At 40.2% G+C, this 72,089-nt stretch overlaps 1 protein-coding gene across 1 annotated transcript; it reads left to right on the top strand.

The window, feature by feature from the left end:
• The first annotated feature begins 15,368 nt into the window (after window positions 1-15,368).
• On the top strand, window positions 15,369-61,012 carry LOC127197700 (C-type lectin domain family 2 member H-like). Its single transcript, XM_051155669.1, has 5 exons — window positions 15,369-15,417; window positions 17,948-18,082; window positions 21,824-21,993; window positions 59,825-59,931; window positions 60,892-61,012. Exons 1-5 carry the CDS (start codon window positions 15,369-15,371, stop codon window positions 61,010-61,012), a joined length of 582 nt encoding a protein of 193 aa, XP_051011626.1.
• The last annotated feature ends 11,077 nt before the right edge of the window (window positions 61,013-72,089 follow it).

Below are 72,089 nucleotides of genomic sequence, written 5' to 3'. Positions count from 1 at the left end.
AGTTGTTTCCAAAGGTGAGCAATATCTCAGGCATCCAGATACCAAGAGCAGAAATTTTCACTAAGCTGTCCTATCAAGATTCTTGTTCAAATAAGATTCTACAAGGACAGAGAGGGAACTCCAAAGTCAGGTCAAGGTAGAAAAGAAAAGAGCAAAATGTCAGTTGAAGGAGAGAGCAGCCAGTCTTTGCCTTTGAAGAAAAAAGATCCAAATACTAAAACTCGTAAGTAATATAATAAACTAATTTCCCAGCATCTGTTACCTAGAATTCCTTATATTGCTCTGTCCTAAATATAGTACAAACTGTCAAACTGACATCTGGAGGATTAGGTTGATAAAATTTAAAAAGCTGTACCAGGACTCCGAGAATCTGAGCTATGCTCACTCCAGGGTAGAAAAAGCAAACAAACAAACACATACATACATACATACATACATACATACATACATACATAAAGTAGAACAGAGGAGGCACACTAAAGCCCACAAGACAGCACTGGAGACACGTGTGAGTAAGGTTTAGCCTACAGAGAGGCAAGTGTGAAATCATTACTTCAGGCTCTATGAACCCTGACCACTGGCAACTCTTCTGACACCAAACATATAAGACTTTTCAATCCGTATCTTCAAATACACAAACATCAGTTAAGGATTCAATATGACCTAATGATTCAGACAAGTGTGGCATCTGTCACTTCTGGCAACAAAGTAAATCACAGGCTCCCACAGCTCCCTCCTTGCATTCATAAGTTTGCTACAGTAACTTGTATTTTACTAGTTTGCCTACTACAAAGGATAGTATAAGAATACAACTGACGAGATGAAGATGTCTGTAAAGATCTCAAGCCAAGGGATTCAGTCTCCATGGAAATGAGAATATCAGCTCCTGACGTGTGGATGCATCCACCATCCAGAAACTCTATGAATTTAGCACTCAGGGCATGGTTTGATTTGGTGTTGGAAACTGAACTCAGAATCTCACATTTGCCAGGCAAACACTCGGACCACCCGCCTACATCCTAGCTGTACTTAAGGACTTTTCTTAAATTAATGATCTATTACATAACCATCATTGATCAAATCATTGGCCATTGGTGACTGGCTCAGTCTCCAAGTCTTCTTCCCTGTGGAGTTTAGGGGAGAAGCATGAGCATTCAAGTCTTCTGATTATATTGTCAGTCCCTCGGGACAGTAGCTCCCATCCTAAAGCTATTCGTGGACCCACGAAAGTCACACCCAAGCTCAAGCCTGGCTTACAGCAAAAGACGTCTTTCCCCTGTTATTTAAGAAATTCCAGTGACTTCCAATGCTCCTGGGCTGGGAATCACAGACACATAACAAAAGCAGCTTCTATTGCCTCTGTCCAGTCTGGTGATTAAAAAGTTTCAAGTAGTTTATATGAGACACTAGTGATAAAGATTAAAACATAACTATTTTTAACATTTCACAATATCATGGATAGTGTTTACACATGCATCTCTCATATCACATGATCCCAATACACAAATGTAGTATAGGAATGGATTTAATGATACCTCTAAAATCACAGTGGCCAGAAAACAGAGACAGATAAAGAATCAGGATCACAACATCCCCTTTCAAGAGTTCCCTACTTTCCATGCATTAGCTTCCATCTCCTACAGCCCTGGTTCTCGACCCTTTTAATGCTGAGGCCCTTTAATACAGGTCCTCATGTGGTGGTGACCCCCAGCCATAAAATTGTTTCATTGCTACTTTATAACTGTAATTTTGCTACTGTGATGAACAGTGATGTAACTATCAGATATTCCACACCACGATAAGGGGTTGCCAGCACAGCTTGAGAATCAGTGTCCTAAAGGGTCGCCCCAAATTACTACAGGAGAGTTGGCCTTCGGCTGACGACTTGCCTTCTTCTGGTTGCTGCATGGACAACTTGATTCTCCTGCAGTGACTGAGATATTCATTGTGCTGTGGAAAGTGCCTGCTAAGAAAGAAAGGATAGCAGCTGGAGAGATGGATGGTCCAGCAGTTAAGATTGCTTGCTGTTCTTGCAGAGGACCGGGGTTTGGTCCCCAACACCCACATGGTAGTTCAGGGTCATCCATAACTCCAGTTCCAAGGGATTCAACCCTCTTTCTGACCTTCAAAGGCACAAGTCATAGATGTGGTGTTTTTCAGGTGCTTCGTCTGATCAATTGAGATTACGGTTTTATCTTTTATCATCTTAGCTTTCATTCTGACAATGTGATGTATTATGTTGATTAAATCCAATTTTTAAAGCCTGATTTACACCTCATATAAACTTTATTCATTATGCCACGCAATCATTTTAACGTGTTATTGAATTTGCCTTCCTGCTGTTCTACAAAGGGTTTATATATCTGTGTTTATCCGAAATATTTGCTTATAACTTTTTCCCCAAGGTGTCCTTGTCTAATTTTAGTAATAGCATGGTAAGACAGAGAATGCCTAGGGTACTCTAGTAAGGCAACCTGAGACACCAGAAGAAATAAAATTAGATTTCAGGGTCACCTGGGACAAAGGTTAAGAAATAGTCCTACAAGAGATAGTCTGGCCAACTGCAGGGAGGAACCAGCCTTTCCATCCACAGGAGATAAGGTGGCTAGGAAACTGGCCCAGAAAGAGGACAAAAAAAAAAAAAAAAAAAAAAAAAAAATAGAACCATTTGCGATTTTGGTGCCCTCTCACAACCAATCATTTTAAAGCACAATACCCCTTTCATATCTCAACAAACAGGTGCTTGCCAGGCTGGAACTCCCCTGCTTTGGGGGCACTGAGAAGGATAGGAACCTATCAATTTACCCTCAGCTTAGAGTTCGAAGCTCTTTCTGGATACCACTGTGTTGGTGACCATTCAGATGCCAGCTCAAGTTGAAAAAAGTTAAAGGTCCTCATGTGTATTGCATTGGTGTCGAGTCCTAGTGGTCTTTTTTTTGGGGGGGGGGGTTCTCATGATCTGGGCATAGCAAACCGAGGCAAATGGATGAGCCCTGGCTTAAGTGGCAGAGGCCTGGGAATCAAGATGTTCAACTGAGTGGACATACCCAGTTTCACCTTCTGACCTCTGCGTACACACACACACTCACACACACACACACACACACACACACACACACAGAGAGAGAGAGAGAGAGAGAGAGAGAGAGAGAGAGAGTTATTGAATTATTTAATTCCACAATCCATCTTGTTAATACTTATTTAAGAATAATTTACTGTAAAAATATAAGCCAGGCCTGACTACTCATAACTCTGATCCTGTGCATGAGAAGATGAAGCAAGAAGTTTGCTGCAAGATGGAGGCCAGCCTGGACTACATGAAAAGTTGCAGATCAATCTGGGCTGGAGTTAGATCCTGTTTCAAAGAATAAGAAAAAATAAATAAATAAATTTACAATGATGCAACTCTTTCCCGGCACTCTGTTGGTGTCAGTAGCTGCTAATCCTCCCACAACTACAACTTTCTTAGCTGCAAGAGGCATCAAAACCCCATGTCCCCTGGAGGGGGAGACCTGGTGGCACTCAGAGGAAGGACAGCAGGTAGCCAAGAAGAGACTTGATACCCTATGAGAATATATAGGGGGAGGTAATCCCCCTCAGGAACAGTCATAGGGGAGGGGAATAATGGGAAAATGGGGGGGGGGAGGAATGGGAGGATACAAGGGATGGGATAAACATTGAGATGTAACAAGAATAAACTAATAAAAAAAATTAAAATAAAATAAAATAAAATAAAATCAATGTAGGAAAAAAAAAAAAAAAAAAAGAGGCCTCAAAACCACTTCCCGTTGTCAGAGCACAAACTTTCCACTGTGGGCAGCTTTGGGGCTAGTGGTCAAGCTCAACTGAAAGCTCTGTTTGGCAACACCATCGGGAATTACACAGTTCAGTCTCGATAGATGTTTTAAGTTGATAATGATGAGGTGCGATAGATATTGATTTACATTCAGAATTTTAGGTGCACCAAGATAGGAAAGCTGTTTTCTTCAAGGCTGCCAAATAAAAATAGCTGAAACACTAAGAATGTAACACTTATATGCTTCCTGATTGTGTCATGGTTCCTCTTGCTGTAGGTAGTTTATTGTATATGTGTGTAATAATATAAATGTATATGTAAAAAGTAAAAAACTGAAAAAAAAAAAGAACTGACAGCATTTTCAAAACACTCACCTAAACTGTTGTAAATAACAGTAGCCAAAGGATGTTGTTTGGCTTTTTTTTTTTTTTTTTTTTTTTTTTTTTTTTTTCTCTCTCTCTCTCATTTCCTATGTGCTCAGGGGTCCACATTCTCAAGAGTCCATCCGGGAGTCAGCACTTCCTCACCCCTCATCCATTGTCTTTACAGCCCACATTTCCAAGAACCAGATCCAGCCCATCAAGCACAAATGACTGATGAAGGGTTTTGCTCAGAACACTTCTCAGTACACTGTTTTCCCCACACCAGTAACCAATTCTCCAACTCTGGACACCAAGTGGGTATCTAAAGACCCAATTAAAATTTTCCATTAATCTTCTGATGCTAGCTAGTGTCAACTTCACACTTCAAGAATCTTAAGGTAAGAAACCAGGTGTGTTGGCACATGCCTTTAACCCCAGCACTAGGGAGGCAAATGCAAGTGGATCTCTTGAGCTTGAGGCCAGCCTGGTCTACAAATCAAGTCCAGGAGAGCCAGGGCTATACAGAGAAACTATCTCTCAAAAAAATCCAAAAGCAAAACAAAACACAATCTTGCCCAAAAGTCTGTGTCCACTTCAGATACTAACTGTAAATTAGTTAGTTTTATGTCAGCTTTGCACAAGCCAGAGTCATTTTGGAAGAGGGAATCTCAGGTGAGAAAATGCCCCTATCAGACTGGCCTGCTATGATGCATTTCCTTAACTGATGCTTGATGTGGGAGGGTTCAAATCATTGTAGACAGTGCTATCGCTGGACTGGTGATCCTGCGTGCTGTTAAAGGGCAGGCTGAGCAAGCCATAAGGAGCAATCCAGTCAGCCGCATTTCCTCATGGACTCAGGGCAGGCTGAGCAAGCCATGAGGAGCAAGCCAGTCAGCCACATCTCCTCATGGACTCAGGCCTGTTTCTGTCCTATTTGAGTTCCATCCCTAATATTCCTCAGTGACTGTTGCCTAAAAATATAAGATATTTTTCTCGCAGCAGTTACTTTTGGTCGTGGTGTTTTGTCATAGCAATAACAACCCTAATGAAGACACATAGTTGGGACCAACTGACAATTGTAGCTGACCTTTGATACTTTTTGGGTTCTAATTTTTCCTATCCTTGATCCCTCCAGTTTCACTCCCTAACATTAGATAGGAGAGAAACAAGGACACAGAGGAGAGATGAATTAGGAAAATCCCTGAATCTAATTTCTTTCCTTTTGTTTCTTCTTTGGCCACGGCTAACAAACTGAATCTCACCTCCCTAAATGACCAACAGTCACCAACCCTATCTCTCAGGGCCCTCACATTTTTGTACTCTTTGAAAATTTCTCAGAGTTTCAAAAGTCACACAATCCCAGAACCTATCTGTAGCTAGCAAAAACCATGATTTTGCTGGAGCATGAGGCAAATTATAGTCAGCTGCTTTGGACCGTCCATAGCAGCCCCATATCCCCACACCTGGGATTAAAACAATAACACATTTTTAGAATATTTCTGTGTTTTTAAAAAAATCCAAATTTCCAAAATTGTCATGACAGACTATGAAAAGGGGTTTCTATACTCCCCTTATTGAGTGTTGTAATTTTCTAGAATAATTTATGGAACTTAAGGGATACGGTTTATATACTATTATCAATTTAATAAAGAATAAAGTAATAGTAATATAAAACAAGCTCTTCCCATTCTCTTTTGTGTCAGGTACACAACTACACACACACACACACACACACACACACACACACACACACATACACCTCACATGCTCACATGCATCTATTCATCTTGAAGCTCCCTAAACCCCATTATTTAGAGGTTTTGTTAAGGATTCATTGTGAGACAAAGCTGATTAGATTCTCACTAGTAGTTAGATCAGTTCCAGCCCATCTCCTCTCCCTGGAGGGGAAGGGTAAGAGATGGCTTAGTGGCTAAGAGCATTGACTGCTCTTCCAAAGGACCCGGGTTCAATTCCCAGCACCCACATGGCAGCTCACAACTATCTGTAACTCCAGGACCTGACACCCTCACACATACATACATGCAGGCCAAACATCAATGAGCCGTAAGATTTTTTAAAAATTATTTTTAAGATGAGCATGGTGGTGCATGCCTTTAATCCCAGCACTTGGGAGGCAGAGGCAGGCAGTTTGCTGTGAGTTTGAGGCCAGCCTGGTCTACAAAGTGAGTCCAGGACAGCCAAGGCTACACAGAGAAACCCTGTCTCGAAAAACCAAAAACAACGACAACAACAACAACAAAAGAACCGATGCTCTAATCACTTGGTAGCCTTCTAGGAAGTAACCTTTGCCATGAAGCAATCTAGGGACCCATCAAAATTCACCTTATTCATAAAACTTCCCGTATAGTTGAATGGGGCTGGGTGTGAACAGCAATTGATGGCTCTTACATTCTCAAGACTCAGGTAATTCTAAGTATTTTAGAAGTTCTTGTATTCAATACCAGAGACAAGATAAAACAATAAGAAAAGCTTTTGTCACTTTTATCATGTGTCATTCAGGAAATAAAAACATTATAGGAATTTGATAAAAGACCTGAGTCAAAGGCAACTGTATTTCCTTCTTTCTTTCTTTCTTTCTTTCTTTCTTTCTTTTCTTCCTTCCTTCCTTTCTTCTTTCTCTCTCTCTCTCTTTCTTTCTTTCCTCTTTCTTTGGTTTTTTTTGAAATAGGATTTTTTTGTGTGTAGCCTTAACTGTCCTGGACTCACTTTGCAGACCAGGTTAACCCAGAACTCACAGAGATCTACCTGCCTCTGCCTCCCTGAGTCCTGGGATTAAAGGTGTGCACCACCACACCCAGTTAACTATATTTTCTGAAATAGCAATAATACAAAATACTCAATGGAGTAGACATGAGAGATATAGCCAATGCTAATTGAGAAAAAAACAAAAACAGGCCTTCTGCCTTAGCCTCCCTCCCAAGTGATTATAGGCATGAGGCACATTGCCCAGGCTGAGAAACAGTGTGATTTGTATCTCCTGTTGCACAAAGCAAGTATAAGAATCAAACAGGCATGCTAAACAGTTCACAGGAGAATGAGTGAATGAAGGTCCTGTCATTAGCATCCAGAGCCGTTGGTTGATGACACCAGAACACCTGCAGTAGTCCCTCTGTCTACAGATAGACACCACACTGAAAGCACTGTTGGTGAATCTCTAACTAACAGACTTCCAAGTGCCCTGATTTCTCACTTGAAAACTGAGTTTACATGGAAGTGGTACTGGTAGCCGTTGGCCACACTTTCTGCTCCTCATGCCTGCCTCCTTCTTGGGAATCTGAGAGGCTGGCTGCCTGCATCTGATGCAACCTGCCTCAGAGACTTTAAATGGACCCTAACTCTTCCACTTAGACTTGATTCTCCTCAGAGTCCCCACCATGCTGTTGTCTGTCTGTGTCAGCGATGAGGTGATCCCACTGGCCTCCCCTCCAGGCTCTAGCAGCAGCTTATGTCCTCACCTTCCATGGCCAGATGCACCAGGTGTGCTTTCTGCATATAAAAGAACCCCCAGTCACCTCAGACCTTTCTCTGCCCTCTTTCCTGTCTCTCTAGGTCTCTGTATGTCTCTTGTCTTTCATTTCTTCTCTGTCTCTGTCTCTCTCTCTGTCTCTGTCTCTGTCTCTCTCTCTCTCTCTGTCTCTGTCTGTCTCTGTCTGTCTTTGTCTGTCTCTGTGTGTGTGTGTGTGTGTGTGTGTGTGTGTGTGTGTGTGTGTGTGTTTCCTATCTGCCTCTGTCTCTCCCTCACATCTCCATTCCAAAACGGCCATTCACTCTCCTATTCTCCAATAAACGTCTTAGACTAGATCTGTTGTATGGCATAATTTCTCAGGGGTGCTCCTAGGCACAGGCCTGCCAAAAATACCCCACCGTGCTTGCTTGCAATTTACCCTATCAGTCTGTCTACCTGTGGTATTAATAACTCTTATAATAAGCTTTCACTCTCACCAGGCCAACTCAGTGTCCCCTTGAGTCCTGAATCCAAAACCTTTCAGTGTCATCTTCTTGACGTGCCTGGAAATGTTGGGCAATTTACTGATTTATTGCTTCTCAGCTCCAGACCTCCCTTCACCTTCACCGTTCTGGTATTGCTATGGAGACCAGCTCAGCGAGTACTCCTCCCTTGACAGCTGGCACAGTACAAAGTCTTGTCAGTTGAGAGTTATGAAAAGATGGGGTGGGAGTGGACACAAACCATGGTTCTTACTGATCCCATGACCATGGACCATCCACATCAGGACAGCGAGGCGCAGCTTCTCAGTGCTTCTGAGGAAACTTCCTGCCTCCCTCTGAGGCTTAGACTCCATGTTATAGAGAACACAAAGTAGGCTCATTCCCGTTTATGATTAAACATTTCTTCTTCAAGGACTGGGTTGTGCCCAACCTGTAACCTTAACTACAAATGGTTCTGTACTGTCTGTTCCAGGAATGGCAATCATGTCTTTATTACAAAAAGTTGCTTATTAGCATCCTGTGACCCCACCTTTACTTCCAAAGGCTGTATTACCACCCATGATTACCTTGCTATAGTGCTGTGACTCCTCTGCTTTGCTCACTTTGTCACCATGTTTTTATTTCAGGAGAGACTAATGTGTTATGCTAACCTCAGAGTTTGAATCCTGCTCCCTTCTGCATTCTATGTTTTTCCCAAGGCCAGCCTTTTCTCCCCTTTTCCTTGACTCACGCCTTCCTGAAGTTCACTGACTGAGACAGTTGATGTGATCTGTGGAGTGGAGTGGTCGAGTCTGCAATTTTAAAGAAAGAACTAAGGTGTCTAGGAGACAGCTACAGTGTGCTCCGGGGTAGGAGCTACTGTGGCCAGAGATCCCAGACTTGAACTTTATTGATAAATAATGGACAAAAGAATACAGTAAACTCAATTACACTTGATCCAATATCATTATATTTTCCGTCTAACTCAGAGGTGTTTTTGCTTGCTAGGCAATGGAATTAATTTTACATGGAAATCAAAGATGTTTTGACTTGGGTGGAGGAGACCAGAAGGTGCCTCTTGCAAAGTTCCCTTCCCCCGATGCATACCCAATACAATGGTATTGAAACTTCTCTTTAGGACACAAACCTTCTGAGCAACAACTCAATAAACAGGACTCTGTTGCAAATTTAGATGAAACAAGGTGAAAGCTCACCCCAGTTTTTAAAAATGATTTTGTCATATTCATTATAATCTGTGTACACTCAGTCATTATTAACTTTCTGTTTTGTTCATTAAATAAAACAGGGGCCAAAGGGATAGCTCTGCAGTCAAAAGTGCTTACTGCTCTAGCTTAGAACCTGCGTTCAGGTCCAAGCACCTACATCCAGTCCAGGGGCTTTAATTTGCCTCTAACATCAGCGCCATGGGGGCCTCTGGCCTCCTTAAGCACCTGCATTCATGTACAAGCTCACACACCTTAAAACAAAATAAATATTGTAATTCATAAAATGCTACCCCTCTAGACTAATGAAATTTCTAATTCTGAAGCAATCAGATGTAACAAAGGAAGCTGGGCACGAAATGCTGTTGTTGATGGGTTGGTGAACAGTGAGGAGAGAGGATGAGACAGCATATGTACGGGAAAGATTAACTGATGAAATCATAGTTCTGCTTCCAGTCTGTGTGTGGCAGGAAAACTGCCACGACTCCTCTGGAAAGTCCCTCTTCCCAGCAGAGCAAAGACAGGAGAAAATGCAGTGCACACACTACTTCTCCTTCCACAGTGGACTTGAAGGTATTGCATAACAGCCATACCTTCCCAGGGCTGCTGAAAAGCCACTTCCTCCCAAACTTGCACAGTCAGCCATCTCCTCCATGTCATCCTGAGAATGGAGGCATCTTGACTTCTCTGTAGAGGTCTGTGCTCTATAGAATTGACACAGCCACTCTTTGCCAGGTCAGGCCCCAGCCATACACTGAAATGAAGTAAAACAAACCTGGCTTTCTATCTTTACTTGCATTAATGTGAAATACAATTTGGCCATAAAGGGGGCCTGAGTATCTAGGGAATTCATGCCTTTTGTATCTCACAAGAATTTCATGGGTGGAGGAGAATTTAAAATGAATAAAATACGAACCAAACTAAGAGCCCTCTCCTGTGCCTTCCATGTAACTGGCTCATCCTGAAAGTGAGAGATACAAGGCACTGTCTTTTATGCTAGCAAGCTTATTGGTTATGCCAGATGCAGAAAATACTTCTTCCCAAGTAGGAGGCAGTTTGTCTCGATTGTAGACTAAGCATTGATAAGTTCCGATTTGAAATATAACACTTGAAAGGACTTTAAAATGGGTGAGATTTAGATTATTGAACACAGAATCTAAAATGACAGGAGAGTATATAAATTAAGAATACAATTAAACAGATATACAGAGAATCTACAAAGATCTAGGAGAGAGGAATTTGGCAAACTAAGGTGTATACATGTGTCTTTTGTCTGTGGCTGAACATAGGACTGTGTCTGAGATTGAGAAATTACTATGTAGTAATACACAAACAGGACAAAGGAGTACCTTTGCTGCTAACCTCATGACAGCAAGGAGAACAAGGACAAAAGTGGGCTGCTTTCTGGTAAAGGGACCCACGTTTCTATCTCTGGCAGGAGGAACAGGGTAGGGTATGTTTGAGTTTGATATGGACTTCCTCTTGCGTTGGACAGACTTTAACTCAGGAGTTAGGTAGGGGGCCAGGCAGTCACACACAAGACTTTGCATACAGATTTAAAATATCATTTTCTCCATTCCAGCCCAGAGCCTGTAAAGGGTTCCTATCATGCATTATAGACCTGACAATAACAGCTGTCTTTTTAGTATGACAGCTCTTCAAATCTCACCAAATGTCAGAAAATATTTTCAGAACATTGCTTGGGCAACGTCTCGGGCTAAATCCTACCCATATGTTTATATGAAAGAAATTCAAAGTAATAGAACTGATGTTATAAAGGATTTACTAATATACTTGCTTAGGCAACATAAAGTGAAACAGATTGGATTCACTAAGGCATTGTTGTCGCCAAAATACTTAAAAGATAAGTAGCATGCTAACCTATTTGAGAAGCCCATTAGAGATAGGTGACATCTAGGATGCTACTGTGTACATGCTTCTTTCCTAGGACTGGCTGACCAGCCATTAGGCTCCATACCCATAACACATGAGACAATCGTGCCTTGGAACCAAACACTAGGACCCCTTCTTTTTCAGAGAACACACTTCTAACAGGCAACTCAACAGGGCAGCCCAGAGTGAACAGCATCCATCAGTCCTTTATACCACAAAGCCCCCAGCCCATGATCTTCTTTTAAACAAGTATAATTCTTCCAGGTGAGCAAGAAAACTCTGCATAACAACTATTTGAAAAGAATAAACCTGGTGTAGTAAGAAATCATTCTGACAATTCTCTGCTGTGTGCATTTCCCATCTTCCCACATGGGCAGACTTTTAAGTTCTTATCTCTGTTCTCTGTTTAAGTGTATTAAGTGTAACCTGGAACTGGAAAGCTTTGATTTAAGGATGGCAGTGTATGTGGAATGAATAGGCCTAATGTATATATGAGTTACTAAAATGTTTTGTTTGGTGCTGGCTCCTTTTTGGGCACTAGCCAGATTCAGATGTGTGCTGCCATTGAAAGTTTTTTTTTTTTTTTTTTTTTTTTTTTTCTTATTTCTACTGAGTGTGTGGTGTAAATTGTTGTGTGCACATTTCTGGTTCGATATAGGAAACATTAAATGTGAGTCTTTTCTGTCAAATACTTATACCAAATAAAAACGTATGTTTGAACAAGAAATTCAAATCATTTTTCCCTACCATATAAGACTTTTATGAAAATGTTTAAACTCTCCTCTAACCTGGTAAAACCTTTATTTACACAAAGTTTCCCTGCCCCCAAAACACACATATATACACATTTCAGGACCACAATTGCCTGCAGCAGTGGCCTCTTCATTCTTTCCTTTATCCTCTGTGTGCCAATTCTTGTTGTTGTTGTTTGAGACAGGGTTTCTCTGTATAGCCTTGGCTGTCCTGGACTTGCTTTGTAGACCAGGCTAGCCTCAAACTCACAGCTATCCACCTGCCTTTGCCTCCCTAGTGCTGGGATTAAAGGCATGTGCCACCACATCCGCCTGGGTGAAATTCTTTTAAAATTAGCCAATCAAATAAGACTGTGGAAGGTAGTAAGTGTGTCTGGGGGATTTAAAGTTTCCTAGAAAAAATTGCTTATATGTTTGTGCTTAGCTCTTATTTTACTTTTATTTATGTGTCTTTGTATATACACACACATGTGCAGGTGGGTGTGGAGGTCTGAAAAAGGCATCAAATGCCCTAGGACTGGCATCATTCGTTATGAGAAGCATGACACAGATGCTGGCGACCCAGCTCCAGTCCCTGCCAGAGCAGCAAGAACTCTTAAACACTGAGCCATCTCTCCAGCCCTAAGCACTTCATTAGAAGTTAACAAGTACTTAAATAACTTTTAAAATAGAAACAAACTTTTAAGACATTCCACCAAATGGAATACTGTGCTCATTATACCACGTTGCTTATTTTTTATTTCATATGGACGGTGTTTTGCCTCCATGTATGTCAGTGCACCATGTGTGCACCTGGCATGTGCAAAAAATAGCAGATCCTCTGGTGGTAGGAATTGAACCCAGGTCCTTTGGAAAAGCCACAGCTGAGCTGTCTCTCCAGTCCTTCTGCACTACTTTTAAATGTATTTATCATATTCAGTAGCTGATATCCCTCATTAAACCTGAAGGGAAATATTGGTTTGGGTAAAGACTCAGGCGTACAACCACCTTTACTTTCCCTGACTTAGAATAAAATTCTTTCACACAGAAGATTTCACATGTTGGCTTTCAAACAACAGGAATTTAGGAAATATCAGAAGGGTCTACATATGAAAGCCTAAGTAATATGCATGTATGAAAAGTCCCCAAATAAACTTTATCTTCCGTGAGAAGGGGTAAACTATTTGACAGGCAGATGATAATGAAAACAAGTCAACAGTGGAGAATGAGTTTTCCAACAGGTGGGAGCAGTTCAGGGCTCTACCATATCACCTGTAGCTTTCCAGGGCACCTCCGGCTGCATAAACTGATGGAGGCCCCCCCAATTCTCACCTGTGCATGTGGAGTTTTCCTTAAATTAATACAATTTCACTTCTCTTCCCCTTTCTCACTGGACCCACAGTTAGCGTTTGGACTTTTCTATGGCCTGAGGTTTGGGGTTGCTAGCTCAGCTACCATTCCCTTCCCATTTCCTAATAAAGGTGTATATATGAATCACTCGCTGCCTGTTCCTTCCGACCCAGCAGAGGACAGAAGTCCAGACGGCGAGAGCTGGGCTGTGAGAGATCATTGGATTCCCTCCGGGACCATCTCGTTTTTGCAAGGTCAGCATTTGGACAGTAAAAAGGAGTCACTCAGGTACGTAAGGAAGGAAGGCAGAAAGGACTCCTACGAGGGTTTGGGACCTAGTCTGGCAGAGGAATGCCTCTACAACAGGTTTCTTGTTTTCTCTTAAAATTTCATGACTCATTGTTGGAACTCTGACTTGAATGACTGACGTAGAGGAACCCAGCAAGCAGTCTCCAAGTAACAAAAATGGGGTAATTGCGGAACGGATATAATCCCATGGGTGTTGTAGAGCGCTGCAGGGGTAAAATGAAGTTCATCCACCACCGATAACTAGCAAACATGTCTGGTCATTCCTTATTTAGCAGGATATAATTTGCCCTCTCTTTCAAAATAAAATTCATGGTCACCCAGAAGGTGAGTTCAACCATGTGCCAGGGCTGGGTCCTCCTGCAGCTGTACCACTGATATCTCCAAGGGAAAAGCTTTTAGATTGGATCCCAACTTTAAACAAATGCAGGGCAGACTTATGAGAGCAGATGTGGACTTTAACTAGAGCTTGCTTGGCTATAGTTTGTAACATAGCCTTCAAATACTTATAACTGACTGGGACAAAATTAATTTTACAGGTTGATATGTAAAGTCTGTAGTAATATAGTCCTCTCTCTTTCATTCTCCTTCCCCCCCCCCAAGTGTATGCATGTATGTGTGTTACACACATGAAACCTGCTTGCCTCCTGAAAAAAACTGTGCAGCATAAGATTGATTGATTTTAAGCATTCAGCATAAAAATTAGGAACTACTTTCTTTTTTAACAGAGATTAAAATTTCAACTCCCTGATGTTTGTCTATCATGCTGCCATGCACTGGTCTTTAGCTATATCAAATAATATTACACAATTGTAAGTATCTTATTTTGACACTGTAGTCCAGTGCTTTTTGTGTCTGGTCTTAGGAAATGGCAGTATCAGTTCCTCATGTGAGGACATTCACAGCAGAGCCTAAGGATCACGGGAGTTTCTCTGACTGGTTAAATGAGCAGACCCTCCTGGCAGTTATGCAAGCCTACTGATAAACATAATAAAAGAAGGGCAGTGGGTAAGAGGGCTGGGAAGGAAGCCAGCAGGTAATTCTGTTTCAGTGAGGTTTACTAAAGTAAAGGGGCCTGGAGGCTGTGAATGCTCCACGCTAACAGCCACATATTAGCTGTTTCCTTAAAGAGCTTTTCAACCTCATAGTTTAAGAAGTTATCACATCTTCGAATTGATGATCATAATAACATCTGCCTGAAAACATCGTGAGTCTAAATAAAGCAGAGCCCACATCTGGGCTATCAGACACTGAATGCAAAATGTAAGCTATGGTCTCTCCTAGTGTTATTATCTTTACCATTAAGGAAAACTTGATCACCTTCAACTGAATGCTGCTATTTCATGCCCAAATAGCTTAAAAAAGAAAGTGTGGTTGGTCAAAATTAAATAAAAATGTTGCTAAGCTGGAGTGATGATACGGGGAACCAATTTGTTGACTTCATTGATTTGTGAGCCTCACTCACCGCCACTAGGCCTAACAGAAGAATCTGTTCAGTGTCTACAGCTAAGCCCGTGTTCTTTACAAAGTGTGGACAACTAATGGCTTTGGGGTGTACTGAAATCTGAAGAAGTTATAAGGCCAGTCACAGTACTGAGAAACTTTAGTCCTCGTATTTATGTCGTCATGATAATCTCCCTTTAGAACTTTTCCATCTAAGAGATTGAAACTAAGTCCAAGAAGTTGTTGGCCTGATCTGGAATCCAGGGTGTTTGTCACAACCAGAATACATCTTTTTTTTTTAAACCTGGCAAGAAATATGAGTGAGGAGATAAAACTGACAAATTCAGGAGACTTTCAACCTCCAGGTGAGTGAGGCGTATATGAAGGCTCGGTGGTCTTTATAAAGATAGGGTCCTGTCATAGGCATTCATTTTTCCTGGTATCCTTTCTTCACCATAATTACTTAAGATATAGCCACACTTTTTGACAACTCATAGTTCATTGTCTCTTATTACTGCATACTATATATGTTTATTCATTAACTCGCTCTTGATGGACATTTGAGTTTTTTTCTGGACTGGCTGTATTGTGAACAAATCAGTTAAAACTAGTGTGTATGTCTTAGTATATGCTAATTTTCTGTGTATATTTCAATTTCTGTTGTAAAAAAACACCTATGAGTAGAATGGACATATGTATATGTATACATGTGTGTGCGTGTGTATGCATGTGTGTGCATATGTGTGCATGTGTGTGCATGTGTGTGTATAAAACACTCCAATGCTTTTTTTTTTTTTCATGAATACTGGATGGGTGTCCTGGTTCTCTCACATCTTTCCCAATGCTCTCATGCATCTTGCAAGGATGGACACACATTCCAAGTGTGTGTTGGTAGATGATTTTTTTTTTCATCGTGCAAACATAAGAATGTAACTACACAAACCTAAGTCACGTAGGGCCATCTTTTATTTTATTTTGTTGCTTTGTTTTGGGACAGGGTTTCCTGTAGCTCAGGCTGAACTCAAACTTTCTATGTAGGTGAAGTTGTCTTTGAACTCCTGATCCTCCTCTGTCTCCACCTTCCAAATACTAGGGTTATTTTCTGTCTAATGCTAGTCATTTAATGAAGCGTCTTCTTGAGCCCAAGAGATATGGAATTTTATGAGTAGCTGCCTGATAGCACAGTATTTTGTTTGTTTGGTTTTTGATAACAATTTATTTTTAAAACTATAGGCAATACACTCTAAAGCAACTATAAAAATAGAGTATATCAGAAAGGTAAGGCAGTAACAACATTTTTAGCATTGTCAGATATCATGCACACAATTGGACGTGCTATACTTTACACTACTGGCTATGCAGTGGACTTGTTTGTACCAGAATCACCATACGTGTGTGAGCCACGAATTGCACTGCATTTTGGTAGTCATCAAATCACTAAACCACAGGAATTTTCTTAAGTCCTTTGTAAGCGTATTGGGCCACCACTGTATACATTTCATGCCTAACCAAAGGCATCAACAACCAATAGCAGGGGGGGTTTAAATTCAGTCATTCTTAATTAAAATCAAGTGATGTGATTTTTTAAATTTGGTTTTAACTAGTGCTTTTTAAATTTTACTTTTATTATTTATGATTATCTGTGTATCTCTGTGTGGAGAGAGAGAGGAGAGAAGAGAGAGAGAGAGAGAGAGAGAGAGAGAGAGAGAGAGAGAGAGAGAGCGCTGGGTGAAGCCAGAAGAGGCCTTGGCTCTGCTAGAGCTGAAATTTCAGGTAGTTTGTGAGCCACTTGATGTAGGTGCTGGGAACCAAACTCGGGTCCTCTGAATGAGGAGCAAGGTCTCTTAACCACTGAGCCATCTCTCCAGCCCCTACTTTGTACTTTTCCAATGACTAGTGAGGATGAATAGCTTACATTACAAGTGATTGCTTAGCCATATATTTTCTTTAGGATATATTTCTTTGGTTCTTCTGCTTAAACTTTCTTTGACATGTGTGTTGTTTATTAAATATTGAGAGCTCATATATACTGAATACAAGTCCTTTGCTAAATGCTGAAAATGCAGCTACTTTCTCAATAGTCTCTCAATTGTCTCTTCTTTCCTAACACTGTCTTTTGAAAGGACCAAGGTTATTAATTGTTAGGAAATCCAGTGTGTAATTTTCAGACAGATCATGTTGTTTAATTCAACTAAAGAAGTAGTCACTAATCCAAGGTCACAAAGAAATTTCTCCCTATCTCACCCTGTCCTTTGAGAAATTCTGCTTTCTGATCCATTGTGTTTTATTGCGTCAGTGGGTGGAGATTTAGATTGAAATTTCATTGTTCTGGTACCACTTATGAAAATGATTATCTTTTGGGGATCTTTATCAAAATCTAATGACCACACAGATGTGCACTTATTTATATACCTTATAGTCTTCTTTACACCAAACCCATGCTGAACTGATAGTTCCAGCTTTAAAGTCCTTAGGACAGGGAGTGCTTGTCCACTGAGAGAATTACTTTTCAAATCTGTTTCATATACTTTAGTTTGCCAATATCTTCCAAAAATACGACAATCAAAGCTGATGGGAATTCTTTGTTGGGAATTATCATAAATCTGTAGACTAATGATGGTCAAATTAACATATTAACTATATAGTGTCTTTTAATGTATGAAAACAGCCTCCATTTGTTCGTGTCCATGTGTCGTCCTCAGCAGTCAGAGATTGCATGCCTTCTGCCAGATTTTTTCACAAATAATTATACCTTATGTTACATTTATGGTATTTTATAATTTAGTTTACATTGATGACTGCTAGAATACAGGAACATTATCAGTTAGTATATATAGCTCTGCACACACTTATAACACACTTACCAGGAGTGAAGACCTGATTAATTTCTTATAGGAAATAATATCTTGTCTACCCATCCCACTGAATCTCAAGAATTTCAAACCAGGAACAAAAGGAGATTTTACATCTTGGAAGTCACCAGTCTCATCTTCCTTTTGGTGATTGTTGGCCTGGCAGCAACATTAGCAGGTGAGTTACCTGTTCTTGGAAAGTCTTTTATCCTCTTGTCTACCGTGCTTACGCCTGGTATTGGGAGTGACTTCAAACCACATTTAATCCTGAACCTTCCCACAGATGCTTCTTGTCTGCATCCTGACAAGCCCATCATAAATTGAAGGTAGCATGTGTACAAAATGCACTTAATATGCTTGTTACCCGGCATGGTGACTGAGCAACACAGTGTAGCATAGAATGTTAGTTACTCACCCATGACTGAGTAGGGGACTAGGGGCTGTGGTCACTGCTGCCATCAAACTCAGCAAGAGAGTATCGTAGCTGTAGAGTGTTAGTCCAAGAAGAGGTCAGAGTTCAAATCCTGTAGCGGTTTCCTATTGAATGAGTATTGCTTTCATGTCATTGTGAAGTTGAAGGATTCTAAATTGAACTATCATAACTTGGGATTCCTCTTCTGTGACATGGTAATAATGGCTGTGCCAAACACTAAGTGACAACTGTGTGAAGTTTCCTTCTGAATCAGTATTACAAGTCTTACCAGGTAATAAGCCAGGGAAAGGTGTGTGACATGTATATGGCTACATTGTCTTCTTCATCTGGAAATATCTGTGTAGAAAATAACAGACTAGAGACCTGGCTGCTCAGTGGGTGAGGATGCTTGTGTCAATCTGGCAGCCTGAGATAATGATGGAAGGAGAGAACCAACGCCACAGAGTTGTCTCATCTTCACACACATACTCTGGCATGTATGCTCATGACGTACTTCATGTGTACATGCACATAGTGCACACCTGTGTGTGTGTGTGTGTATACACACACACAAATAAAAAGCAAAAAAAAAAAAACAACAACAACAACAAAACAAGGCTGGATGGTGATGTAGGTCTGTAATGGTAGTGTCATTCTATAATCCTGACACTTAGGGAATCATGGTAAGAGATGTTCAAGGCCTTCCTTGGCTACAGTGAGCTTGAAGCCAACCTAACACCATGTCTCAAAAATCAAACAAACAAAAAGGACAGCACTAACCATGTTTCATAGCACAGTTCATTGACATATAAAAGGTTCTTATAGCTGGTAGCAGCTGCACTGCTGATGAGCTAGCTCATCCTGACTCACAGGCATACTCTTATGGGAAGGTCAGCATTTCCCCCCAAGTGGTTTCTAGTAGATGGCTATGTCTATCAAAATGAATTCCAAGGCTGGTCATGCTGGCATGTACCAAGGGGAAAGCAGAGGTAGGCAGATCTCTTCAAGTTCCGGAACAGCTTGGTGCCTGGTCTACGCAGCAAGTTCCAGGACAGCCATAGCTACACAGAGGTGATTTCTTATTTCTGTGAAGCTTGTAAGAGTGGAACCACATGTTCAGGTTCTGATCATAAGTCATAAACCATCAGTTTATATGGGCTATAGAGAAATGTCAGGGGAATGTTGCTACCCGAATAGCCATATTTCTGTACAATATTTTTCTTAGATTTATTTTGGTAGTGCTAAGGTTGGAACTTTAAAGACTCATGTATCTGAGGCAAGTGCTCGACCACTGAGCTACATCTCTATCCCTAAATTCCCCGTAGACATGCTGCTTTATAACAAGGATACGATATAAAGTAAGAATCATTAAATGACCTCATGATTATACAAATGCCATTCACTATATTTATATGAATCTAGAGGGTATAGGTCAGTCATCACTACATCATTTTGATGTAGTCAAGAATAAAGTAAGCCCAAGATACAATCTTAAGATTGTATGTACAATCTGTTGTTGAAAAAATGGTGTGTGTGTGTGTGTGTGTGTGTGTGCGTGTGTGTGTGTGTGTGCGTGTGTGTGTGTGTGTGCGCGTGTGTGCGTGTGTGTGTGCGTGCGTGCGTGTGTGCGTGTGTGTGTGCGTGTGTGTGTGCGTGCGTGTGTGCGTGCGTGTGTGCGTGCGTGTGTGTGTGTGTGCGTGTGTGTGTGTGCGTGTGTGTGTGTGTGTGCGTGTGTGTGTGTGTATGTGTGTGTGTGTGTGTGTTTATGGAAAGATGTACACATATGTAGACACACATACACATATTACCTATATAAATTGCCATATGATGTCAATATTCATAAAATGGTCATCAATACTAAAGTAGAAAACAAGGAGGTAAAAAGTATCATTATAACTATGATACATTAAACTTTACACTCTATTAAAGGCAACGACCATAAAAAAGCGTATCAACCTGTTCTACTTGGTTTGTAGGGTGGATATTCCTAGGTAAGGTTATGCTTTAACAAAATGGGTCATTGCAATACAAGGCCATATTTACAGCTAGATGGAGATGGAGATTTAGATTTGTTCATGGGGAGGCCCTAGAATTGTCTACCACTTATCATCACAAACAAAGGCCCACTCATGATATACAGCATTATCTTACAGCATGTGTATGGACTACAAGAGCTTTGGTATGAAGGAAATTATATGACAGAAATGAAGCATCTTCAGGAGGATAAAGCATGCAGCATAATCAGAGATCAAATCCTGCTATTATGTTATTTTTATTTTCTACATTAAAATAACAGTATTATAAACCTAGCAAAAGAAAATGTATTTCTGGCTCAGGTATAGCTCACTTGGTTGTCTTGAGTACTTTAAATTCAACACATTTTCCCCAAGTGCATTTTTTAACTATATTTCTATGAGGCAATATAGCATCAACCTAGTAAACATGTCATTGTCTACCTATAATTTTGAGACAGCTCTTTAGCTGAAGATTAGAAACAGTGTACATATACTCAGGGATTAGCGTTAACCCATCTTCTGGCCTCAGTTCACTCTTGTTCTCTACTTGTCGGTCCTAATGACCTCCTTTTTTATGTCTAGAAAAAGGGTCAATCATTTCAGGTTGTTTGGTTAAATCATTGTCTCTGTTCATAACACACGGCTCCACTCTTCATCTAGCAAGTTCGATGCAGATTTAAAAGTACACTCTAGCATGGAAACCCCAGATGGCCTGTCTGTGAGCCTAACTATCCTGGATCCTTGGGAGTACGCTGAGTCATGTACTGGCTCACCTGCCATAAATGTCTACAGTAGTCTTAGCATCACCTGCTTGTCTTCAGCAGCTCAAGCAGGGTCATTATGTGTGTACTACAAGAAGAAATGAGTGAGCAAAAAAGGAAAGAATGCACTCAAAACCTCACCTCTGAAATAGATCGTCTCCCCTCAACACACATTCTTTTGGTGATGATTTTTAGAAAGACTCCTTCTGGGTCTTTTCCTGAACTTACAGTGTTTTGTTCACTGGTTTAGCACAACAATAAAGGAAAAAATGCCTACAACAGGCTAAACTCCAAGTTCACACTCAGAGCTTTAGTGTTGTTGAACGAATGAGTTTCCATAGGATGACGTTAGGAAGCAGATCTCTGGTAAAATACCAAGTTGGAAAATGGTAATTCAGTAGTTATCAGTATACTAGTTAAAGATAATGTCATGCACACAACTGCAGCTATCTAGGGAGAGCCTCAATGAGCAATATCACCACCAACGTGAGTGACTTTTGTCAATGATTTCCTTTAACCTAAGAAGAAACTACAACAATTTGATGAAAAAAAAAAAAAATAGTAACTAATTCCATGCCCAAAACTTCCAGACTGAAGAACAGAAACTAGTCTCGAAATTTTTATTCATTTTTAAGAGGAAAAAAGTGTTTAAAATTACATTCTGTTGTGCCTTGGAAAAAGAAATTCAGGGCATTTAAATCCTTCGATACTTAACATTAAATTGTTTTTAGTTGAAAAACAGAAAATTCCCACTGATCCCACATCATGCCTGGATGACTGGATTGGCTACCACCGAAAGTGTTTCTATTTTTCTGAAAATACGACAACCTGGGGAGCAAGCCAGAACTTCTGTGCCTCTTACACAGCATCTCTCGCAATATTCAATACCACAAAAGAACTGGTAAGACAATAAAACCAAATAAATAAATGAAGAATGAGAACAGCAAAACTGGGGCCTTGCGAGAGGACACCATGCGGAAAAGAGCTTGCCATATACACGGGAACCCACGTGCAGGCCCCAGAGTCCTAGTTACTTGTCTATTAATGTGATAAAACATCATGACCAAGGAAACCATAGAAGATGGAGCTTATTTAGGCTTATGGTTCCAAGGGGGCAGAAGAGTGTGTCATGGCAGTTGGCTCACAACTTGAACCACAAGTAGGAACCAGAGAGAACAATATTGAAATGGCATGAGTCTGTAATTCTCAAAAGTTGCCTCAAGTTACATACCTCCTCCAATGAAACCTCACCTCCCAAGCTTTCTCAGATACTTCTATCAACTTGGGCTGGAGTATTCAAATGCTTAAGACTATGGGGTATAGCTCATGTAAACCACACCGTGGAAATCCAGGCGTGGTAGGCCCCATATATAATCCCAGTCTCTTTGACAAGATGGGAGTCAGAGACAGGAGAATCCCCAGTGCTGGAGGCCAGCTAGCCTGGCATATGGAGCAGCAAACAAGAAAAACCCTGCCTCTAACAGTAAGGAATGGCACCTAATGTTGTCATTTGACCTCCATACATGAGCCATGGCATGTATCCATCTGCATATGCACATACAGATACAGACGCACACACACATACTCGCTTGTGTCATGTACACACAAGGTTTCTTTGTGCAGCTCTGGGTGTCCTGGAACTCACTCTGTAGAGCAGGCTGGCCTCAAACTCAGAGATCCACCTGCTTTTGCTGCCTGAATGCTGGAATTAAAGGCTTGTGCCACCACCACCTAGCAAAAATTTGATTGTTTGTTTTTAATAAACAGAATTGATAGCAGGAAAGGAGAAAAGATAAACTTCACAAATAAAAAGAATTATAAGCCATGGAGATTTAAAGGCATAAAATTTAGAAATAACTTCACCACAAAATATTTTAAATCTTGTCAGTATTGATAACGGTGTAAAGAACTGCCTAAGCAATGGCTTGTGACTGTCTAGAATGTAAAACAAACAGGGGCAGACTAATCTCATAAAGAGTAGAATATGTAGATTATCCTGTCCAAACCAACTAAGAACCCCAAAAAGTCAACCCAACAATTAAAACAAAAGAAAAGAAAACAAGACAAAGCAAATGAGTCAGAAAAAAAAATCATCATTAATAATAAACTTTAACCTAGCAGCATTTGGAATAAACTGAGTCTGTTTAAATCAGTTAAATAAATTTAATCAGTTAAACTTTTGATTGCACTTAAAAGAGAAAATTCATCAAGCTGATTTTTTTTAAGCAACAAAATGGGAGCTGGAGAGGAAGCTGAGCATTTCAGAGCATGTGTTTTTCTTACCATGACCCGTTTATTGTTTCCAGCCCCATCTCGGGTAGTTCAAAGTGCCTGGGACTCCAGTCCTAAAGGCTCTGATAACCTGTGATATCTCCATATAATGCACAAAAATTGGCATGCATACACATAATAAGTAAATAAATGATCTTGTTTTAAAAGACAATGAAGTGTGGTGGCTGCTTACAGGGCGTAGCTGAGCATGCGCACACACTCATGGGAAAGTAAACTTAGGTGATGGTGAAAGCTATGAAGAGCAATTATCAGCAATTCACAAACCAAACTAGAGCAATCATGTTAGAAAACAAAATATATCAGAATAAACTATACAACTATCTAAAATATGAAACTTGAGTAAACTAGTAACTATTCAAATGTTTCACAACTAGCCAAAATTCTCCCATAATCAAAGGAACCAACTCTATTAACACACCAAGCCCACACAAAACAGATCATCTCCTTCTCATAAAATGTCTTCTAGAAAAGGAAAAGTTGTTGCAGAAAAGCATGTGAGGCAGGTGGAAGCAATGCAATCCCTAAGATCTTGCCCAAACCAATCAGTCTGTAGTTCTATAAGGAGCACACTAAATTAACTGAATGACAATCTGAGATAATGAAGCATTTTATGTATATCCTATAATGCTCCTTACCAAAGGACTTCCTGAAGCGATACACAGACCATTCCCATTATTGGATTGGACTGAGTCGAGAACAAGGGGCAGAGTGGCAATGGGCAGATGGAACCATGTACAGCAGTCGGTAAGTTTCAGTTTACACACCAAACCCTGGGCACAGCCCTTCCCCACGACAGAGAACACCACTTCTCTTGGAAGCCTTCTTTATGGGGAAGTCTAAACAGACACCAAGGGGGAAATAGTCATCATTAACACAGTAATTTAATAATGTTAATATACCAAACACATTGATTTCTAGTCAGTATATATTTTGACTTGGACAGAGATATCAAGAGTGAGTTTTTCTGAATCTATTTTGTAGATAAAACCCCTGAACCCATAGATCTTGTATACAGAATATTCTGTAGCACAAAATATTTGACACCAAATCCCACCCTTCCCACGGTATGCAGGCTATAGGCTTTTCTTACAGTTGAATGAAAATGAGGGTGTGGCTGCCCCAAGGTAAGGTTGAGAAAAGGGGTTTTATTGTATATTTGAGGGAGGGAACAGCCAAAGGCATCTGGAAGAGTCTGGACTGAACATGGCCAGCAGAATATATTGGGCCATGAGAGAGGAGAAAAGAGAAGATGAGAGAGAGAGAGAGAGAGAGAGAGAGAGAGAGAGAGAGAGAGAGAGAGAGAGAAGAGAGAAGAGAAGAGAAGAGGAGAGGAGAGGAGAGGAGAGGAGAGAAGAGGAGAGGAGAGGAGAGGAGAGGAGAGGAGAGGAGAGAAGAGAAGAGAAGAGGAGAGGAGAGAACAAGGAGATCAAGTGCTAGACAGCTAATAGACAAGAGGGCACATAGACAAAATGGCTGCATTATATAGGAATCAGAATCTGGGGAAAGAAAGTGAAGCCCAGCCCTAGGCTGGAGACTAGGATAAGAGGTGTGGTGAGAATCGCTAGGAGGAGCCACAGGTGCTGAGTGAGACTTGTCCAGGGTTTCTCTGGACCTGACAATGGTGTTGTTTTCATTTATAAAAAGTGACATTTTTAGGTCAGAAAAAAATTGAGTTAAGTTTTATTAGTAGCTAATATTTATTGTGTTAAAAGGTAATGAATATTTTCTCTAATGCTTCCAATTAGTGTTTGTTAATTCTGTGGCCTTTTTTTTCCTCTATATTTTGTTCCAGGCTTAAAATCACTGGCAAAGGACTCTACGCCTATCTACACAAAAATGGCATTAGCAGCGCGAGCAGCCATTTGCTTAAAAAGTGGATTTGTAGCAGACCAGATGCCTATACCACAAGAAATTAAGACCTCAGAGATTTAAGTCATTCTACATCAAATGTAGCTTTAATTCTCTCTGGAAAAATTATATTAATATGAGCATGCATGAAATTCATGCTTAGAACCTTTTCATTCCTGTCTCATTTCAGATTTCCCAATCTAGATTTTATAAATCTGTTCAGTTCTTGACATGTGAGATAACACTGTCATACCATATGTCACAGTCACTTGGCCTGGGGACAGCTCAGTGGTAGAGCCTATAACTATTTAATATCTTCAAGGCGCTGAATCCTGCCCCACGGTTAAAAATATACACATTCATTATCGAATGAAAGTTTTCATATTTAACATATTAAATATGAATGAACACGTTCATCATGTTTTAATATATTCAATGAGCATATTAATTCTTTGAATTGAGATTAATCTCATTTATAGTTACTTCCTAAGACCTTTACTATGCCCAGATTTGGAGGGCTTTCTTCTTCTTTTTATGACCAATACTAGCAGTTAGCTATCTTTTACTTTTGCAATATTTGCATTATTATATGAACCCAACCCATGTATGTAGTGTAATTGATACACAGGAACTTCACAGAAAACAAAATCCTGGTAGTGAGGCCACCCTGTGAGAGGACTGACAGACTGAGTAAACAGTCTGAATTAGCACCTCTTTCTAGCTGTGAATGGCCAGGGTAGGCCAGTGTGAATAGTTAGGCTCAGGTGAGGACTTCTAAGGGAGTGGTCTGAACTTTGCTGTTCAAACATCTCCAACATATGAGATTCAATGTCAAATATCAGCCTATTCAGAGGATAGCAGCTTCGTGTTCACTCAAAGTTAACACTGTTTCTACAACACTACAGGACTTTTTTGTGAAGTTGGTAGCATGCATCTACGGGTGCTAAGTGTATACTTATTGGAACCTAAGTTGTGGTGATAGGACACACAAAGAGGAATGAAGCAAGACCTTGGCAACTGTTTCCTCTCCTGCAGACGATCCCGCCCTCCATCTCTATCTCCATCCTCATTTTTACTTTGTTTTTCTCTCTGTCCTTCCAGTATCCCCACTGACATAAATGTTCTTTTGATTATTTAAGTCTCAAAATGAGTAGAGGAAATTACTGTTCACAGTTAAGTAGGCAACAAGTCGGTAAGAAATAAACAAACAAAAAATAAATGAATAAAATGTACTTTCTAGACAAAACCCACTATGCCCATGCAATAAGTTTCAGGATTTTATTCTTTGGATCTTTATACAATCCAATTATATTGCCTCACTACTCCACCATTATCCTATGTCAAAAATAAATGGATAGGCTGCAAATGGTAATGGTGGCATCTTAGAAGTGAACTCATAATTATTTCAGAAAATCAGAGAATAAATTGGTTCAGCTTTGATATTTGGTTACCAAATAATACAAGAAGCACAAAACAAATCTGTCAGATATAAGAAGATGTTAGTGGCAAGCAGAATTAAGTGGCCAATGAAATGATCACAGGGAAAATATTTTCAGATGGATAAATCAAGAAAGGGAATTTAAAGCCGATATGGTAGCCCAGGTCAATACTTCAACAGTCGGGAGGTGAAGGCAGGAGGACCATAGGTTCATAGTCAGCCTGCCCTATATAAAATAACATGGGCAGGGGAGGTTAAACAAGAAAAGAAAAGAAAAATTCTACATTTCTACAAAGAAAATTCTCAACATGTTGGAGACATAAGGACAAGTCATAGAGGTTTTGCTTGACAAAGTTTTCCCAGCATGATCTCTAGACACCCAGAAGAGCTATTGAGGCTTTTCTTGACAAGGTTCCAAAGATCTGAAGAGCTGATCACCACTGTCCTTAAAAATTATGTATGGTCCAGGTATAATTTTGCCTAAAAAAATACCTTGAAATCTACCTTTTCTCCTAAAACTGTCATTCTATTTCTCACTTTGACTATGAACCCTGGTCTAATTCACACAGGAAAACTTTTTCCCACAGAGAATGCTGAAAGAAGGCATTTGGCTAAAGGCCTGAGACAGTGATAAAGGTTTTGGCTCTGACTGTGAGCACCCAAGCAGAAACCGCTTGAAAGAAAGGACCTTGATATAACAGTACCTGGCTAGATACTGTTAGCTATAGAAAAGTTTCTTTAGAATCTGCTTTGAGAGCAATAGAAAGTTGGCTTAGAACATCATGATTTACAGATATTTTATAATAGAGGACCCTTTGGCAGTTATTCTAGGCTTAGATATCACACCTGTTGTTTTGGGACTGGGAGTAAGTCAAGCTTTTTCTTTATTGTGAAACATTTAGCTCAAGCTATGTTGCTATGAAAATCATGTAAACACAATGGCTTTAGCGCAGAGCAATTTATGGTTGAACTTTTCTGAGTATTGTTTAAGAAATAATAATCAGGTCAGGCAGACCATTGCTTGGAAATTGATTGATTTTTGCTGTGTGTTTTATTGTAGGTTATTCAGAAATTTGCATTTCTTTATTAGATTGTTCTCTTGCTTTGTTGATTTTATTAAATGTCCTGCTTATTGTAAAAGATGGAGAAAATCATGATGTAATCTGTAATGAAAATGTGCAAATGGCTCTTTTCTTCCTTTGGATAATAGTTTGTAATTCACAAGATCATTTTGTTAGTGGTTTTGATGATGAGGCAATCATGTCAAGAATTCATATGTATAAGTCGTGGTTTTAACAGCACCTCATGTTTACACTTATTAACAGACTGTAAAATGTTGTGTCCTGTTCATTAATTAATACTAAAATAAAAAGTTAAGAAACAAATTCAGACTTCTGGTCATCTTTAAAATAAAATCACAAATACCCCCACATAGTTATTGAAGGAAGTGGCAGGAAATTTTATCTATAAAAGCTTATTTACATTTATAGAATCTGCAAAGGTGAATCCAAGGGTTATAGAAATTAATGCTGTGAGGATGCTGTTCTCTGGGTTGCAGAAATAGGTTATTTAACTTTGCTGATTTAAAGAATGAAAAGATACGAAAATCAAGTTCTCAACAGCCAGTCAAGTTTTATTGAAAGAAGTGCACACGCGCGCGCACACACACACACACACACATACACACACACACACATTCACAGACATACACACACATACATGCACATCCAGCACATGCACACATGCAGACATACACATGCATGTACACACAATCTCTCTGTAACAAATAATTGATTTTGAACTAATGTATCACAAATCCTCTATGTAGAAAAGATACTGTCTTTAATGTTGTTTTTAAAAAGTTGAATTAAATAATCAGCAAAATGAAATAGGCCTTTGTTTCATACCAAACATAAAAAGACTTATTGGATTTAAATTTGAAACTGTAAAACCACTGAAGAAAACAAAAAATCCTCCATCACATTGACCTGAGTAATAATATTTATTACTTTGTTCACAATGTACAGTTACTGTTTTTGCTTTTGTTGTTACTTTGATGTTGCTTTTTTTTTTCCTGCTTCTTGTTTGTTTTTTTTATTTGTTCACATTCAACTGCCTTGAACATCAGTTCAAGGTTCTTCAACCATATAGTGTAGATCTGCAACAATCACACTCCAAGGACGTTCCAGACTTTCAGCCTCAGCACAGGTCTCCATTATTGGCCCTTCTTGCTGCCACATTTGGGTTTTGAACTAGCAGTTAGTGGCCACCTACCTCATCCCTCTTTCCTGGAGGCGGCTTTTGTGGGAACGTGTAACCCCTAACCATGCAAGGCAGTTTCATAAATTCTGTTATAATTATATGTGTTTTACTGGTTCTTTGTCTCAGAAAAGCCTTGAATAATACAAATGGATAAAGAAGAAGTAACATAATATACAGTATGGTTATTCTTCATTGAAGGAGAAAAGCAAGAGAAGGGAGAGGAAGAGGAGAAAGAAGAGGGATTCTTGCATTTCCAATAATAGGAATGAAACTGGAGGCCTCTGCATTAAGCGAAATAATGCAGGCACAGGACAAAATATGTCATCATTATTGATCACTTGTAATACACCAGATAATGTAAGTGATAAGTAAAATATCAAATTCATAAAAGTAGCAAGTAGAGTAGTGAAGGCCAAGACCTGAGATGTTACATTTGGAGATGTCAAACAATAAAAAATGTCCGTAAGAAAAGAGGGATTTTTTTGAGAGAACTGGCATTTAATATGGTGAATATAATTAATAACAATATACTGCAGTTTTGAATCTCACTAAGAAAGCAGAAAAATGTATATGAGGTTATACGTGGCAACTAGTTCTATTTAGCTATTCCACCACATATATGCATGTATATATTTTAATGTATCATGGTGTGCATGTTAAGTATATGTAAATTTTATTTATTTACTAAATTTAAATAAATAAAGCCAATCATTAGTTGGGAAACCTGTGGTCTAGCACAGAGGAGAGTAAGGCAAGAGAATTATAAGTTTGAAGCTAGCCTGGGCTACATAGCAAGACCCTATCTCAAAAATACTAAACAACCAAACAAATAATGGGAAAAACAAGACCATGTCAGAAAGAAGCCCACAGAATGCTAAGTATGGAGACTTAAGGCCCTTCAGCAGGGCTGTTCGCACGGGTTCATCTTGCTGAACTTGCCAATTGGTCTGTCCATAAATCAACGCTGAGCAGAGTAAGGATCAGTCAGGTGTACCCATCTGTGTTAGCACAAAGTCAAAGACAGCTACCTAGAGTGCTCAGCACTCAGGTCATCAATTTCTTCTTTTCATTTCTACCCAACCAACCAACCAACCATTGGGTGGTTTTGGTTGTCAAAATATCAGAGGCTATGAGAATGCTTAATGTAAACAAAACTTAATGTAGTAAAAATGAAAGGAGGAAAGGGCTACAAGCAATAGGAACAGAAAATAGCACAGTAATGGTTTCAGAGGTAAGGGACCTGGGCCATTTTCTCTTCATAAGGAGACACAGACTTAACCCCACCTATAGGGGACTGTGAACAGAAAGTCAAACTTGATGCTGTGCACCCAGGCCCTTATGTCAGAGAAGGAATCGTTTTTGATGATTACAACTATGTACCAAACACACATTCCAAAAGTCTAAAATTTTAGGATAAGGATTTTTGAACGCTATAAATTTCAGTTGCCTCATTTACTCATGAAAAGTTTCCCCCCACTGTTCCCCCAACAACCAGGTTCATTACATAATTAAGAATATTACTTTGGAAAACTAGGTAAACTAAAAATGAGGGTGTGTGTGTATGTGTGTGTGTGTGTGTGTTTGTGTGTGTGATTTGTGTAATCTAGGCCTCAAAAATACACACTTATATAAAACAGAAAAAAATCGAGCACACTTGAGTTTTTAGACAGATTAATTAGATTTACTGTCATTAGAGTTGGAGAGAGTTTGTTGCTCTTGTAGAGGACCAAGGTCCTGTTCCAAACATTTGTATCAGGTATCTCACCATCTCCTGCAACTACAGTGAATCCAACAACTTTTTCTGGTCCCTTGGAGCCCCTGCACTCATGATCTCTCTCTCTCTCTCTCTCTCTCTCTCTCTCTCTCTCTCTCTCTCTCTCTCTCTCTCTCTCTCATACATATAAAAAAAATTATTTTTAAAAAATTCACAGTTTCTTAGAAGCTCCTCATCATAAGTATACTAATATAATATTTTATGTACAACGTAAAAATTTGAATTTAAAACAGAACTTAGTTTAAGAATAGCCCTTAAAAGTAATTTTAAACAAATGCAACCAAGCTGTTTAATGTATTTAATTCTTTTAATATTAAGTTATTTCGATGCTTAAATGTTTATATCAAATCAGTATTTGAAAGAGTATTGACAATGTGGCTTGAATATTAAAAAGAGCATACTCTTCTGTTATTATTCTCTCATTATAACTTTGCTCCTGTTGGCTTTTCCCACATGGTTCAAACATCCATCTATGATAAATGGTGCACAGTTTTTCCACAACCAGTGTAGGAATTAAGTCTGACTTTGAGGAGTTTTTTTTTGTATTGAATTGTGTGTATGTATGTGCCCATGTGTGCACAGCATCCCACAGAGGCCAAGAGGTGTTAGACCCCTGGAATTGGAGTTATGGGCTGTGGCAAGCAGCAATGTAGGTGCTGTGAACCAAACTCAGGTCCTCTGTAAGAACAACAAGTATTTTTTTTTTTTTTTTCCCCTAAGTTAAGTACACAGTGTTTTGCCTGCATTTGAGCCAGCAGGCCAGAAGAGGGCACCAGATCTCATTATCAACATTATCGATGATTGTGAGCCATCACGCAGTTTCTGTGCATTGCACTCAGGACCTTTGGAAGAAAAGCCAGTGCTCTTAACCTCTCCAGACCACAACAAGTATTCTTAAGGGCTGAGCCATCTTCTCCAGACCACAATGTCTTCTCCAGACCACAATGTTTGAGAATTAAAAACGTTTTATATTTTTCATTCAGTTCATAAATATGGATTTTGAAAAGACTATTAGTATGACTATTATTAGTATGGAGCCCATACTGGCCTCTGATTCTCAGCCCTCCTTACAGTGTATGCTGTTCATCCTGGCTGTGTTTGCACATGGGAATTTTAAATAAATGTTGTTTAATATTTCAGATTCACTCTTAGCAAACCTGAGGGCTTCTGAGGAGGTGTTCCACTGTTCCACATTTCCACAGTGGCTCTGCTCCCACGCTTTGCACAGGTCCTAGTTTAAGTACAAAATAGACAAATAACTTTTTTTCATTTACTAGTCCATGTATACTAAACACTAACCTTAACTTTGAAACAAACAAACAAAGAAACAGGCATGTTAGATTTCAAACCTGGGACAAATAGCTGAAATGCCTATTTAGCATGCTAAAGTAGACCTGAACACCAGGTTCTCCCTGCATCCAGGTTAAGTTTAAGCCTTAACATTTGAATTGAGGATTTAATTGAATTATATTTAGCATCAAAATAGAGTATCACAGTTTTTTTGTATGACTTAGTTTATCCAAATTACTAAAGCTTAACAAAGTGAGAAAAGACAAATAAGTTAGACAAATATTACTGTGAACCTGAGTAGACCTTAGGAATTTATAAACCTTACTGATCAAATATATATTGTTAGTTATTTAAATTTTTTAGAAATTTGATGTTGAAGAGTAAGCAAAGGCATAAGTGTTAGATATAAATTTCTAAGTCAGCTTTTGTTAATATGAGTAGATCTTTATAACCTTAAATTTTTATCATAATAAAAATTACCAATCCAAAATATTACAGGGACTTATTGTTTCCTTAGTGTAAACAGAGGTATAAAAGCTAAGGGCTCAGTAGAACTGAGAAGTTTTATAATTGTTACTTTATACTATATGGTCATTTTAGGATGGTGAAGTCATGTCTTGTACTCTTTAACGTTAGAAATATGGCTGTCGGCCATGTGGCTGCTTATATCTTGATGATGTCATCAACCAAGTTGGCGGAAAGCCACATGGTTGCTACTCAAAGCCATCTATTTCCCTAAACAAGAATTGAATCTAAGTTACATATATAGTATGTGTGTGTATATATATATATATATATCATATATATCTGTTATATATACTTTTAATTATAAGCCTCATTATTTTTAAAGCCAAATTTTGACACATGTTTTATAGAATTTAAATCATACTCAATGAATTTTAAAATTCTGAGTTAGAGTTTATAGCATAGTCTTAAGAGATTTTTTTTTTTTTTTAACAGAGCACAGAGAAAGAATAGAGATAAAAGATTTAAGAGCGGAAAGTTGTAGGGGCATCTTTTGCTTGTGACATGTGCGTTACAATCTGTGAGAATTTGGAAATCAACTGTGCCTATTTTTAGCCGTTGACTTGTACTGAGGCCAAGCTGTAGTAATAGAATTTGAGTCCATGGAGGAAGAAAGAAAGGGTAACAAAACAAAACAAAACAAAACAAAACAAAACACGGAGTGTCAGGAAGGGCTGTTCCTATAAGTTCCAAGAGGGAAGCGAGAGAAGAAGGTGAAGGACTGCAGGCTGGAGCAAGACACAGCTATAGCATACTGGGATTGCAGGCCGGCCATAGCTCCTAGTGGAGGAAGAAAGAAAGCTACGGGAGAGCAAGGGAAAGGGGGCCAGTAAGGGTCTTCAGCAGAGATACCAGGTGAATGTAGAAAGTTGTTCATGTGGTAGGCGACCCAAAAGGGCATAGTAGCAGGCAGGCTCCATCATACAGACAATCACTTATGGAGCTCCAAGTAAGAAGCAAGAAAAAGAGTCCCAGGCTGCCGCACAGGGGACTGCAGCTCCTGAGGGAGGTGAAAGCCAGTAGAGAAGGAGAGAGAGAGAGAGAGAGAGAGGGCAGGAGAAAAGGAAGATGCCCATAGGGGGTCCAGGGGCATAGCAGGCTGCAGAAATCAGAAAGGTGCCCACATAGATGGCATAGCCAGTCAGAGCCCAGAGAGACAACAGCAGCACTTAGAATGCAGGCAGTGGGAAACATCAGCTGCAGAACCATACTCTAGAATTTGAAATCAAATCTCGTGGGTGGCAGAAGCCAGCAGAAACAAATGCTCCACAGCTACCTTAGGAGAGTCAGAGGCACAGCTTTGCTCAGAATGGCTGAGGTCCTTGGAGAGGGGACTCATTTATACCATCCCCAGTTTCAGCACCTTAGGAATGAAAAAACAAAACAAAACAGAAAGAAAAGAAAAGGGGAAAGAACACGGCTGGTGCCAAGTGTTGACACTAGACGAGTGGAAAAAAGGAAAAAGAAAAAAAGAAGGAAAGGGAACACGATTGCTTCTAAGGTATGTTGGAAGACAAAGTTTATTATTATAGATAAGTGGGAGAGCACAGCCAGAGGCAGAAACATCTGGGAGAGTCTACAGTGAGGACGTGAGGACAACCAGAATGAACTAGGCCATATGGGGAGGGGGAAAGAGGACAGGGGAATCAGGTGCAGCAGCCAAGAGGCTCAAAAGAATACACACACACACACACACACACACACACACACACACACACATCCCAAAATAGTTGTATTGCCACTGGAGGAAGGAAAGCCCAGCCCCTGGGCTGGAAAGGTGTAGGATAGGTGGTGGGGTATGCCAGTCAGGAGGACCCTGTAACAGGCAGGGTCTGAGGAGAGCCTGGAGGCCAGGTCTGCTTTTATTAGTTAAACAGGCACCTCACCCATTTGTCCCACCCTTTTTCTTGATAATAAATACATGATAAGGGGCAACAGAATTTTCTTTATGGTGAATTTCTGCTGACAGTGGGATGTCTTTGTTGGGGAGGCACGGAAGCTGGAGTGGTTGGTGGTCAGGTCCCAGAAGAGCAGGCTACTTTATTCAGGCTTTGTGGGACTTTCTGGGGCTAGGAGTTTGCAGGCAACAACTGAAGCAGTCTGTGTGGGTGGACCACCTAGGGCTAGTCACTTTGAAGCTGTCCAGAGTACAGATTTTCAGGGGAACACCTGGAACTCACTGGTTAGTGGAGCAGTCTGCAGTTGGTTTGAAATGTTTGGACAGAAGGTAAAGTCAAAGAGTAAAGGGGAAAACTTTTCTTAGGTGTACATTTGAAACTTTTAAGCTCATGGTCCTGGTAACTGGAGGAGAGGCGTCCCAAGACCAGGGAAGACAGAGATCCCATCCTCAGGAATAGGCAGATGGGGAAACACGCTGTGGTGACAGGAGTACTTATCTGGATTCCATTTTGTTAACATTAAGAAACATATGCTGCCACACAAATATGGTATAAGATTTACTGTAGAAGGGATGAGGGAAGAGAGAAAAGGGGAAAGTGGGGAGGGGGAAGGATGCCTCTTAGGGAGACAGACAGAGAAAGGGAAGCCTAGAAAGTGGCAGGCTAGTCCTTTTATATCTGGTACTCAGCTGGTGATGACATCAGGTTAAGCAACCTAGTGGCAGGCCACCTATGTGCTAACACATTTGACCTGTGAAAGGAGGATGCAAGTTGATTCTCTGAAGCCTACAAGAGTTTTTTAAAGCAAGCTACCAAGAAGAGACTTGATACCCTATGAGCCTATACAGGGGAAGGAGGTCCCCCTCACTCACAGTCACAGGAGAAGGGAGTAAGGGGAAAATGGGAGGGAGGGGGAAGTAGAAGGATAGAAGGAATGGGATAATAAATTAAATGTAATATGAATAAATTAATAAAATATATTTAAAAAGAGGGTTTTTTTTTAAGTTAACAAAAAGAGATAAAAAGTTTTAGATATGTTAGCATTTGTTGATCTGGAGATCCTCTGGTGGGGAAAACTTCCATTTTGGACCACATTTGAAACAAACATTATTAAATATTAAATACTGACAAAGATGGACTTTTGCCAGGACCACTCCTTGAAATTTCCTAGCTAAGTGACACCAAGATACATGATGGGGTGGGGGTGGGGGGGGTAAAGCAGAATCAGAGTAAATAACCAACTTCAGAATTTGGGAGTGGGGCCTCCAAATGTTAATCCTGAGATTTGCAGGAGAAAAACTAATTCCACCATTTGGGGCCAAATTTGAAGCAAGCATTATTAAATATTAAATATTGACCAAGAGATAGACTTTAATCAGGACCACTGGCTGGCATTTCCTGCGTGGGTGGCCCTAAGACACATGTTGTAGGGCTTTTTAAAGACAAACCCATGGGTCACCATACTTCGCCATGAGGCTTTTGTTATATTCCAAGAACTACAACTCTGAGCATCCAGTGAGATTTCTGTCTGAAAAGACTTACCATTTCCTTTGCCTACCCTTGGCCCTGGCAAAGGGCTCCCTATGCTGTATATCTTGGTGACTATGCACATGGCAGATCCCCAAATCACAAGTGCACAATAGCCTCCTGTTCCTCCACATCCCCCTCTAGTCTAACGTCCAATCTATTCCAGTTCACAGGCTCCTTCCCCCCAGGCTGCAGCTGCAGGCTCCCTGTATAACCAGGGAGGCTTTACCTGGTCTGCTCTCTCTGATCCTGAGAGATATCCCTGGCCACTGGTGAACCTCCCAGCTCCTCTCTGTCCCTGAGAGGGAGTCATGGTTTCTTCGGACTTCCCCAAATGACTCTGGCTATTTTCTCTTCCATATTTACAATAAGCCCTTTCCTTTACTGTGCTCATGGAACACATGATTAGGCACTGTCGCTGTACCCTCACTTACAGTTTGTTTCTTTATATCCACATCAGAATTGTGGAAACCAGGCAAATGTGTGCATAGCCACTAGATGCTGACTAAGAAAATTATAGAACATTCTGTAAACACACCCAAAGCTGAACAGCAGTTCCTTATCACCAATTACATGCCAGATGCTTGATTCCACACAATGATGAGCAACTGTGTTGGGTTTGGTAATTTTAGTGCCCATATAGAGATGTCCAGTGGGTATCCATTTAGTAAAGTCCAGTTTACAAATGAGGGTTTGAACATGCTTGTTAAATTCATGGTGTTATGAAGTAGATGAGTTCAATCATCAGTTGTGTATGTTAGAAGATATAGACAAAACTCTGACAAATCTCCATGTTTAAGAGAGCATAAAAGGCTGCAGAGACAGGCAGAGCTAATATTTTAAGATGAAAGGACTGATTAATACCAAGCAAAGTTGTTGAGAGTTCCAAAAATCTAGACAGTTACCTGGGTGTTAGCCACTGGTGGCATGACAAAAACATTTTATTGAAGTAGGTAAATCAGAAACCAGATTTTAAAGGAACTTGGAGGAAGAGGTAGAAAGTGGAAAACACAAGTACTGGGAAATTTTTCAGGAAATTCTTTTTAAAAGAGGCGAGAGAAGCTAAACTGGAACCAGAAGCCACATGTGGCCACGGGAACATTTTCTTGTAGCTCTTGCAGATTTGGTCATGATAGAAAGGAAATACTCAAAGAAGAGATCTCCTTGGAAATTTTTAAAAGCCAGAAATCTAAACTGCAGACTAGGAAATTTTAGTTAGTCAGAGAAGAGATGGATTTATTCACAGTAAGCACAGGAAGAAACAACAAGCAGCCAGCCATGCAGACCGAGTGACAGAACACTGAAGAGTCATCTAAAAGTGTCTCCTTTTCTTCTTAAAGTAAAATGAGAGCTTTTGCAAGAGGTGAGTGGAGGCACTGAGGATTGGAGAAAAGTTTCCTTTTAAGTAACCACTGTCAGGAATAGACGATGAGGTTCTGTGCCAGTGACAGGGTGGCCTAAGAGCTCAGCTGAGATGACTGGGTGTTTCTGTTTGTATGTGGTCCCATGTTCCGCTACTCGTTGGGGTGCCTGGATGCCAGTGAGCCAAGAAGGAACAAACAGAATTTGAAACGCGCGCGCGCGCGCGCGTGTGTGTGCGCGTGTGCACGCGCGCGCGTGTACAGGAATCCAGTTCAGCTGGGATTGTTTGAGGGAGGGGGAAGGGGAGAAATTCTTCTCTGAGGATGAAATGATGAAACAACAGCTCTTAATTTGATATTCAGTGCAACAGCTTATATGCGACTTTATTCCAAGGTGAGCAAGTGTTATATGAGCCGTGGGGAATGGGAAGGGTATTTTAGAGTAAATGAATTTCATTGGCTGTGGCTGGGATACTGGTGGTAATCTATTTGCATCCAGATGCAAGGTTACATGATTGGTTACCAGTGACCACCCTGGGGGTTGCTAGGCAATGTACACAGGTGCACAGAGGCAGACATGGAAACATGGAGGGAGCGGTCCCACCCCTGCCTGCCATCTGAGGGTGAGACTTTACATTTCAAGTTTGAGATTTCTGAGATTTGAACATGCTCCGTCTCCCCAGTTCCATGAGCACTTCTCTTTGTGGAATCACACAGCACACTCTAGAGACAAAGGCAGGAGGATCTTTCTGAACTTGAGGCCAGCCTGGTCTATATGAGTTCCAGGACTACAGGATGAGACCTTGTCTGGAAAAAATATAAATCTCCATAGTAGCATCCTAAGAAGAGATGTACCTATGATCATTCAAACCTTGTTCTCTATAGATGAATCTTGACAAATCCAGTAATTCTGAATATAGCACTTTTCGGAGAAAATACCCTTCCTTGTTATCAAGGCACAGGCACCTTCTTCGACCTGGCCCATGACTTGAAATCTGCAGAGAAAGGGGTCACACATTAGTGAATCCAGGGAGAGCAGGGCTCCACCCCAGATACCCACCCTTTGCCAAGTCTGTGTTTTTCTTCTTCTCAGATGGGCAATGTACATTTCAAAACTGGAGTCAGTTACCTTGGATGTTGTGCACCCACAGATTCAATAAAAGAGACACTGCCTCAACAAGGTAGGAGAAACAACTCCCCAAAGTTGTTCTTTGCATATGGCCACACACACACACACATACACACACACACACACACACGAGTACACATACATGCATTACTATAAGTAAATGCATATCTTGCAAATAAAATGTAAACCAAATTATAAACCTTTTCATCTTCCAGACCCAAATCCCAAATGTCATAACATCAAAACACATTCCCTCATTGCTATGAAAAAATATGTTAACTCTGAAAATAATAATAATAACAATAACTAAAATGTTAGCCTACACTTTGGCATATCGTGAGCATGCTAATGATGGACATACTAACTCCAGACAAGGCTGAGGGCAGAACTAAATGAAGAAACTTCCCCACACCTTTGTTCTACAGTGTTCAGACCAATCTTTTCTGTCTTAGATAAATAAGTGATAACACAATTTCTTGACTGTGGTAGCCAATCTTGGGTGTCAACTTGGCACACCCTGGGAAAAGGGAACCTAATCCAAAGAGCTGTCTTGATAAGAATGGCCCGTGGTCCTGTTCATGGATCATTATCCTGACTGCTAATTGATGTAAGAGGGTCTAGCCCCCTCCCCTGTGGGTAGTGCCATCCCTGAGCAAGTGGTTCTGGGTGTATAAGAAATGTATGTAGCTGAGCAAGGCATAGAGAAGAAGTCAGTAAGTGGCATTACTTGGTAGGGAAGTGTAGGGCAAATGAGCCCTTTCCTCCCCAAGTTGCTTCTGATCATGGTGTTCATCACTGAAGCAGAATGCAAAGTAGGACAAATTGATTATAATTTTCCTTTCCTAACTTCTGCATTATTGAACTAAATGGAGACCTAAGTAGGGCCACACATTATTTTAGGAGTTTATAATTCTCTAAGACAAATTTTATAAACATGTTAAAGGGTATCCAACTCTTCCATCCTATAATCACCTGACCACTTGAAGTTCCCCAGAGCTACCAGTAGGGGGTGGCCTATGACGCTCTTACACCAACATCAAACACTCACAACTGTGGGTGTAATGGTGTGCCATCAAGCCAGGTCCATGATTTCCGTGAGTCTGTAATGTTCAATCCAATCCAAAAGTACACTCCATCATGTATTTTACTCTGGATGAAATCCTGAGAAAAGAGAGCCAGAGGAAATCAGCTAAGTGCCAGCTATGAAGACAGACGACATTCTGACTTCTTTTGTCCAAAAGTAAAAACATTCGGATGCTCATCTTTCCAGCCAGGAAAGTTGTAGGAAATTTTCTGCACATTTAGGAAAAGAACCCCATATGAGGTTTTTCCCACTGTGTGACTCTCGTGTGCACTCTGTTTGATGGCATTGAGGAGGATACAAGTAGCTGTGTATGAAAAGGTACAAAGGAAATCAAAGCAAGAAAGAATGAAATGGCCTAAAGGTGACAGATAAGGCAGACATTAAATGGGTGAAAAGACAGGTGACCTTAAACTAAACATCTGTTCTAACTAAAAACCATCCTCCTGATTACCAAGACTCTAGACATACCGCCAGGAATTGAAAATGTTTTTACATTTTATTTATTTGGTTATACAGTTTTTTTGAAACAGGATCTCGTTGTACAGCCCAGACTAGCCTAAAACTCACCTATCTCAATCCTGTTGCCTCAGTTTCCCAAATGCTGAAATTGCAGGTGAGCACTTCCATATCTGGCTAAATTGGGAATGTTTTGATGGATCCCTTGGAACCCCCATCATCCTCCATGTAGAAGGATGGTACTGGCAATAAATTATCCTAAGAATCTGACTGTGCCACTTAATTGTACAATAACATAGACAACTCATGCCTCTTGGGAAATTATGTAATATCCTCTGTGGCTATGGGAAAAATTCTGTCTCATAAGTTTAATCTTAGATCTAATTGAGATTATGCTTGTACTTTGAATTGCATGGTGCCTACCATGTAGCAAGTATTTAACAATCGGCATTAATTAACAGCAGATTGATTATGTTGTTATGAAGTATACCCACTTCTCCCAGGTTAGAAAAAATAAGTTTCAAGAAATTACCAATTCTGCCTTGTCTTGGATCACCAAAAGTTGTGATTTCTTTTCTGTACAAGATATTTCACTCTCCATCCATGACTTAAAGCTCATGTAAAATTTGTAGCATTTCCCTTGTTTCTGTAACCAGTCATCAGGGCATACTTTTCCTAGAAGAAGAAGGAAAAAAAAAAAAAAAAAAAAAAAAAAAAACCAATATGGGAGAAATAGAAACAAGAAAGAAGTTTGAAGACCAAAAGTAATTGTTGCACTAAGTTTTAAACTTTAAAAGGGAAAAGGGGGGGAGGGGGGGAGCTGCAGAGATGGCTCAGTAGGTGAGAGCACTTTCTGCTCCTGCAGAGGTACCAATTTCAGTACTCAGCATCTGTGGCAGGTGAAACTCCAGTTCCAGGGAAGAGAACCCAGTTCTGCCTGTATATACACTGCACAATATGGTGCCCAGACATGCAGGCAAAAAACTCAAAACATTAAATAAGAGTAAATATTTTTTTAAAAAGAGCAATGACACTGCCTCATTTTCAGGAATCCAGCTCCCTTCCCACTAATGAACGGTCCTTCCAAGAAGCAAGCTCTAACACACTCACAGTTATTATGTATTGAATAACTACTATATACGAAGCCTTTTCCCAAATTCTGAAAGTGTGCATATGTATGAAACATTTTCCTTACAAAAACTTAACACAGGTGTAAACATATTAACTTCATATTCCTCATAACATAAATAAAGACACTAAAGTTAATCTTAATAAAATGCAGAGAAACAAGTTTTGATAGCTGCCTCAAGGTCACACAGCTGATTAATGGTGGGCGGGGTGGAAATTAAAGCAACAGCAGCACATGTATATAGAATGCAGAAGAGAGAAACAGCGGCTTCGAAAGGCACAAAAGGGTAAATTCTACACAAGCAGATCTCTGATTCATGGCCTCTGTCCTTGACCAAACTGTTTGAAAACAGAGGTCAGAGGGTAAAGGGTCTCCTCTACCATTTTAGCAATCAAGATCTGGTAAATTCAGAGCTAAAACGCATCAGAATACAATCACTAAGTATGTGAAATTTTGCATCAACTATTAACAACATAACACGACACATGGTTTTAGATCATTTTAGTTGATTCCTGTGGGAAATCCAAACCTCTGCTATCCAAGTTCATTTTGTATGCTAATACACAATCCATGTCACATTCAGATTCATTGTTCAATTCTGGACTTTGTTTTATTCTAACTTTTTGCCTTCTCAATTAAATCATACTTGGTGGGATAGCTTTTATGTGACCACAGCCATCAATCTGTGTCACTGATCTCTACTCTGAAGTCCTCTATGGCTTTATACATTATTTCCTATCAGTTTTGTTTCATTTTTTATTAATTTATCTATTCACTTTACATCCCAATCATAGCCCTTCCCTCCTCTCTTCCTGGGTCCAATCCTCCCTTCCTTTTCCCCCTCCCCTTCCCTTATTCCTCAGAACAGTGGAGCCTCCCCCCCCCCATCCACCCACTCCAACTCATCAAGCCAAATCAGGACTGAGTGCTTCCTCTCCTCCTGTGGTCTGGTGAGGCAGCCCTGCCACTGGCAGGATTGATCAAAAAGCCGTTAACAGAGTCTTTGTCAGAAACAGTGCCTGCTCCCCTTACTAGGGGACCCACATGAAGCCTGAGCTGCCCATAGGTGACATCTGTGTAAGAGGCCTGGGTCTAGTCTATGCATGGTGCTTGGTTGGTGCTTCAGTCTTCACAAGCCCCTCTGGGCCTGGTTAGTTGGCTTTGTTGGTGGTCTTGTGACTTCCAGGTCCTTCTACCCTTCCCCTTGATTTTCCACAATACTCCCTGCACTTCACTCAGTGTTTGGCTATGAGCCTCATCATCTGTTTCAATCAGCTTCTTGGTGGAGCCTCTTAGAGGACAGCTATGCTAGGCTCATGTCTGCAAACATAGGAGAGTATCATTAATAGTGTCAAAGGTTGGCTCTCTCCCATGGGGTGGGTCTCAGGTTGGGCCAGGCATTGGCAGAGAAAAATATTTTTTCTTCTTAAAATTCGGTAACATGAGCCACTTACCTGTGGAGATTATTCTGCCTTGTTGTTTCTCAGAAGAAATATCTATGCAGCCACTACATCTGGTTTCATTATCACTAAGTATCCCTTCATTATGTGTATCACTTAAGGAATATATGCTCAGATGACTTACTGAGAAGCAAAAGAAAAAGAATTATATTTTTACATATGCAAACCTGCACACCTTTGTTTTAATAAAATTGCTATTGGATACACAAACTGCTTGTTAAGAAATGGTCTAGTAAGCTGGGCGTGGTGGCGCACACCTTTAATCCCAGCACTTGGGAGGCAGAGGCAGGCGGATCGCTGTGAGTTCGAGGCCAGCCTGGTCTACAAACTGAGTCCAGAATGGCCAAGGCTACACAGAAAAACCCTGTCTCGAAAAGCCAAAAAAAAAAAAAAAAAAAAAAATGGTCTGGTTGATGATATCTTCACCTTTTAATTTGGCAAAGGACATGTAAATGTAGAGATGAGGAGGTTTCTTCTTAGCAAGAGTGATACAGAGAAACAAAATAATGTTAAATTAAAAGAGATAAGACTTATTAAAGATTTAATAATTAAAAATTAAAATAAAAAAACTTTCCTTATATTTATTAAAATCCCCTGATGCGGTAGATCAGAATTGTATGCATGCTTAAGCTAATCATAGGATCTTTACACTGCTCCGTGTCCTCACATGTATGAAAGGAAGAAGTTTCACAATCCATTAGAGTTCTCTTGAGACTTAAACATAGCATAAATCAGCCATCGATCACAATTCCTAACAAGGAGTAACTGCCAAGGGGAGCAACAACAAATGCAGATGAATGTTTTGTTTGTGTGCTGTCAACTTTAGCAATGGACAGTAATTTAATTTGGACTTGACTTTTCAGCCATCAGATAAGTCTTGTTCTCAATCTCAAAACATCAAACTTTGTAATATACTTAAAGGATGAAGCCAGCTTCCATAAAACTTCACTAAAATCTACAACTTCATCTTCTAGAAGAGTTAGGACCAAGCTCACATATGTAGCAATCAGTTAAACCTAAGGCAAGATAGATTTTCAAATGATATATGCATAGGCTACCATTGGTGATCACAATGGGACCATTTCATGTCCACAGAAGTAAATTCATGATGGAAACCGGGGTAGAGTAACATGCAAAGTAATTCTGTAACTTTGGAAAAAGCCAGTGAAACTCCTCAGGAAATACTTTGGTCTCCATATCTGGGCAGGTCGCTTTCAAAATACTCACTGTGGATGGCTAATCCTATTACTGTGGCCACCAAGAAAACCAGTGCAACGCTGGCCAGTCTCAGAGCTGTCCGATGCCACGTTGGACACTCAGGGTAATCTGTAATGATTAAATGTTTTTCTGTAACATTCAAACATAGTAAATAGACTTATAAATGTGTCCTAATGACAGGAAACCCTGAGAGTACACACTGTCTTAAGATAGGAAAGGGATGTATAATTTGTTAAGTGGTGAGGTAAAGAGGTGTGGTGGCTCACATCTATAAATCCAGCATTCAGGAGGTTTGAGCAGGAGCTTTGTCATGTGCTGACAGCCAGCCTGGGAAAACAAAGTCAGACTCTGTCTCAAGCAAACATACAACAACAAAGTCCCCACTCAAGATTGTATAAGGAAAATATAAACTTAATTATCTGACAAGATGGGTTTATTGGGTCTAAGTGATCAACACACTTTATTTAAAATCATTAAATACTCTTATGTTTGGCAATTTCATCCTCAAATCACAGAATAAAGTGAGTTGTTTAACTTTTATTTGCACATTAACTGACTTATTCAAATATAAGTAATGCCGGAATAATTGAGTGAAAGTCAAACAAACAAACAATTGTCTGAGGAGGTAGATGAGCAAAACACATTTTAGTAGTCTTCTCAAAACAAAACATATGTATATTGATTCATAAAACAATCTCTGTCGCTAATTATAATTGTATATTTTACTTTAATAAATATACTAATCCTTAATCTTAAACTCAGAAAAATAGAACTCATTACTCTCAATCTAAACATGTTTATAAACACATTTTATGTGCCAAGAATTGTCTGTTATGAGATTTATAGATGTAGATAGTTACACGTTCAAATAGGTATGTAGATAGATGTACATAGATCATTGAAAAATAGCTAAGAACATTCTTAAGACTAAACTAGTTTAAGTTCTAAATATTAACACTAAATGTAGAATTAAAATGGACTCGCCACTAAAGCTGGGGAGTGGTAGCTCATGCCTTTAATCCCAGCACTTGGGAGGCAGAGGCAGGCGTAGCTCTGTGAGTTCCAGGACAGGGTGGTCAACATATCAAGTTCCAGGACCACCAAGCATGCAGAGAGAAACCTTGTCTTGGAAAACAAAACAAAACAAGAAACAAAAAATTCCCCACTAACATTCCAGGCACGTAGTCAAGCATCAAGTGCAGAACTCTGGATTCCTACCTTTGTATGTCCACTTGTGTTGGCAGTGGTAGGAACGGTTTCTAGGCTTCTTCACAGTGTCTCTTTCTGTGTGCTGCATCTGTCCTACCATCCTATAAATAGAATAATCCATTTTTGAATGAGAAGAAAATAGAGACATCATCTAACAAGAAAAAAAGTGCATATAAACTTGAAGCACCAAAAACACCACTTACCACTGTAAAACCACAAAGGATATGGTCAGAGAAGCAAAGGGGAATTTTGCTTTAAACCACAAATTTTTTTTTACCACAGATTCAGAAAAACTGCTGAAAATTATGTAGCCAACACTCAGGTTTCTCTACTATTATCTATTACCTATTATTTTCTTTCCTTATGGAGAAGGACAGACAGAGATGTTCAGAAAAAAATGGAGGAAAAGCAGACATGCCAGTTTCATGATTAATTTGCCAGAGTTAATGACTCAGTATTGATTACTATTTCTAATTAGCCCCTTTCCCATAGCTCATTTGTTCCCTGCATTTTAGGGTCCCCCAGTCTGCAACATTACACAGTTCTCACATCCCTCATATCTCTTTGGAACACTTTTGGCTCTAACAATTTTTTACTCTTACTCTTTTTTTTTTTTTTTTTTTTACTAATTTATAGGTTTTGAAAATTTCTCATAAGATATTTCACAGAATGTTTCCACTTTGAAGTAGTCAGATATTTTTCTCATAATTACATTTAGGTTGCAGACTTTTGGACGAAAATCAAAAAGCTGAATTGTCATTCTCATCACATCCTCTAAGAGGCTCCTATGGTCAGCATACTAGATTACAGAAAGCATGTGTCTGTTGTATTTACCATGAAGTTCCTCTACCCGCTCTGCTGGGGGAAATTATATACATATATAAATCTTCTAGAAGCATTCATGTGACGTATTTTATAAGGCTTGGGCCCAGAATCAAACCCCAGACCGTCTAGCTTTATGTAAAACTGTTAATCTAGCTTTCAGAGTAGCTGTCCCTTTTTCTACTCCCACCATGAGTGATGGTCCCCAGGACATCATTACTTGATATGGAAAACTTCTTTAATGTTAGCATTCTAATAGGCCCCTGCTGACATCCCAGTGCTGGTGTTCTTTGCATTTTCCCAGTGACAGGTGGTGCTGGGCGTGCTTAGGTGAAAATTAGGCTCCTGTACATCTTCTTTGCTGGATCTCTCTGGACTGTAGGCTCAGATCTTACTGCTCTGTGCCTCTCCCTATCATGCAGTGCTCAGAGTGATTTGAGCATTTGAACATTGTATTGTCTGTATTTGCAAATAGGTACTGCCAGTTTGCAGAATGTGTCTCTTTCAACTGCCTTGAACAGCAGTGGGTTTATGATTCAAATAACCCCAAATTTTCTTTCTTTCTTTCTTTCTTTCTTTTGTTACCTTTTTTATAGTTTGACCTTTAGGGATGATATGTAAAAACCTGTTCACCAAATCAAGTTTATATTATTATCACCTGTGTTTGCTTGTGAGAGTTTTATAATTCTATGTTTTTATATTTATGTTTTTGTTTAAAATTATTTTTCGTTTAAAATACAGATTTTTATGAGTTCTTTAAGATTTTACACACTGAAATTTAATTTTTCACTATTTATCATACACACATGTCTGCATCTGTGCACACATGAGAGTACACATCCTGCCTTTTTTGCTGTTGTTTTACTAAAAAAAAGCAATCAGTGGTATTGATGTTCTGTTGGGTGAATCATATTCTGTTCTGATTATATATACATCTATTTCTCCTTTTTTTGGTATTCTTTTTAAGAAAAGAAAAGGATCTTGTGTAACCCAAATTAGCCTTGAACTAAGTATGTAGGCAAGGTTTACCTTGAACAAGATCTGATCCTCCTGCCTCTACCTCACAAGTGCATGGATGACAGGTTTGCACAATGACTCATCCTGTTTTGAACACTATTAATTAGGACATTAAATTGTTCTTTATGAATCCTCCCAATTTTTTTCTCTCTCAAAATCGTGGTGCTTTTTCTAGTTACTTCTACAAAATTAAAATCAGTTTTCCAAAGTCTTTAAAATGATGAGAAAGGGTTTACTTAAGATTCTAGACTGTGGAGCCAAGGAGCCTTGTGACTGGGGGAGCTGGCCTGGAGCAAGAGTGAGGTTAAGGCATATGCACCTCTGCCACCCTTGAGGTAGTCACTTAGCCTGGAGGCCAGGTTACAGGTTAAAAGTCCTTTTTTCTTATAAGGTCATGTACAGCAAGTGCCTGCAATTCCTCTTCATGCAAATAAGTCATTCCTAGCACGTTAGCCCTGGCCAATGTTGCACACTCTCCTGAAAGCCTCTCCCCATTCCCCAAAAGTTTAAATGCCTTTGTTCTTCCCAATTAAATGAGCTTCTCACTGAGTCTTGCCTCCTAAGAGTCCATTCTCCCTGCACTCATCACTGCCTGAGGTCTCCATCCTGCCTCACTTTCCCTCTCTGGATATGCAGGTGTGTAGTGGACAATCACGCTGTGAAGAATCTGAAGGACAGCTGTCCCTGCAAACCTGGGCCTTGAGGAGGCTGCCAGGATACGCAGGAGGAAAGTAAACAATCCTCCTTGGGAGAAGTGTCATTAAGCTTGTCTGTCTTAGCTGACAGTCTGTCTTCTCATTCTCTCTCTATTCCAGTTTAACCAATTTTGAGGGACCAAGTATATTGAAGAAATGACTGAAGGCTATTCCTTAGCATTGGTACAAGTCCCTCAATCCTCTCCCTGGACCCTGACAGCTAGCTTGGGAGGGGGCAAAAATCCCTATCTTTTTATTTTTCTTTCTAAAAGGAAGGATTCTGGTGCCATGGCAACCAATTAAAAATCACTAGGGTGACTACTACTAGGGTGGCTCCCAATGTCTGGAATCTGTGAAAGCCTTATTTAGGGCTCTAAGAAATCCCCTGTACTGTAAAGTTCTAGGACCGTACCTTCTTGCCAGAGGCACTTCTATACTTTGTGTATCATAGGGACTACCTTATCACATCAAAAAGAACCCCAATTCAGAGGGCTACTAGCATTACTCAAAACTTGTGGCATGAAACTTACCCAAAGAGAAGCCACCTCTTTTTGGGAAGAGGTCTATGAGGAGGCAGCCCCCAAGATGGAACAAGGTGACCCTATGACCCTCCTCAGAGAAATCCAGGAAGGAAAGTCTTCTTCCTCCTGTTTCCTGCCCTCTACCAATGTGTAGTTCCCTCTAAGCCCCACCAGAACTGGTGAGACATTTTTCTCTAGCCGGTTAGCTTTTCCTGCAATGGGAGCCTCTATACAGGGATGAATGCCTCGTACAAGTAGGGCAGAATCAGCGCCAAAAAACGATGTCTCACGTGGCTATGATGCTTTTTCCACCAAACAAGCTTACAAATGGGAGGAGGCTGACTAGTCTATAGGCATGATACGCCCTCTAGTGGTCAGCACTGCCACCAATATTCTAGGAAGAGATAGTTTGGAAGACTGGAAACTCCCCTCACAGTCAGCCTAAAAAGAATTAAAATAAAATAAATGGCTTTACCCATCATAAAAACCTAAAGAAATTCTGCCCTGGGTTACCCCCAATTCTAAGGGTTGCTGTTAAATATAACACTCCGTGCCTTGACTGGCTCTCCAATGAACCTATCTGGGTTGAACAATCAACCCTCAATCAAGGGAGAAACTTAAAGCATTCACACAGTTACTAAAAGAACAACTCCAACTGTAAGGGCAAAATTAATGCCATATTCCATATTTAATCTATACTCTGCAATTAATGCCATGGTCTGTGAGGAAGTTGTCATCCAGGTGATTCCACTACTTCCTGCATTTTGGGAAAGACCATGCACTGCCGTAAACTAAACTCGGCAGCACTCTCCAGAAGATACAATTAAGGCCCAGTGATCCTCTGAGATAAAACAGCTTCCCTGGACAGTCAGCCTCCTGGACCCAACCTGCTGGAAGGTCTACATTCCTGAGACTCATAGCCTTCCCTGGAGATCCGGCCTCCACCCAACCGGCCTAAAGGACTGCATTCCTGAGACTATGATCCCCGCTTATGGTTTTGTCCTTACTTCCCTGTGACCCCCACCCCTAATTACAGTCTTTCCTATAAACCCGTTACCCTTGAGTCTCCAGTATCACTCTCCTATCCTGCTGCCTCAGGAAGGACTGTGATCCGAAGCTCTGAGCCCATAATACAAGACCGTGTGTATCTTGAATCAGTATCCAGTTCTGGTGGTCTTTGGGGGGGGGTCTCGTGATCTGGGTAATTTTGGTATAACACCACTTCACCGTATTTGCCCTTCCTGTAACCCATGGAACACCCCTGCACTTGATATAATAAAGGATCTCAGGCGGTTAGAGATTGCTACAAGATTTAAGGGCAATCAACAAAACCGTGCAGGTCTGGGTTTCTCCCCAGACAGGGCTACCCCTCACCTCTGACATTCCTGCCAATACCCGCCTCTTAATAGTAGAAATTACCCAGGGGTTCTGCTCGGACTATGGCACCAGCCAAGGACTATACTTGCAGTAAACATAGAACCCCTACCCAGATCTAGCCAAGGGACAGGACAGTCTCCATAGTTAAGTGGAGAGTGAAGACTGACTTTCACACAAACTCTGGTGCCACATATTTGGCCATGTGCCCTTGATGGGGAGGCCTGATGGCACTCAAAGGAAGGATATCAGCCTACCAAGAAGAGGCTTGATACCCTACCATCATATTCAGGGAGAGGAGGTCCCCCTCAGTCACAGTCATAGGGAAGGGGAATGGGGTGAAAGCGGGAGGGAGGGAGGAATGGGAGGATGCATGGGATGGGATAGCCAATGAGATGTAATAGGAATGATTTTATTTTTCAATTAAAAAAAAGAAAAGAAGAGAAAAAAGAGAGATTACATTTAAAAAAAATAAAAATTAAAGACTGCTTCTTCTCAATCTCTCTGCACCCACAGGATTGCCAATGCTTTACATTCTCGATACATTAACAATTCTGAGCCACCTTATAAATGGCTAGTCCTTCCCCAAAGGCATGGCAAACAATCCCACATATGCCAGGAGGCCTCACCTCAATGCACCCTCTTAAACCCACCCTTGCCTTCCTTAACACCATGACTTTTGCCTTCCTTCAAAGTTTTTTGGGAAACATTAATTGGCTTTAACAGTGGCTTTCTCTCCCCACCAGTATCCTACAGCCTGTCTTTCATCTTCTAAAAAGAGATTTAAAAAAAAAAAAAAAAATCCCTCCTTCCCTCAGGAGTTCTCTTCTGATGCAATTCAGGCTTCCTGTGTCCTACTAACAGCTGAACAGGGAGGGATTTGTATTGTACTCAGGGAGGAATGCTGTTTCTATGTTAATGAATCTGGGCTGGTAGAATGTAGCACACAGGTACAAGGACCTCTGATGAACTCTCTGTGCCTACTGTGCCCCAGGTACTTCCACATAATGGTACTCAAACCCTCTGGTGGTCTAGCTTCTTCCTTGGCCCTGTGTTGGCCACTGGGACCTTCCTCCTACTGGCATCCTTGAGGTGGTTACATAGCCTCATGGCCAGGTTACAGGATAAACTTCCTCTCTCCCCACAAGGTCATGTCTAGCAAGCACCTGAAACTCCTCTTCATGACAGTAAGGCATTCCCAGCACTTGAGACCCCGGACAATGATGTACACTCACTCCAAAAGCCTCTTCCCACTCCCTAAGGGTTTAAGTAGCCTTAGTTCCCCCACTAAGTGAGCTGTCTCACTGAAGCCTTTCTCCTGGTTGTCTGTTCTCATCACCTGAAGTCTACATCCTGTGATTGTTCCTGCCTTCCTTTCCCTCTCTGGATCCCTCTGCTGTGGTCATGGGCCAATCACATTCTGAAGATCAGGGAGGCAGAGCCAGAAACAACAACTGCCCTATAGATAAAACTGGAGAAATTTCACATATTAACAAGAGTGAGAAAACCTCTTGTAAAAGTGTAAAAATCCTCTGCATTTATTGAACAATTTCATCTCTTTAAGAGTTTGTAGTTTCCCATATATACATGGTATATATTTATGTCTTAATAATTTTAGTGTTTAGTGCTATTGTAAATTGTACGTCTAAATGATAAATTCCAATTATGCATTGTTAATATCCAGGAAACAATTAACTTCTTTTATTTTTTTTTTTTATTTATTTTTTTTTTGGTTTTTCGAGACAGGGTTTTTAACTTCTTAATGTAAAACTTGAACCCTGAACATTTGAAGCTTTTCCTTTCTAGTTTTGGGAATTTTTTATGTTGTTTTTTCCAGGAAGTCTACTTAGACAGTCACGTCATCTGCTACAGGAAACTATTTAATAAAGACTAAATAAGCTACCATTCTCTTTCTTCCAACAATCTCATAATCAAAAAAGAAATTCTTTGGTTCATTCTTTTCCACTCTGTATAACTTTTGTTTTGTTCTTTTATGAAGTCAGGACTTCTCTTTCTTCATGATGACCCAGGACTTCCAAACTAGTGTGAAAACAGGCTGTAAGAATGGATGCCTTTCCTTTTAATTCTAGAAGATATGTCTTGCCTCTTACCTTAAAACCAAATGTTAGCTGAAGTCTTAGGCAGGCAGATCTCTAGGAGTTCCATCCTAGCTTGTTTTACTGAGCAACTTTCAGGCCAGTCTGGCTTTCACAGAGAGACACTGAGTAATGAAAGGGGGGGGGGGGGGGGAGGGGGTAGGGGAAATGAATCACACAATACAGAGAAAGAATGAATCACACAATACAGGGCTAGACCAACTTTTTATAGAATCAAGAATATTATTTCTGCTCCAAAAGAGGAGAAAATAGATAGGTAGATGCAAAATTGTGAACCAGAACGCAGATCTGATGGCATAAATCTGCAATCCCAGGGAAGGAGTCTGAGACAAGAAAATGCATGGCTCAAAGTAGAGTGAGCTATTAGCAACATCTTGTCTCAAAAAAGGAAACAAAAACTTTAAGTAGAGAGTGAATAGAACAATCACTCTGTGCCCCAAATTCTAGACACATTTGTCCCATTAGGCAAGAGCCTTGCTCAGATTTCTAAACTGTTTTATCCACCAAAGGCAGGATGGTGGGATAACCACAGCCAGTTCCTTGTCAGCAGCAGCACTGATAATGACATTTCTTAGATACACTGTGAAGGCTGTGGTTTCTCTAAGATGCTTATCGCCTATTTCCTGTGCCTCCCTGATTCATTTGAAATTTTACACAAGCCTTAAGTGTTCAGACCAGCATGCATAAAAGTACATCCAGCACACTGTCTGCCTGCTTGGGAGTCAGGAACAGCAGCAGAGGACTCACATGGGAAGGGGCATTGGGATCCAAGCAGAGTCTTCAACAGGATCTCCACTTTGTTAGACTAACTGTCAGGAGGTTGGAGCGGGGAGAGAAGCAGAGAGCAGAACACAGAAACCTAGAGAATAAAATGAGTTTAAAGACAGTGCTAAATAGGTGTATGCACCTAAGGAAGCTTACCTGGTACCTAGTGCAAGTTCTTTATACAAATGGGGTGTACATACACACAAGTAAGAAGAGGGCATCAGATTCCCTCAAATTGCAGTTCAGAGGGTGGTGAGCTTTGATGCAGATGCTGGGAGCTAAACTCAAGGTGTTCTGGGAACAAATATACAAATAAAACAACAAATATAAGTGACCTCATCCATGTTTCCTTTCCCTATTAATAATTCTGATTGACCTTAAGGAAAATATAGATCTAGTCTCCTAAGACAATCTTAATTCTAGTTTTAGAAGGTTGCAGAAAACAATCCCTTCTCAGAAAACCAAGCGTGATCTGTAAAATGGGAGATGGGATCTCGCCCACACGTTACCCAATCTTACTTCTGCCTGGTCTCTGGAGGTAGTGCTCAGCCAAGGGCTCTCCAGGACTTGGACCATGGACCTGACCACACAGATGGAAAGTGTCTTTCATTTCATTGTGTTGATGAAAATACAACACACCTGCAAATAAACTATTACTCTCCAGAATGAAATATCTGTAGGATTATTTTGGGACTGTGTTAGCTTCAGAGGTAAGAATCTATTAGCACGATATTTTGAATTGGTGGCTTTGGTACACTGTAGAATGTGCCATGGGGTGATGTATTTTAAATCAGAATCTTAAGGATTATTGCCAGCAATGAAATAAAGTGCTGTGAATCCTGGCATTTGAGTGTCCAAGGAGACAATGAGATGAGCCAGATGTAGCTACCTGAAGCTGGAACCAAAGACTGATGTCGGCCTTGTTCTGAACTTGCAATTGAAGCTTCCAAAACTATACAGATTCTAAAAAAGTAAAATGAAAAAGTAAATTCCTGCTTAGGTCTCAAAGTCTACCTCGATAGACTTAGGATAATGTGTAGGAATGTGCATTTTAAAGGTTAACCTCCTCAGAGAAGTGGGGTACACTTATCACAACTACTAACTGGAGTTTGCAAAAAGAAGATAACCAGACAGTGGTCAAAAGAGGAGAAACCAGAACACACATGCCCGATTCCACCTCCAGAATTCTCCACAGCACACAGTGCAACTCTATTTATTACTGTGGAGATTACTGAAAATGCCGACCTTGTAGAGTTTTTTCTTTTACAGTGTCTCATCATGTATCTCCTGGATGTATTGCAACTTGCTAGGTAGATGAGGCTGGCCTCAGACTCACAGAGATTCTCCTGCCTCTGCTTCCTAGGTGCTGGAATAACCTGGATTTACAATTTTTCATAAATATGTCTTGACTAAAGTGGGATAGATGGCTTTGGAGGGAAAGTTAATACTGTTTTTGACCAAGACGCCTTAGACTTTACTATCCAGGTCATAAATCCTCTGTTGTGCCTTATGCTACTATACCAATGTAAGTAATAATATTAATTTTATATCAATATACAACATATATACCAATGTAGGAATATTGGATTATAAAATACTCTCTGGTCTTGGAGTAGATTTAATGACCTTTGCTTTTCTTCTAATGTTCCTAAAATATTCCTATATTTGTATTCCTATAGTGAAGTCTTCCACATGGTGACTATTTGAATGAGAATGGCCCCCATATGCTCATATATTTGAATACTTGCTCTACAGTTTTGTGGAACTGTTTGAGAATGATTGGAGGGAGTGGCTCATTGGGGGAAAGTATGTGACTAGATAGAGGTCTGCAGTTTCAAAAGCTCACATCATTCAAAGTTCTCTCTCTCTCTCTCTCTCTCTCTCTCTCTCTCTCTCTCTCTCTCTCTCTCTCTCTCTGCCTTCTACTTGTAAGTCAGGTAAGCTTTCAGCTACTGATCCAGCACCATGCCTAACTGCTCCCCACCATAAGATAACGGACTCACCCTCTGACACTGTAAGCAAGCCTCCAATTAAATGCTTTCTTTTATAAGTTGTATTGATCATGTTGTCTCTTCAAAGCAATAGAAAAGCAAATAAGACACCCTCTGAAACTATAAGCCTCAAAATATATCCTTTCTTATGTAAGTTGTCTTGGCCCTAGTGTCTTATCATGGCAGTACAAAAGAAACTAGGATTGTCATTCCATTTAACCTCAGAAATAAGCAGAGAATTTCAAACATAATTAAAGAAAAACATGGGACTAGGATAAGAAAGGGACTCACAGGGTTCTACCCCTCACCAAGGAGCTAATGGCAGTGGTGCCAGGAGATGGAGGGTCAGCTTTCTTCAGAGATGCAACTGTGAAAAGAATGTGAAATTGTAAAGGGATAAGAGACAGAAACAGAAGAGCTGGAAGTAAGGTGTGGGAAGATTATGATAAAAATATTATGTCTTGTATCTGGTAGTCTCAAAGAATAAACTTTAAACACATTTTTAGAAAAGCACGCTGCTGCAGGAACCACCTGTAGTCCAAAGCAGTGTCTAATGCACGATTGAAGAGGCCCGTGCTGTTGACTTTCTTAGAAGGGGAATTTTATTTTGCAGTTATGTTATTCCCTTCTGTGACAAAATAAAAGTAACAAATAATAATACCCTATAAAGAAACAGGAAAAAACTAGATAGAGCCAATGCCTGTTAATTGTAGCGAGTTGCAGTATAACCCAATGTGGTTAAGAAAGCCACCCAGGCTTAACATTCCACACACTGCTGCAAACACCAGAGGCTGCCTCTGTTCCTGGCTTCTGCAAAAGGTACTTTCCTGTTAAAACAGCCAACACCCATGTTTATCTAAAAAGGCAGAGAAACGTCTTTCTGTTCACACAGAGCCAAGATCTTCCTCATTAGCTCTTATTCAAGTCTGTACAGAGCCTTCTACACTGCCCTTGTTATGTTCCTGTGGTCAGAGGCACTTCCCCCTGAGGTAGCTGATCTTATTCACCAGAACTCCATGTTTCTTGACACAGAAACACCCCATTCTGTGGAGGACTTACATGGCTCCTTCTTCCCAGTTCTGGGAATAAAATACATATCCCTTTGTATATAAAGCTTGGAGGGTGAGAACTCATTTACCTGAGAAGAATTTTAAATGTGTCAAAGGAATGAAGTTAGCCACCAAATAATTGAAAAAGTTAAGGCTTGCTTTTGAGTGCCTGTAGCTTTGTTAGGATAATAAATTATGTAGAAAGCTAGTTCCAGTGTAGCTTTTGTCTTTTGTTGCTGTTTTGTTTTTTGAGGGGATTAAATAGTTTCCAATTAACCTCTGCTAAAGTTTCTATATTAAATGTCTCTCAGCAGCCTATGTGCCTTGGCACAGTTGGTTGAGAAATAACAGAAACTTTAAGATCTGGAGTCTACTGGGAGGAGTTTTAGTCCCTGGTGTCAATGTAAGAACACAGCTCTCACCATAAAAGGATTAAGAGGTAGTTTATTGTGAAACCATTTGGAGTGACCACGATGCAGAAACACAGATTCAGGTTACTCCAAATTCCATGATCCATCATGGAAACAATTTTGTGAAGTTTTATACTTTGACAGAACAAAGAAAGTCATAAATCAATGTGAATTTAAAATACACTGGTAGGCTCATCAGAGAGACAGGGAGCAACAATCTCTCCTGGGGGCCTCAGGTACTATCTGATGACATTATTATCTTGTGGGACCTAGTAGTCTACTAAGCTAATATATTCCAACAGTCTTTTCTCTACTAGTCACAGGATGTGTTAGATCAACACAGAAATAGTCTAGGAATTCAGGGCTAAAGGTAGCCTGAGATGAGGTAATTAGCCTCCAGATCTGCAACTGCTGTGCCCATTTTGAAAGACCCCGTCCAAAAGACCACCAGAAGACAAAACTGATGCAATCACAAGAGGCTCTTTAGCTGTGACTCAAGCTAGCTCCCCCTCTCACCAACACAGCAGCATCCTGAAAAGAACCTCCAGCTCCGAGCTGAGCTGAGAGTAATGTATAAGACCCTTTCCCTCCCAGTGTGCCCAAAGCAGGGGAGTTCCAGCCTGATTGGTTGTGAGAGGGTGCAAAAACCACAGATAGTTCTGGTTTTCTTTGTTCTCTCTATGGACTGGTTCCCTAGCAACCCTACCTCACGTGGGCAGAAAGGAATGCAGCAAGACTGGCTCCTCCTCTCATCTGGCCAAATAAGCCTTTCCATGCCTGGACTCTCCTATAGACCTATTTCTTAACCTTTGCCCTGGAGTCTCTGAAATCCAATTTCACTTCCTCAGTTCTCTCACAACCTACCAACCTCCTGCTTCCCTTTCTGAACCCAGTGCCCTTGAAGCTCCTGTCCTGCTGAGTCAGGAAGGACTGTGATCCAATGCTGCATCCTTATCAAGTCCTAGTGTCTTTTGGGGGGGATCTTGAGATCTGGGCGATCCTGGTATAACAGCAGTTTCTGCAAATTATTTGGTCTTTTATGCTTTTCCTTTCACTTCTTGCCTGGGATGGGTTGGTAAATTCTGATCTACCTCATAGCCTCCCATCCTGATGGGCTGCCTGACTTAACACAGGCCCAGAAGCAATGAGGCCAACAGTCATAGTCTGAAACCTATGCAACTGCTACCGAATGAGCCTCTTCTGTTTCTAAGTGGACCATATCAGGTGCTTTGTCATAGCATCAGAAAGTTGATACAACTTCCTGTACCAAGTAACTTTACCCTGTATCACTGTGAACAGAATTCTCTCTGTACCTTCCGGGTCTGTGTATTGTTCTTTCCATAGACTTGACCTCACCTACTCATCCTCTTCTACCTCCTCCTTTGTGCCAGAAAATTCCCCAGGCTTTTAATTCCATGGATGCCTTTAATAGGGGAATAATAATTCTTGTGGCCCTTGAATCACAGTGGTCTATCATCAGGATCTTCCAAATATGCTGTCAGAAAGTCAGTTAAATGTGGCTTGCCTGAGCTACAGAGTAAGTTCAAGGCCTGTGTGGACAAGTCAGTGAGAACCTTTCTTAAAATACCAAGGATAAAGACGGCCAGGCATATAGCTCAACACTCTGTAAAAGAATGTTGATTTAACATTTATAACCCTCTGGGTACTATGCCAGTATTAAGGAAAACAAAACTAGTCTTTTTTTTTTTTTTTTTGGCTTTTCGAGACAGGGTTTCTCTGTGTAGCCTTGGCCATTCTGGACTCACTTTGTAGACCAGGCTGGCCTCGAACTCACAGTGATCCGCCTACCTCTGCCTCCCGAGTACTGGGATTAAAGGCATGCACCACCACGCCCGGCTCAAAACCAGTCTTTAACATGATGTTATCACTCTGTTTAATTCAAAGTCAGAATCATCCCAAAAGCCACAGCTAGGGAGTTTCCACAAGTCATTTCTCAAACATCCTGAGATGAGGCTGGTCTACACAGAAATAAAATCCCTAAAGTCCAGGGTGACCTACAAGCAAGACTAGAGTGTTGTGGGCTAACCTGGGGAAAGAAGACAAAAGTGATCTTAGTTTAGGCACACTGTGCCGGGGGAGGGAAGGACTGGGGTTTGTTGGAAGGCTTCCAGGATTTTAGATGTGGCCATCAGCCAGCAACAGATGGGTTGGGCTTAGCAAACAGTTCTGGGAAAAAGCCTGCAGCAGCTGCCTGGGTCACAGAGGAAGCTTTTTGTTCTGTGGCTCTTAGCTCACACTATAAAGCAGGGGTGGGGAATAGAGAGCGCTAGATAAAACCCTGACATTTCCTGCTTTTATTATTTTCAAAATGAATAAACTATGAGAACAAAGGCTATATTTGTCTTTCTGACACTTGTTTTACCACTGCTTAACAGTATGGTTAACACACAACAGCTCTCCACCTAAACACTAGTGGAATGACTGAGTGCTTTCTCACCAAATCCTGGGCAGCGAATATCAGTACACTTAGGACCAATCTGTACATGTGGACTCTAGATAACTGTAGCTTTTCTTCCATAGATCCTAGTTCACCATGAATTTAAAGATGAAAATTCAACTGTTAATAAGACAAAGTCAAAGAGAAGATATATGTTCTTCTTGTGTTGCAGTATTTTACAAAATAACTAATAATGTTTATTATTAAAAAGCATAGTTATAGTGGTGGTATTATAATCAAAGAAAGAAACAAGCACTGGTTATATTTTAGAATAGCTTTATCTCTCCTCGGGCAAGGCAGATATTACCTCCTAAGCTATCTTTACCTCCCAAGCCCCCATACTATGCCATCTACCCTAATAGTTTCATAAATAATCTCATAATACTTGCTGATGTTCTTCATCTGGGCTGCTTTCCTCCACCCATGTATATCTGGCCGTGTGCTCCTATCCGTGCTAACCCATCTCTGCTCTTTGCTTCCTTCTTCTTCTGGCACCTGTATCCTTCTTCCCATGATCCTCTTTTTCTCTAAGCCCTCTAATTTCAGCCATGCTTACTCCCCTCTTCCTTGCCCAATTGTGTAAGATTTATTTAGCCAATCAGGGAAAACTTGGAGGCAAGGATTACACATCATTTGGGGGGGGGGTGAGTCTGAGCTCCTTTGTAACTCTCAGTGGTAGGTAATCCAAATATCCAGGTACAGCAAAGCTAAAGTGGAACAGAGGGGAGGATATACTGTTGGGACTCTAGGTGAGAGAAGCATGGGAGAATGGGTAAATAGAAGGATCCAGAGGGTCCTAGAAACCTACAAGAAGAACGTTATGATGGACAGATCTGGGCCCAGGGGTCCTGCTTAAAATATGGCACCACCCAAGGACAATACATGCAGTAAACTTCGAACCCCTACCCAGATCTACCCAAAGGACAGGACATTCGCCACAGTTGAGTGGAGAGTGGGGTCTGACTTTCACATGAACTCTGGTACCCCATATTTGACCATGTCCCCGGGATGAGGAGGCCTGGTGACACTCAGAGGAAGGATAGCAGGCTACCAAGAAGAGACTTGATACCCTATGAGCATATACAGGGGGAGGAGGTCCCCCTCAGTCACAGTCATAGGGGAAGGGAGTAAGGGGAAAATGGGAGGGAGAAAAGAATGGGAGGGAAGAAACTACGATACAAGGGATAGGATAACCATTGAGATGTAATATGAATAAATTAATAAAATATATTTTAAAAGGAGAAGAAGGATAAGCAACACAAAGGATTCTCCCAGCAGTGTTCCACAGCTCAAAGACAGCAGCACATGGATGTTGGTTCCTACTCAGCTAGCCACAAGCTGAAACATAATTTTACAACCTCCAACATGCATTGTTATAATACAAGAATTGCCACACAAACCACTCAATCACCAATCTCAGTGAGATGGTGATGGTTTAGTAGAATGCCACATCCCATGACTGGCCATGTTCAGAGACCTTGTGGGTTCAGGAGGCAAACTATAACCCTCAGTTACAGCCTACTGCCATCCTGAGCTGAGGCTATAGGGCAGAATCTCAGGGTCATCTGAAGCTGAGAGACACACATGTGTTTTCTTTCTGTGTTCTATGACAGAATTTCCTGAAGAAATACAAGGGGGTTTCTGACCACTGGATTGGCCTGCACAGAGAGTCATCACAGCATCCTTGGAGGTGGACAGACAACACTGAGAACAACAACTTGTATGTTTTTAGAACATTTCACTTCTATGTGATCGTTTCTTGGGATGTGTCTGAGTTGTGTCTATGAGAGATGAAAGTTAGGAGGCCAAGTGTACTGGAATGGAAGGAAAATGAGCTTGTGGTCTGGGGGTGTGCCTCAGAGGTAAGGTATATGCTTACATGTAAAGTGAATCTTCAGCAAACTCCACATCTGTACAAATTTAAATCATTTGGACGCTCTCCTATATATTAGCCATCACTTCCAAAGCATTTGCTTAGTGTAATTTCACTCCAAATCTTTAGCAAAGTAATGGCATCTGGGGTAGCTATTGTCTTCTCTATCAACAATTTAACTTTTCCTTGGCAATAAACACCCTGTGTGGGATATAAGCAACATTGCAGATGGCCAGTCAGATCTCTAAAACACCAGGGGGCCACTGCAGAACTGCAAGCCTGAGACTCATTAACCCATTGCTTGCACAGCTGTTCCTGTTCTCAGAAACAGAAACTCCAGGGCATTGGGAACCTCCTCCAAAGTCTCATTACCATAGAGCACCCCAAGAGTCTTGGATGTGAGCACAGCTGTTTTGAATGGAGCCATACAGTGGAATGGTAAATCAGAGACTCAGTCATTGCTATCATTAAAGTGCTTTCAGCAAATTACAAAATACTTCAAGATAGAATTGAAGATCACCCTCAGTGAGGCCACCCACAGCAGCAGTTTATTTGAACATGGCAGCAAGTACCAGTCAAATACTTCATACACACCTTACAAGGTTCAACGTGGATCAGTGACAAAGGTGTGATGAAGTCAAAACCTGAGAACGTAAAGGTCACTAGTGTAAAACTAGTGCATGTGATTCCAGCTGAACTCTGCCTTTCTTTGATTCCTGCTACAAACAAGCAGTGGGGAGGGGCAAGAATTCACTGTGGGAGTGAGTGCAATGCTGGCTTCTGAAGATTTTTTTTTCTTTTTTTTAGGGTTCCCACTCGAGGAGAAGGAGAGTGTGCCTACCTGAGTGACAGTGGGATCAGCAGTGGCAGGAACTACACCCATAGGAGGTGGATTTGCAGAAAGCAACTTTTAAGATCCTTTTCTTAAAGCCAAACTGTTTAAATTAATGACTTCTTTTCAAAAAGCCTTTGATGGGTTCCCAGGCCTTACCTAGTCAGACTTTTAATGAGGGTTCTAACATCTCTTTTTAGTCCCCAAATAAATATATTTGGAAAATGTTTACTTTCCCTTTGTTTTCCTTACCTGAAAACTGGTCTGTTTCTAAGACAGGTTTTTACACAGAAAACTGTAGCCAGGTAATAATCGGGTAACCAGGTGAGAAGCAAGGAGGAAGGCGGCATTACATCACTTTGACCAGTTAAAAATAAGAAGAATCAATTTTGTTCTCAGTACAGTGTCCATGTAGCTGGACAAAGCCTTTTAAGCTGATTGCCTGGGATTTAGGGGAGGGGATCTCTTGGAAGATTTTCCAACTCTCTGGGAGTAAGGAACATAGCAGGATGTTGTGGTTTTAACTATAATAGAACTTCATTTATTTTTAAACCAAGCTGAATAGGCATTTATCATCTATTGTTTTATTCTAAGGAGCAAGCATTGAACCCTCACTCCATGAGCTAATGATTTTTATCATTCTTTGTGGGGAGCCAAGACCATAGCCAGCAAGCATCTCAGACTTTGGCATAATACATCATCGAGTGGACCTGGGGCAGGCTGTCTTGTGACCTCTTTCCCTCCTTGCCTCAGGGCACATTCCAGAAGGCTGCCTTGTGACCTCTTCCCCTCCCTCAAGGTACTCTCCAGCTGTTCTCAGTATTCCCAGAATCACAGAGGCCTTCAGAGGACAAGCGGAACCGTCTATAGATAACATCTTGCGATTCCAGTTGTCTAACAATTCCACCCAGCCCCAGAACCACAGGGGCCCTCGCCCTGCCAAACTTCCTGACTTCCTGAGATCTTGAGAAAACCGCCCACCTGGATCACCCCACTCAGCCTCCTGCTTCAATGGTACATATTTGCCTGTGAGAAAATAAAATTTTGTCAGCTTGATCAGACTCCTTGGCTTGCTGTCCATTCTTCGCGTTTCTTGTCCCCCATTCTCTCCCTAGGGGTCCCAGTTGATTGTCTGGCAGGTCCGGACAATTCTTTTAATATACAAACTTGTACAACCACTTTGGAAATCAATCTGGTGCTTTCTCAGAAAACTAGGAATATGGCTACCTCAATACCCAGCTATTCCACTTGTTGGAGAATTCCCAGAAGATGCTCTACCACACAACAAGGACATATGCTCAACCATGTTCATAGCAGCCTTATTCATAATAGCCAGAACCTGGAAACAACCTAAATGTCCCTCAGCTGAAGAATGGATAAAGAAACTGGTACATTTACACTATGGAATACTACTCAACTATTAAAAAGAAGGAAATCCTGAAATTTATGGGCAAGTGGATGGGACTAGAAATGATCATCCTGAGTGACTTAACTCAAGCCCAGAAAGACGCACATGGTATATACTCGCTTATATTTGGGCACTAGACCAAAAAACATGTCCCATGAAAGTCTTCACTTACCAGAAGATCGGAATAGATGCAGGGAATTCCTATTGGGACTTTAGGTGAGGGAAATATGGGGGAATTGGGAAATAGAAGGATCAAGAGGGTCCTAGAAACCCACAAAAAGAACATCATGATGGGTATATCTAGACCCATGGGGGTCTGTTCAACCTACTGCACCAACCAAGGACAATACATGCAGTAAACATTGAACCCCTACTCAGATCTAGCCAATGGATGGGGCATTCTCCACAGCTGAGTGGAGAGCAGGGACTGACTCTGACATGAACTCTGGTGCCCCATATTTGACAACTTCCCCTTGGTGGGGAGGCCTGGGGCCACTCAGAGAAAAGATAAGAATGCTACCAAGATGAGACTTGATAGGCTGTGACCATATCATGGGAGAGGAGATCCCCTTCTGTCACAGACATAGGGGAGGAGAATAGGATGAAAGAGGGAAGGAGGGAGGAATGGGAGGATACAAGTGAGGGGATAACAATTGAGATATAATCTAAATAAATTAATAGAAAAATAAATAAAACTGGGAACACTAAATTTTTTTAATTCATTCTTTTTTACATATACAGTTATATTATTACACAGACACCCACACACACCCCCACACACATATATATACTAGTAAACTACATACAGCAAGAAGAACCACTAAACAATAAGGAATTATATCAATGTTACATTCATAGTGTTTGGCTATTTGAGAACATAGTGACTACTATATTTTCAAATATCACGGTCTTCCTTGTCACCCTCTTCCCATCACACCCCATCCCTGAAGCTCCTGTAGCTCTGTTACATTGAGTCATCTTTGTCCAATCATTGTGCATATTGTTTCCTGTCTTGGCTCCTTGTGCTTCAGCCCTGTGTGTCCTCCACATCAGTACTGCACAGTGTGCTTCAGCCCTGTGTGTACTCCACGTCAGTACTGCACAGTGTGCTTCAACCTTGAGAGTACTCCACATCAGTAGTGCACAGTGTGCTTCAGCCCTGTGGGTACTCCACGTCAGTACTGCACAGTGTTCTTCAGCCTTGTGGGTACTCCACATCAGTACTGCACAATGTGCTTCAGCCTTGTGGGTACTCTACATCAGTACTGGACAGTGTGCTTCAGCCTTGTGGGTACTCCACATCATTACTGCACAATGGGGATCAGCCTTGTGGGTACTCCACATCAGTACTGCTGTATATTCTTCAGCCTTGTGTGTACTCCACATCAGTACCACACAGTGTGCCTCAGCCTTGTGTGTACTCCACATCAGTACTGCACAGTGTGCTTCAGCATTGTGTGTCCTCTACATCAGTACTGCACAATGAGCTTCAGCCTTGTGGGTACTCCACATTAGTACTGCATCAATACTGCAAGAATAAAACTACTTTAGAACCTAGTTTTATTAATTCTTGCAATATATTTTAATTTGTAGGTTTCTGTAACTGGTGCCCAGACCTTAGCCCAACTGGCTTCATGGTAGAAATGCCATTTAGGCTGTAAAACTCAGCATTGTAGGCAGTACCACCCGCCAAAAAGAAAACAAAGGCTTAACTCATCAAAGTCCACAGTATTGGAGAGTCCCCCAAATGTACTAACTTAGCTCTTTGGCCTCATAATTCTGCTTCTGACTATTGATTGGCCTTTGATAATCTGAAGGGGAGTAGACATACCTAATGAATGAAGACCACAAACTATAGTATATTATGACACAAACCCACACGTTTTGTAGCAAAACAAGCCTGTCATTCATATGGCCTTGAAGCCTGGTAGTTGTTTAAATACAACACACATAATAAGCAGAAAAATGGCTCCCAAAACACACTTGTCCTAATCCCCCAAATTTCTGTACATGTTACCTCACATCACAAAGGCTACTTCCAATGAGGTCACATTAAGAATCTTAAGACGAAGAGATTTTTCTGGGTTAATCAGATAGCATAACCTAATCCTGGAGTTCCTCATTAGAGAAGACAGGAGCATCACTGACAGAGAGAAAGCAAAGGTTTTGGCTCTGAATATGGTGCGAGACCATTGCCATGGTAAACAGACAGCTTCTAGAGACTACAGAGTCTGCTCTCAACCCTCCAAAAGAAAATCAGGAATAGTGTTGATTTGGGCCCAATACAATCCATTCTGAACCTCTGGTCTTCAGTGCTATGTTATTATATCTTTACACTAATTGTTTTAGTGTCTTTATGTTGCCATAAAATTTATCAAAAGCTGGGAAGCTTATAAACAGCAGAATGTCCAAGATAATTGAGGGGGAAAATTTGACATCACTTGGCTTATGGATGATGTCTTCTATTTGGGATTCACATGGTAGAATGACAAGATGAATCCTTTTGTGCACTTTCCTAAGGGCACCAATTCCATCTATAGGTGTTCTTCCTGGCAGTCTGCTCATGTCTCAAAGGCCACAACTTTTGATGCCAGGACATTGGTATCTTAATGTCAATACATGAAGGAAAGGCACAACCCTTTGAGCAGTAGCACTACTATTTTGCCACTATTATGAAATATTAGTTAAGATTTCTCAGTCTCAAGATCTATTTGGATAACATATTGGGTATTTTCCTTGACAGACTTGTCCTGAGAAATAAAATCCGCAACTCAGGTAAAAATTCCAAATTAACGTGCTAATGATTAAGCTATCACTATTCTTGTCTGCTTAACTAAAACTATGGACCTCATTGTTCTATTTTGCTTCTCTGTTGCTGTGATAAAATATTGATCCAAAGCAGTTTGGGAGGAAAGGGTTTACTGGCTTACACCTTCCCCGCATAGTCTGTGGCTGAGTAAAAGCAGGGACGGAACCAGGATACAGGAATTGATGCAGAACCGTGGAGGAAGAGCACTGCTTACTGGATCAGCTTGCTTTCCTATACAACACACAACCAACTGCCAGGGGTGGCACCACACACAGTGGGCTCAGCTCTCAGTCATTAATTGATAAAGTGTCCTGCATTCTGATGAAGGCATTTTGTTCAACTGAGGTTCCCTCTTCCCAGATGTCTCTATCTTTTGTCAAGTCCACAAAGAACTAAGCAGCACATTTATCATTTAAAATCTTTCTGGATGTTAATCAGTCCATAGAGTGCCTACAGCCTTTCCCTTCAGAGTTCAGATGCAGAGGTTTTTTGAAGGGACACTGGCCAGAAACTGTTCTCCCTGGTAAGTAACTGTTTCAACATCCCACCTCAGTGCATCTTCAGCGATAAGAGGATGCTGTGTTTCTCTCCAGTGCGGCAGCATGAAAAACGTCCTCAGAAAAGATGGGAAGAAAGCCCCTTAAGAAATTTAGCCAAAATTGTAGAGAAAATTGCCTTCTACAGGGAGCAAATACAGGGAGACCTATCAGCCAGTGATGGATGGTTTTTTGCTTGTTTGTTTTGTTTCATTTGGTTGTTTCTTATGTGTGTGAGTATTTTGCCTGCATGTATATCTGCGCACTAACTACATTCCTGGTAGCAACAGAGGTCAAAGGAAGTATCAGATTTTCTGAAATTGGAGTAACAACCACTTCTAAACTACCATGTGAATACCCAGGTTCTCTTCGGGAGCAAAAAGGGCTCTTAACTCATGAGCAAACTCTGAGACCTCCAATGATGAATTATTAATGGGTATATATGCATGCAAATATTTATCTATGTATAGTCAATTGTTTTGGTGTTGAAAGTCCACAGTATGAAGACCCCATGCTAAATGTTCCTGAAATAGGCTCCATACCTTACCATCAATGCTTTGAGATTAATAATGCTGAACAGACACCCCACAGGTTTATTTTTACACCCTCCATTTCACACACACCCTCGTCCCCCATCCTCCCCTTCTTGTGAGAAACTGGCTTATCCTATTCTGTCAAATCTTTCTTTGATCTGTCATTTGGTTTTCCATTCGATTAGACATCACTTTCAAACTTGAGTGTTCCCTCCTACAAACTAATTTTACCTTCATTCTTTGGGATTAAAAGTGAATACTAAGGGCATGTCTGTATTCCTGTCAGAGGAATTAAAGGTGTGTGCTAAGGGCTTGTCTGCATTTCAGCCAGAGTAGCACAGTTTCTGGATTTAAATCCTCTACAGACTACCACCAATATATTGGATCATGCAAAAGAGAAAATATGATGTCTTGAAGACAAGGCAGAGAAGTAAGATCATTCAGTGAAAGAGAATATCTAATCCAAATAGTCCCAAGAACTGAACAGGCAGGAATTTGGACACTATACAAAGATCAAACCTACAAAAGAATAGATACAGAAGAAGAAAAAACTAAGGTCAGAGGTTAAAAAAAAATTTTTTTTTCAACAAAATCACAGAAAAAAAAAAAAACTTTCTTAATCTGAAGTAAGAGTTTCTCATCAAGATCTGACCGGAATTCAGAACACCAAGCAGACATGGCTAAAGAAGAAACTCCTTTCATCATAGCAAAACACTAAAAGCAAAAAAACAACAAATACAACAGCTATCGAAAATGGCCAGAGAAAAAGGCCATGTCATGTACAAAGGCAGGATCATCAAAATAACAGCAGGTTTTTCAAGAGAGACTATGAAGGGCAGAAGTGATTGGGCTAGTGTTCACAATCATAGGACCCCAAGAATGTCTCAGCAAATATAGAAAATTCAAATCATATCTTGTATTTTATCTGATGACTATGGATTAAAGCTGGATATCAACAACAAAAAAAATACAACTCATGGAACCTAAACTACACACAACTGAATAAAAATTGAGTGAAGGAAGAAATTAAGAAGGAAACATAAGAATCCTCATAACTAAATGAAATGGAAAAAAATGAAGCAGTTATAAATAGAAAGCTCATATCACTATGTGCCTATATTTTTAAAAAATGAGAATTCTCAAATTAACAACCTAATGATGCACCTGAGGGCTTTAGAAAAACAAGAATGATCAACACCACTACCACCTCCCAAAAGTGGATGGGAAGAGATTGTCAAAATCATGGCCAAATTCAATGAAATAGAAATGAAAACTATAAAATGAAATGATGAAAAAAAGAATTGGTTCTTTGAAAAAAATCTTAGAAAGTAGAATAAACTTAACCAAACTAACTAACAGGAGGAAAGGATACAAATTAATCAAATTAGAGATGAAAGGAAATTTTTTATTAGCTCCTGATGAAATTCTGAGAATCATAAGGACATACTTTAAAAACATCATTGTCCAACAAACTAGAAAATACAAAGAAAATGGATAAATTTCTAGATATATGCATACTACCAAAGTTGAACCAAGATGAAATAAATAATTTAAATAGACCCATATCATCCAGTGAGATAGAAACAATGATTATAAATCACCCAATTAAAAAATGTGCAGGCCCATATGGATCCAGTGCAGAATTCTACAAGCTTTTAAAGAACTAACAAATACTCCTCAAACTATTTTTTAAAAATAGACATTATATTATTCTAATACCCAAAGTAACAATCCAACAAAAAGAAAGAAGGTATAAATCAATATCTTCAATTAATATAGATATCAAAGTTCTTAATAAAATAACAAAATATGTGGAAACTATGTTTAAGAACACATCAAAAAGATCTTCCACCATGATAAAGTGATTCAATAATTGTAATGCAAATTAAAAGACAGAAACAATATAACCATCTCATTAAATGCAGAAAAGACCTTGAACAACATTCAACATATTTGTAATGAAGGTCCTGGAAAGAGTATGGGGCACAGGGGACATTATCCCAACATAATAAAGGTAATTTATAGGAAGCCAATATTATCCTAAATGGTGAAGAAGTCGAATGCATTTCCAGTAAAGCCAGGAACAAGACAAGGATGTCCATTCTCCCTCTCCATTCCTGCTCTATAGTACTTGAAGTCTGAACCAGAGGAATAAGATAACTAAAAGAGAAAAAAAAAAAGAGATATAAACGGGAAAAAAGAAGTCAAAGTACATTTATTTTCTGATGATATGATTCTAGACATAAAATACAGAAAAACTCTACCAAAAGACTTCTGTATCTGATCGATACATTTAGCAGTATCAAGATACAAAATTATTATACAAAAATTTATAGCCTTTTTATATACAAATGAAAAACACACTGAGAAAGAAATCATGGGGAAAATAGCCTCAAAATAAAATACTTTGGAATAAATTTAACCAAGAAAATTTAACCAATAAATTTAACCAGAAAACATGTGAATAAACATTACAAACCTGAAGAAAGAGACTGAAGAAGATTAGAAAACATCCCATGTTCCTGTATTGGTTGAATTAATGTAAGAATGGCATTCACCAAAATTGATGTATACAGATTGAATACAACCCTACCAGATGTCCAGTGTAGTTCTCTATAGAAATTGGAAAATAATATTAAATTTTATATAGAAATACAAACTATTCAAGAAAGCCAAAACAATCAGAATCAACAAAAAATTTCTAGAGATCACACCATTCCAGATTTTATTATATTACAAACTTGTAGCAATAAAGCAGCATGGTACTGGTGTAAAACCGAACCCATTAATCAATAGGATAGAATTAAGGACCCACCTAGAAACTCACATTCCTACAGCCACTAGATTTTGGGAAAGGAGGCCTGCAATACATGTGGGAGAAAAGATAATGTCTTCAAGAAGTGTTGCTAGTCAGACAGGATGACAATGTATAGAAGAATTAAACTTGATTATCTCTCATCCTGCACAAAACTCAACTCCAAATGCATCAAGGACCTCAGCATAAGTCTTGACACTCTGAAGCTGATAGGAAAGAATTTGGACAACATACTTCCATCCATTGATACTGGATAGAACTTTCTAACAGAGCTCCAATAATGTAGGTATTAAGATCAATAATTAACGAATGAGACCTCACGAGACTAAAAGGGTTTTGTACATCAGAGGATGCCATCACTCAGGGAAAGAGAGAGGCTACAGAATGAGAAAATATCTTTAGAAACTGTAAATCTGAAAGAGGTTTACTATCTAGAATATAACCAGAATTCAAAAACTAAGCATCAAGGAACAAACAATCCACTTCTAGGCACTTTGAAATACAAATGGCTGATGAACAATTTTTTTTAAGTTCAACATCCAAAGCAATCAAGGAACTGCAAATTAAAACTACTTTGAGATTTCATCTGTTCCCACTTAAAATGGCTCATGTAAAAAAAAAAAAAAAAAAAAAAAAAAAAAAAAACAGTCAAAAGCCAACAAATGATGGCATAAATTTTGGTAAAGAGTAGCACTTAGTCGTTGAAGGAGCAAATCTGATGGAATTACAATGAAAACCCAGTTGGAGATTCCTCAGAAATCTAAAAATAGTTTCACTTCATGGTCCAGCTATACTGCTCTTTGTCATGTACCCAAAAAACTCCATATTTTATTCCAGAGGTGCCTGCTCACCCATGTTCATGTCATTCTATTCAAAATAGCCAAGAAATGGAAAGAGACAAGATGGTCAACATAGGATGCATAGTGAGAATGTGGTATATTTTTATAATAGTGTATTGTTTATTGACAAACGTGTTGAGCTATGAAATCCTATGCACCCCTAAACATTACAGGCTATTGCCAATACTCACGGTGCCTTCCAGAGCTTGAAAGTAAGAACCTACTGCTGAAGTGACACATGCTTGAGTCATTGATCACGAAGAAACCTAGCAGGTATAAGCATAAATTTTCATCCCTACTAGAGAGTCCTCACAGTTCTGGAAAGGACAATTCATGTTCTCAGAGGAGAATAATAACCATCATGTTCAACTGTATCCAGCTTTGAACCATGCTAACTATAATAATGACTGGTCTGGCAAGAAATGATCACTGGTACAATAGTGTCATGAATGTCATAGAAGCAACCAATCACTTTTTTTTTTATTAGATTTAAGCCCTTATCTACAAGATGAAGCCCACACTTGGGATCATTACTGGCCAAAGAACCTGTTGCTAGACAGATCAGTGGATCCCTCAAGCCTCATCTGAAACACTTGCATTTTCAGTAGATGGTGATTAACACAAAGATCCAAACTGGACAAGATGCAGAGAATAAGAGATTGTAGAATGTACAGGTCTAAAGAGCACGCGCGTGTGCACACACGCACACGCACACACACACACACATTTATAGTCCTCTATTATTATTATTATTATTATTATTATTATTATTATTATTATTATTATTATTTGTGTGAGACAGTGTCAGTCCTTGAACAAGGCTGGGGACCAGCAAGCCACAGTGACCCCTCTGACTCTGTCTCCTATAGACCTGAGATAACAGTAGTATAAGGAGAAACATGCTTGGCTTTTCCTGTTGAGGATGGGAATTTGAATTCAGGTCCCTGTGTTTGTGCAACAAAACTCTTACCTACTGATTAATCTTCCCATCACATAGGAACTAAGCCAGGCATAGTGACCCAGTCCTTGAAACCCAGCACTCAGGAGGAAGAGGAATGAAGATGTCTGATTCAAGGCAGCCTGCTCTACATACTCAGACTCTGTTTCAGAGAGAGAGAGAGAGAGAGAGAGAGACAGACAGACAGACAGACAGACAGAGAGACAGACAGACAGACAAAGAGACAGAGAGAGAGAGAGATAGACAGACAGACAGACAGACAGAGACAGAAAGACAGAGACAGAGACAGACTGATTTTTATATGCTGTTTAAATTATTCATTTTACTAGTGGTAAATTGCCTTATCTAGAAGAAACTGGTTGAGTGCTCACTGGTTCTTGTGGGTGGATCCCTTAGAAGAGTCAATGCTAATAAAAAGTGTCTTCTCTCAGGAGTATTTCCATAGACCAACAGAAGGAAACTCACCATGTGTTTACAGATAGAGACACTGGTGAGACATTTCCCTGAGTGATCTGAATCTTAGGAACTGGCATTAGTAGACAGATTTTTTCAAGTCTGTTGTGTACGAGATTGTTGGATCAGCTAATGCTATAAACCTACCAAGATTCTTTTAAGATTTATCTTCACACATTTAATGACAGAAATATTTATCTTTCTGAGCCATTCCTGGGCATGTATTCTACCTTCCTAATAGAAAGCAGGAAGTAAAATGGATTGCAACAAAAGTTCTATCAGGACTAAATGACGTGGTGAGTGGTGGAGGGAGAGGAGGGTTGAGAAAGTCATTTTTCAGAATAAAATATGCTTTCCTATATAGCTTTAAAATATGGACAATACATTACTCAAAATGCACTTGTGCTGTAGAGCATTGGACCTGGGTTCAATTCCCAGGACCTATATGGGAGCTACTGCTATCTGTAACTCCAATTTCATAGGATGTGGCACCCTGACACAGACATACATGGAGGCAAAATATCAATGCAACTTTAAGAATGCTCTTCCTCTTTAATAATGAAAAGCAGAGTGGCTGCTGTGGTGATATTACCAGCTACTTCAGGAGGGCCACAGATTTAGGTCAGGTAGAAAGAGCTTACAAAAACTAAAAATTACAAAAACTATGGAGAATACATACTAATTTTGCAAAGCTTGCTCAGCTGTGCCAATGAAAGAAAAACAAAGAATAAGGCTGGAAAGATGGCTCAGCAGTTAGAAGTACTTGTTCTTCCAAAAGACCTGGGTTCTTTTTCCAGCATCTACATGGCCACTCACATCAGT

Source organism: Acomys russatus, chromosome 13 (assembly GCF_903995435.1).
Source record: "Acomys russatus chromosome 13, mAcoRus1.1, whole genome shotgun sequence".
NCBI classification, from domain to species: domain Eukaryota; kingdom Metazoa; phylum Chordata; class Mammalia; order Rodentia; family Muridae; genus Acomys; species Acomys russatus.
Note: the sequence above shows the minus strand (reverse complement) of the source record. Positions and strands in the feature narration are given on the sequence as shown.

Coding starts and splice junctions, on each gene's coding strand:
- LOC127197700 (XM_051155669.1), top strand. CDS start 15,369: ATGAGTGAGGAGATAAAACTGACAAATTCAGGAGACTTTCAACCTCCA. Junction 18,083..21,823: donor CCTGGCAGCAACATTAGCAG/GTGAGTTACCTG, acceptor AATTGTTTTTAG/TTGAAAAACAGAAAATTCCC. Junction 21,994..59,824: donor TCAATACCACAAAAGAACTG/GTAAGACAATAA, acceptor GTTCTATGACAG/AATTTCCTGAAGAAATACAA.